At 29.8% G+C, this 72,089-nt stretch overlaps 8 protein-coding genes and 1 non-coding gene across 9 annotated transcripts in view; 4 read left to right on the top strand and 5 right to left on the bottom strand.

Annotated features, from left to right (window-relative positions):
- The window catches only part of LOC125806799 (carotene epsilon-monooxygenase, chloroplastic), a 4,885-nt gene extending 4,356 nt beyond the window's left edge, over positions 1-529 (bottom strand). The window contains exon 1 of the mRNA XM_049486551.1: positions 1-529. This exon is cut by the window's left edge and continues 26 nt beyond it. Coding sequence (XP_049342508.1) covers positions 1-478 — 478 coding nt within the window. The 5' untranslated portion in view covers positions 479-529.
- Positions 530-1,693: 1,164 nt separating this feature from the next.
- Positions 1,694-7,292, bottom strand: LOC125806881 (vacuolar protein-sorting-associated protein 37 homolog 1-like). Its single transcript, XM_049486638.1, has 7 exons — positions 7,146-7,292; positions 5,364-5,588; positions 4,091-4,178; positions 3,237-3,276; positions 3,113-3,159; positions 2,865-2,985; positions 1,694-2,129 (listed from the first exon to the last, which is right to left on the bottom strand). The coding sequence occupies exons 1-7, from the start codon at positions 7,160-7,162 to the stop codon at positions 1,966-1,968; spliced, it is 702 nt and encodes a 233-aa protein (XP_049342595.1). The 5' UTR covers positions 7,163-7,292; the 3' UTR covers positions 1,694-1,965.
- Positions 7,293-9,287: 1,995 nt separating this feature from the next.
- Positions 9,288-10,567, top strand: LOC125806938 (protein PELOTA 1-like). The gene is made up of 2 exons (XM_049486689.1): positions 9,288-9,309; positions 9,477-10,567. The coding sequence occupies exons 1-2, from the start codon at positions 9,288-9,290 to the stop codon at positions 10,565-10,567; spliced, it is 1,113 nt and encodes a 370-aa protein (XP_049342646.1).
- A 21,435-nt stretch (positions 10,568-32,002) lies between these two features.
- On the top strand, positions 32,003-38,050 carry LOC125840983 (threonine dehydratase 1 biosynthetic, chloroplastic). Its single transcript, XM_049519973.1, has 8 exons — positions 32,003-32,586; positions 34,760-34,939; positions 35,046-35,522; positions 36,251-36,499; positions 36,640-36,713; positions 36,947-37,064; positions 37,327-37,461; positions 37,577-38,050. The coding sequence occupies exons 1-8, from the start codon at positions 32,131-32,133 to the stop codon at positions 37,715-37,717; spliced, it is 1,830 nt and encodes a 609-aa protein (XP_049375930.1). The 5' UTR covers positions 32,003-32,130; the 3' UTR covers positions 37,718-38,050.
- Positions 38,051-41,016: 2,966 nt separating this feature from the next.
- On the top strand, positions 41,017-44,763 carry LOC125841117 (probable glycosyltransferase At5g03795). The gene is made up of 4 exons (XM_049486526.1): positions 41,017-41,196; positions 41,980-42,197; positions 42,902-43,247; positions 44,062-44,763. Exons 1-4 carry the CDS (start codon positions 41,041-41,043, stop codon positions 44,737-44,739), a joined length of 1,398 nt encoding a protein of 465 aa, XP_049342483.1. The 5' UTR covers positions 41,017-41,040; the 3' UTR covers positions 44,740-44,763.
- A 1,034-nt stretch (positions 44,764-45,797) lies between these two features.
- Positions 45,798-47,895, top strand: LOC125841044 (60S ribosomal protein L24-like). The gene is made up of 5 exons (XM_049520040.1): positions 45,798-45,879; positions 46,626-46,701; positions 46,815-46,916; positions 47,168-47,316; positions 47,543-47,895. Exons 1-5 carry the CDS (start codon positions 45,869-45,871, stop codon positions 47,694-47,696), a joined length of 492 nt encoding a protein of 163 aa, XP_049375997.1. The 5' UTR covers positions 45,798-45,868; the 3' UTR covers positions 47,697-47,895.
- A 1,398-nt stretch (positions 47,896-49,293) lies between these two features.
- Positions 49,294-51,582, bottom strand: LOC125806876 (F-box protein PP2-A15-like). Its single transcript, XM_049486634.1, has 3 exons — positions 51,031-51,582; positions 50,470-50,588; positions 49,294-49,877 (listed from the first exon to the last, which is right to left on the bottom strand). Exons 1-3 carry the CDS (start codon positions 51,337-51,339, stop codon positions 49,427-49,429), a joined length of 879 nt encoding a protein of 292 aa, XP_049342591.1. The 5' UTR covers positions 51,340-51,582; the 3' UTR covers positions 49,294-49,426.
- Positions 51,583-62,168: 10,586 nt separating this feature from the next.
- On the bottom strand, positions 62,169-62,241 carry TRNAR-UCU (transfer RNA arginine (anticodon UCU)). The gene has a single exon. It is a non-coding gene; the product is annotated as a tRNA-Arg (tRNA).
- Positions 62,242-63,562: 1,321 nt separating this feature from the next.
- On the bottom strand, positions 63,563-70,188 carry LOC125840967 (pyruvate kinase 2, cytosolic). The gene is made up of 16 exons (XM_049519954.1): positions 69,952-70,188; positions 69,743-69,839; positions 69,557-69,654; positions 68,488-68,643; positions 68,179-68,256; positions 67,552-67,683; positions 66,874-66,954; positions 66,672-66,743; positions 66,464-66,553; positions 66,015-66,159; positions 65,681-65,769; positions 65,282-65,377; positions 65,093-65,160; positions 64,910-65,009; positions 64,192-64,251; positions 63,563-64,095 (listed from the first exon to the last, which is right to left on the bottom strand). The coding sequence occupies exons 1-16, from the start codon at positions 70,018-70,020 to the stop codon at positions 63,943-63,945; spliced, it is 1,584 nt and encodes a 527-aa protein (XP_049375911.1). The 5' UTR covers positions 70,021-70,188; the 3' UTR covers positions 63,563-63,942.
- Positions 70,189-72,089: the final 1,901 nt, after the last annotated feature.

Below are 72,089 nucleotides of genomic sequence, written 5' to 3'. Positions count from 1 at the left end.
CAAAACCAGAACCAAACAAAAACTCAGAAACCTCAGCAACAAGCCCTTTACCATACTTCCCATAATTCTTCAAAACATGCTTAGCAATAGCAGGATCACTAACAATAACAAAATTCCTCGGTCCAGCAGCAAGACGATAAATAGGTCCATACAAATTCATCCATCTAAACAATGGAAGAAAAAGAGCACCACCCAAAAGTTCAGAAACATCATCAAGCTCAGCACTCGCAATGGGTATGTTAGAATCATCATTTTGGCCTAAAGTAAGTGACCTGGTAAGTTTAGTAAGCCAATCTGGACTGACCCATGAAGTGGGCTTAGTTGAAGGTGGTTTCTTGTTGTCAATGGAGGATTTAATGGTGAGTTGTGAACGATTTTGAAGTGGGTTTTTTGGGCGGAGAACGGTGGTCCGGTGGTGGGGGTGGGTGGTGGGGTTAGTGAGAAGAGAGAAGGAAGAAATGGTGACCGAAAATGGCATGGTGATGGTGAAGGAGAAGCAAATATGTAAAGTGGAATTTCAGACATTCATATGTTATAGAAATCTTTTATCCACATTATCATCTAGTCGTACAAGAAAATAATAAAAAATTAATAATAATAATTTTAAAAAATACTATATAAACATGTTCTTTAATTTAGCTTCATTCGATATCAACGTCCTCCAACTTTGGGCTTACGTAGACACTAAGATGTGAATTGTCACATACATACATGTGTCTACTTATTCAACTTTATATATATATATATATATATATATATATATATGTCTATTTGCGCACATTCAATTAATAGAATGGTTTGGTTTGTTCAAACATTTTTATTTAATGACATAATTTGCTCTTTAAATGAGTTAATTTTTCATTTTTGTCTTTCAAAGTCATGTCTAGCAAGAACTAATTCTTTGAACGTTTGGGTTTGAGCCTTAAATATGAAAAAATTCTTGGCAAGAAATATTTTCTTTCAAATGGGACCCTATACAACACGCATTCAAAATAGTCGGCTACCGAACACTAGATAGAAAATAAATAAAAAATAAAAACTAAAATCTTTAAGAACATGACACGTGCATGACATTAAATTGATTTCTCAATAAGCCAAGCCAACAAACCATCATCAGAAAACGAAAAAAACAGGCTCTTTAAATGAGTTAATTTTTCATTTTTGTCTTTCAAAGTCATGTCTAGGAAGAACTAATTCTTTGAACGTTTGGGTTTGAGCCTTAAATATGAAAAAATTCTTGGCAAGAAATATTTTCTTTCAAATGGGACCCTATACAACACGCATTCAAAATAGTCGACTACCGAACACTAGATAGAAAATAAATAAAAAATAAAAACTAAAATCTTTAAGAACATGACACGTGCATGACATTAAATTGATTTCTCAATAAGCCAAGCCAACAAACCGTCATCAGAAAATGAAAAAAACAGGCTCTTTAAATGAGTTAATTTTTCATTTTTGTCTTTCAAAGTCATGTCTAGCAAGAACTAATTCTTTGGACGTTTGGGTTTGAGCCTTAAATATGAAAAAATTCTTGGCAAAAAATATTTTCTTTCAAATGGGACCCTATACAACACGCATTCAAAATAGTCGGCTACCGAACACTAGATAGAAAATAAATAAAAAATAAAAACTAAAATCTTTAAGAACATGACACGTGCATGACATTAAATCGATTTCTCAATAAGCCAAGCCAACAAACCGTCATCAGAAAACGAAAAAAACAGGCATTCTTAAAGCAGACCATTTTCTGACTTCTCTACCACAGTAAATATAACTGAATTTTCTTATAAAACAGTACTTAACTTAGTCCTCTTATATCAAGCATGCTACCCAGTAGAGGCCAAACTTGGCATAAATTTGTCACAAAATTATATCTGAAGCAATATTATGGTACACACGCTTTTAGAAGCAAAGGAAGACTCAGCTATATAATATTCACACACATCATATTAAGCAAAACATTCAGCCAGTTATAGATGTCTTTGCAGCAAGGTGTGTAAGTGCGCGTTTGTGGTAACTTTGTCGTAGCTTCTTGTACTTCTGCACAAATGTTGCAAGATCGATTTCCCCCTCGAGAAGCTGTTTGTCTAGATTTTCAGATTCCTCGTCTGTTTTTCTCATGGCATCTGTATAAAGAGAAAAAATCAGATTCTTATAGTTCTTTCTTTGCATGTCTGATAGCTTCATATCATATGAAACTTATAAATAAACCTATGCTAGTCAAAGTAGAACAAGGTAACACCATTCAAGAAAGACACTATAAAAGTGCTAGAGAGCAAACGCTATGGAGTAGAGTTACCTAAATTTCTAGCGGCTGAAGTCATGTCTATACTGTGAGGATTAAATGATAGGAGGACTATGAGAAACTGTTTCCAGTAGCAAGTAAAAAGGCATCGTGATATATACAAAGGCAAGTCGATAGATTTTTGCCATGCAAATATATGACACCTGTGAATGCACAAGCACTAATACAGTTGACGGTTCCTGGAGCTTAGCAGAAATCATCTAATCAATTTGATGGAACAGAAAACTACACAACTTTAGAACTAACAATGCAGCACCACCTGTTGAGTCAAGAAAGCTCCCCAATGCATCAGATCCTTACTATTTCCATATTTGAAAAGGTTTCTTTTTTATGATGAAACATATTTGAAAAGTTTCCTTACTTGAAGTCCAAATAAGACGAGATTGAACTTCTGATAGGCCCTCAACTCTGTTGAAATTGCAGCATTAAGAACCCCCCAAAACCAAAGATCTAATTTTTGTTCTACTGATATATAATTATATATTTCGTTCGAGCTGTCTTGTCATCCCCCACCCCCCAACCAAAAAAAAAGTATTATGTACTTTCATTTTTTTACCTTGTAGTCGATGGAGGAGTGATGCAGGAGAGTAGAATTTTAATAGCTCTTCTTTTCTCCTTTCCAATTCATGCAGCTTTTCTTGAGCAGCAGCCAATTCAGTGGTGCGGATGATTCTGCACTGTAATCAGCAACATAAGATCAATAAATAAGACCTTTCCCAATGAATAATTTGATGCTAAAAGGTCAAAGTTCTCATAAAAATTGAAAGTAACACACAGAGGAAGTAAGAAGAAGTAATATCTGACCTGATTCCTAAGCTCCATTATCCGCGGTTCTTTTTCTAAATTCTCCCCTGCAAAGAGAGTGGATTCAGAATCTATCTGCTTAATGAATAAAAACCTCTAGTTACAAAGAAGTATCCAGACTTACTAGCAAGTTGCAGAGTTTCATTCCGAAGGTCATCTCTAACCTGATTAGGTAATTTAATGGGAAAACCGTCAAATATAATCAGCACTAATCAAGTGAGAAGAGAGGCTACCTATAGTCCTATAGTAAGATGAATTTAATAGAAAACAATGCTGTCTCACATAAATTAAGCAAACATGAAGATAAGAAGTACAAGAGGATCATTTTGGGCAAAAAAAGGAAAGGGAGGGAATGGAAGAAAGAACAAGAAACATTCATTGACTGTCCAAATCTGCAAGAATCTTAAGATACTTAAATTGCATGAGTGAAAGATTAGAGAAAACCCAATAAAGCACACTAGATGAAACTACTACAGTAACTCTCAACAAGATGGTGAAACACTGGAACAGCTTCAATGCATTCTTTTATTGTAACTTAAAATCCTTGCCATTCATGGAGAAAAACCCCCAAAGAAAGAACAAGAAACATTCATTGACTGTCCAAATCTGCAAGAATCTTAAGATACTTAAATTGCATGAGTGAAAGATAGAGAAAACCCAATAAAGCACATTAGATGAAACTACCACAGTAACTCTCAACAAGATGGTGAAACACTGGAACAGCTTCAATGCATTCTTTTATCGTAACTTAAAATCCTTGCCATTCATGGAGAAAAACCCACACACACAAATGTAGAACAACTAAATTCAACCATTTCCAGAATACTTGTCCCATAAATAACTTGAATCCTTGCTGCCTCAAACAATTTGTTCATTCAACCAGGTACATGGATACATTGGAGTACAAATAAGAACTGATCAGTTCAACATGCAGAACATGCAAACAAATAATGGTAAACCAGAAAAAATCAACCTTACTTTATTCTGAGTTTTGACAGGCTCAAGTGAAAGTAATAAGTTATGATATCCATCCTGGTGACGTAGAAGGTCCCTTAGCTCCTCAAGGCTGAAAATTTTAACAAGAAAGCAGATCGATAATCAGACACTAAAAGTGAAGCAGAATGAAGAAAGAGGATTAGCACTTCCCTTAATTATTTTATTACCAGATCTCTTACAGTTTATCTCATCTCATTGTCAAAATATGCACTGCTGGTAACTTAACGAGTGCCATAGAAAGATCAACCAAGATCTTCCACAGAAACTAAAGGCACAAAAGAAACTATATATGCTTAGCAAGATGCATACAGAGATGCTTCTCAACATACGGAGCAAACCTGAGGACAACTTATACCACAAACTTAGACGGCACTTGATCTAGGTAACTGTTTTACATTTCATTTGTTTCATTTTCAAGTGAGTGTTTGGACATAATTTTGGGAGAACTATTTAATTCATGTGAGTTTATGGACATGCAGTTTTTGGGTCGAAAACAAGAATATGCTTTGCTTTGTTCTCCGACTTTTCTATTAACCCAAAAAACAATAGCTCTTGTTCCAGAAAACAATCAGAGTAAAATTATATATTTACCAAGATGCACAGACAGGTGTTTCTCGCCTATTAAGAAACCTGAGGACCAACTATGTATTCTTTCTTGTTGGGTTTCCAAATTGTTTTCTTAAAAACAGAATATCTGCAAAGCTACTGCCTTCTAATGAAATCTTCTTAGTTCATCAAGAAAGATATCTGGAAAGCTACTCCAATTATTTCTAGAAAAGACACCCTATTAGCATCAATTTCCATAATGTACTTAGTAGTTTTTAACCGCAACACTGAAGGGCTCTGCTATCAAATAATAAAACTTGTACCAGCAGCAGATTTTATTATAAGTGCTCCCGTTCATCACTAAAATTTGCATTTCATGAAACTCCTAAGAACACAAGCCAAAATTCTGTTATGAAGAGAACTAACTATACTACTCCAAGTGCACAATGGTATCATTACAGCTTTAAGGATTATCAGGAGTTCAGCAAATTATCTATTGGGATCAGAGAGCTATATGATTCTACAAGTTAGCAGGTCTGAAACCGCTCTACAGACTTGGTCAAAATAAAATTTCATGAGTATCAAAAGTTTGCTCAGTTTTAAAAAAAATGCAGATACAATGGGAAAAAATCTTGTAGATTTTATAAGAATAAAAAATAAAAAAAGGGGGGGGGGGAGGGGGGGATAATATACATCCGCCAACACCCACCTCTTATCTTTTATAGCAGTAATAATGCCTGCAGCCTCTGCAGGGGAAACACGTGACACTGAGCTTGCCCTATCTGTTGGTCTTTGGACACCAAAATTGCCTGAAGAGCTTGGACTAGGAGTTCCGGGGCGGGAAGACCCAGGAGACTGGGAGCTTCCTATAGATGGTGGATAACATGATTCATTATTACCCTCCTGTGGACGTTGCTGAGGTTGCTGCGCACCCCTGCGGGAATTTTAAAAAAGGTATATATGTTAAAAATACTAATTTACATAAGCTAATCTTATGCATCCTAGTTGTCCATTAGAGCATACCATGTCAGTAAGCAAGCCAATACAAGCTACCAAGTCTTATGGTAATAAACCATACAAATAACATGCATAGAGTTTTCTGATTTCTGAATGCTTATAGGAAAATGAATAGAAGACACCAAACCTTTTTTCTTAATGATAAAGGTAAACATTTCATCTAATAGTATTAAGAAGGTACCAAAAAGGAATACAAAAAGAGATGCTTTCCTTCTATGTCTTGAAGGAGTACAAAAGATCTAGCATAGAGTTCATATCAGATACAATGGTTCTTCCTACACTGTGAAGTGTAGAGTCGTTAAATGTCTAGATTTAGCATGCAATGACATAAGATTGTAAGATACTCTCTCTCCTCCTATTAAAACATCTATCATTCTTTTCCTACCAGATATTCCAGAAAATGCAAGTAGGAATTTCCTTCTGACATAATCTGCTGTCCCTAGAAGAGTACAAATCATGCCTGCTGCATAGAGCATATTTCATCCCCCCTGAGACCTGACATGACCCGCATAACTCAAAAACATTGACTAGATCTGCCTAGTAAAAGTACAGTACAAACAACAACTACGCCTCAATCCCAAACAAGTTGGGGGCTATATGAATCTCCACTTCTTTATTTAAGTTATCATCATCATACTAGTAAAACTAAAAGTAAAAAATAATTAAATGTATAAACAATAATAACCTATATGAATTTTTTTCCTTCATTATGCCCTATCTTTAGCTAAATCTGCATTGATACCAAACATTTGAGGTCTATCAATACAACTCGCTCCGATGTAATTTTAGATCTACCCCAACCCCCTTTAACACCTGAACTTACCATAGTACGGTACAAGACACCAATAAGATCATCTTATTAGAAGTCCATTAGTTGAAGACAAACGAGAGAATTGTAGTTCCTCCAATTATACAGTAGCTAATGATCCCAAGCCTCCTATCTAACAAAGTAAAAAATTTGCTATCACCTAAGTCTAACATTATGAATTTCTCCTACTTCATAACAATAACAACATCATCGCTGCTTCAATCCCAAACTACTCTCTATTTGGGAACATCTTATTCAAATACTTAAGATTCTCTTCTTTTTCTTATGACTGTGATGTCTGGACCAGCTTTCGCACATCTCGACTAATTCCACAGTGTACCTGTCACCTCCCAGGACTAATACCACATAAATACTCTATAACTTATACTTCTAAAACTTCTCCAAAATTAGATGTTCCTAAAATTCCACACTACCATAAACTGACATCCAAATCACCAAAAAGAAAACTTCCTAGAACTGATGCGAAACAAACGAATTTCAACAAACTAAGCAATATATCATCCGACAAACAAAAGAGAAGATCTCAACAGATGAATTACAGTAAAACGAACCCTAATTTCAACAATTAAACGCGATAAACTCAGGATTTAACAATGGAATCATACAAACGAAACAGAAAATCGGCGATTATCAAAGAAATATTACCAGAATTTATTGAGCATGGCTTCGAACAATCAGAAGAAAAATGGAAACTTAGCAGAGAAGATATCCTTTTCCAATTGACTTCCGTTTTCTCTTTGCCAAAAACTTGAAGAAACTGTGAATAAATTTTCACACAATATTTTTTATTATTATTACTGCTGTTTTATTCTTCTTTTCTTTTGGTGTGTTGTATATGGAAAACATATTTTATCAATGTTTATTGATTAAGATTAAAACTTATGAAAAAATATTTTTTTAATAGGAAAATAAGCTTTTTGAAATTAAACACTCTTTCCACCATCTACCCTCAATTACCATGTATATTGATCAATTTGGTTCGATTTTAAAGTTTATTGGTTTGATTTAATGGTTATTGATTTGTAGATATGTTAAATCGTTATAGAACCATTAAGTTACTGATTTATCAGTTATCGATTTATCAGTTATTGATTGTTATTAGTTCAGTTATTGGTTTAACCATTTAACACGCAAAAAAATCATTAAAAAACACTTAGAAATAAGATGAGAAAAACAAATGAACCATGCATATGAGTTGACAGATTTCATCTTACTCAAAAACAAACACTAGCATGTTGTAGAACAACCAAAAGTTTGAGATAGTCAGAATTAAAAGTATGAAATTGAATCCTAAGTTCCATTATCAATAAATCAACAAAAAAAAATTGGCTCAGTTATTGATTTCGATTCGATCTAGAACAATCCCACCCTCGCCCCATCCATTGGTGTAGTCTTATAGCCACATGTAACATAGGATGGTCAATTGAACACTCTTCGTCGAAAACTATATGATATATATAGGATATAAATTTGAGGGTGTTTGGATTGACTTAAAAGTTGGTCAAACCTACTTTTAAGTTTATTTTTTACTTCTGAAAGTGTTTGGCAAATATATATAAAAAAAAAAATAAGTCAAAAATAATTTAAAATAAGTTAGAAAATGTTTTGACAAGGTAAAAAATGTCTTAAAATAAGTCAAAAATCAAAATAGGTCTCCCCTACTTTTTTTTTTTACTTAAAAGTAGGGCTGGGCATAAAATACTGAATTTTCGAACCGAACCGAAATTTTGGTTATTTGGTATTTGGTATGGTATTCGGATTTGGGTTTGGGTTTGGTATGAGACATTAGTACCATTTGGTATTCGAAATTTCCCGAATATCAAATTATTTACTTGATAAAGGTCATATCAACATATTCATTACTCATTAGTACAAGCCCAAAGAGAAAGTTAAAAGAATAAGCATGAATAATCCAAATACATGTCTTTTAGTTGTATCAATTTGTTTTTCTTGACGTCTTCTTACTTATTGATCTTCTATTATATTGTTCGTCCACATAAAAAAAATAGAAATGATTGGAGAAATAGTATTAACTTTGTAATAGAATTGACTATAAGTTCAATACGGTATTATCGAATCCCAAATTACCAAATCAAAATTTAAAATTTAGTATTTGATATCTACTTTTAACTACCAATTACTGAATTATCAAATCCGAAATTTGACAAAACCAGAACCGAAACCACCACTGTCAATAATTTTTTATGATGCCATATTGGGAAAATGAATGATACCAACTTATTCCTTTGCTACCTAATTAAAAGAAAATCAATTACTTATATGTAATATCAGTTATATTACATATAATAAACGATGGAAAATTATGCCTTCATAGTGTTCACTGTACTATATTTGTGACAAAAGAATTCCAAAAAAAGGGACAAGAATCCACTTAACTCTATTTAAAAAGAAAACAGAGATTGGTAGTGTGCTTCGTTCTCGAGATGACTCTGTTGGTGGTCTTCTCGAATTCGTGGTTGTTGTGCTCGCCTTAAGTTTGTGTTAGTTACTTGTTAATCATCATGATGCACACATACCTTATAATACTATATTTGATATTTATATTTTATAAAATAAAAATATTAATAATAATAATAAAAAACTTGCCTTAAAATATGTGTCAGTGTAAAAAAAAAACTCTTAATTTTATATATTGAACGGATAGTAGTAACGGGCGACTTTTTTTTTTTTGTTCCATAAAAAGGGAAAAACTGTGTTTTTATATATAATTAATAAAGAAGAAAAAGAGGAATAATAATTCAAAACAAAAAAGGATAAGTAATAAGTATGAACAATTCCAATTCCACAAGTAAAAGGAAAACGTAAAAATTTAAAATCAATACAAACTATATAAACACCCACAAAACACAAAACAAAAGAAAGAAACCAAAAAAACTTAGCAATATTTCCAAAAAAAAAAACGTAATCAAACCGAATGAAACTTTCAGGTGGAAAATTAAGTCCCAAATCAACCAGGCACAATCACAATAATCCCTGAAAAACCAAACGATTTATGGCTTTTGTTCAATCTCATTGCCAATGATGATGTCGTTTTTGCTACCACAACTCGCAAAATTCAATTTTCTTCACATTCGACGAAAAATCGCAAAATTCAATTTTCTTCAGATTCGACGAAAAAGAAGAGCAGCTCTAGGGTTCAAGTCCAGCTCGAAATCAAAATCACAAATGTTGATTATGCGAAAGATTGTTCAATTATACGTGTTCGTGGCAAGACGATTACGTCGAACGAATATGTAAATCCTGGAACTTTCCATACTTTGGAGCTGGAAACGAAAAAAGAGTTCAAACTGACAAAGAAGCTTTGGGACGAAGAAATGATTAGGATTTTGAAGGAAGGGTCGAATCAAAATGGTAAGTATGATCTAGGGATAATTTTAATGAAGAATACATTTGCTGAGATTTTATTGGTCGATAATAATGCAACAACTATTACTTATTGTGCAACTATACGAAACGAAAAAACTTCGAAAAACAACTCGAATTTGGGGAAATTTTTTGATAACTTACTTGTTTCGTTCAGAAAACACAGAAAACACATTGATATGAATGTCATATCTTACGTGGTGATTGCAAGCAAAGACTCTATCAAGGATGATTTTCGAGCTTACTTGTTGCTTGAGGCTCATAAACGGAAGATAAAATTCATCGAGAGAAACATATCATGTATTCTCATGGTTAACCATAACAATATTAAGGATATTTTGAGTGATAAAGTGGTCACAAATATGAACACAAACACAAAGGTGCATGAACAATTCATGAACATGGTGATAAATAAATCTGATTGGGTGTGTTATGGTACTAAAAGTGTTGAATATGCACATGAGTTGCTCGCGATTGAGACACTTTTGATCACTGAAGAACTTTTGGAGAACAAGGATATTAACTTGAGGAAGAAATACTCAAAATTGAAGAAATTAGTGCAAGAAACTGGTGGAAAAGTTGTACAATTTAGCGATGTTGAAAGAGATAGACTTGCTCAGATGACTGGAATTGCTGCAATTTTGAGGTTTCCTATTCCTAATATTGATGACTTGGTCTTGTAGTGTTTTTTTTTTCACTTCTCTTATTAGATACAAAAATAACTATATAGGATGAAGCCAATAAGCCAATAAGTTATCTATCTCTCATGCACGATGTATACGCATGTTAATGCAAGAAATATTATATTGTATGGTCAATACTTTTAAATTTTTAATTATAGATGACATCGAACTTTGAATATGCCTTCGTCTTTAATCATTAATTATAAGTTCAGGTAAGTAAAGTTTATTAATTAGGGTCATTATTTTGTACCATTTCAACGCATTAATCAATTATATATAGTATTAGTAATATTTTACTTGCACATACATCTACTTTATATATTAAACTTGGTGCATAATATACATTTGACTTGGTAAAATAGCCCACAAATCACATAAGACATGTAAATTGCCCCCAAAAAAAAAAGAACCATCTCTCAATTTGTGTATAATATGCTTGTTTAGAGAATCAGAGACCATGTTAATCTTTTTGTATCGTTTCAATTTTATTGGATGTCCAAAGGGATTTTTTATTTGTATTGAATGTTACTTTACGAGTAATGTTTGGTTGAAAAATTATTTATTCATATTAATTGATGTATAATATTAAATTTTAGGAGATAATTTAGAAAATAAGTAATTAATTTAAAAAGTAAAATATTTATAAAAAATCTATCTTAATATGTTAAAAATGACAAATGAAATTTAAATATATATTTAATATAGTCGACAAATAAAAATGAACATGATGAGTAGTAATTATAGTTATGTCCAAAGTTATGTGACTTACATTTAACAATCTGCTTTACCCATTAATTGGGTTTAATTTACTCACATTTTGTCATTCTGTTCTATTGGCTAACTGCTCAGGTTAGGTAGCACAAAAGTTGTTTAAGTTAGTGTTAATAAATAATAAGTGCAAATAAATTTTCAAAGCTAAAGGTCCAAATTCGTCCACATTTTACTATGTAAAAAATATTTATACAATCAAAAACTTTGAAGAAACTGTGTATAAATTTTAACACAATTTTTTTTATTATGACTGCTGTTTTATTCTTCTTTTGGTGTGTTACATACAAGGAAAACACATTTTATCAATGTTTATTGATTAAAATTTATGAAAATACTTTCATTTTTAATAGAAAAATATTTTTTTTTTGGTTGATTTGGTTCGATTTTAAAGTTTATTGGTTTGATTTAATGGGTATTGGTTTGTAAATATGTTAAACCGTTATAGAATCATTAAAATATATCAGTTATTGATCTCTATCAGTTCAAGTATTGGTTTAACCATTAATATATGACACATAATTTTTTTTAAATTAAAAATCACTTAGAAACAAGATGAAAAATCAAATAAACCATGCATATGAGTTGACAGATTGCATCTTGCTCGAAAGCAAACACTAACATGAAGTTGAACAAGCATGAGTTTGAGAGAATTAGAAATAAAAAAATGAAACTAAATTCTAAGTCAAGGACTTTATATATCAAATGGTATTAATCTAATTTATTAATTTACTATCGGATTATTGGTTAACCCATTAAAAAAAATCTAAAACCGTTAAGCATTGATAATCGAATAATTAAAAAAATGATAATCATTACTGAAACTACTAAACCAATAACCCATTACCACTAAATCAATAACTTTTTTTTTCGATTCTGGTTATCGATTTCGATTTGATTTAGTACAGCCCTACCCCACCCCCACCCCATCCATTGATGTAGTCGTGTAGTCACATGTAATGCAGGATAGTCAATTGAACACTCTTCGTAAAAAATTATATGATGTATATAGGACATAAATTATTTTCTTATGGTATTAAATTTTGAACATTCTTAGTAAAAATTCTGATTTTGCCACTTACCCACCACTACCTATTTCATGATTTTGTGTTTGATATAAATAAATATATCAAAGATTAGAAAATAAATAAAAAATTATTTATTTTGTGCTAATTCTAAAGAGCAACTTTCACATATAGCAAACATAAAAAAAAATATTTGTATGCTATAAGCTATAATTTGCATAATTGCGCTCCATAGCAAACATAAATATGTATATTTCGCTATACATATACAAAAGAAAACAATTGTATAATTTGTTTCTATTTTGGTATACATATACAAAAGATCAACTGTATAATCTCTGTTTGTATAAAGCGAGAAAGACAAAACAAAACTGGGCAGGGGAAGATCGTATTTGTATAATCATAAGTGTATAGGACAAAAATATATGCATTTGTATTTGTATATACAATTTTCTCTCGTTTTATACAAACACAAACGCAATGTATACATTTGTGTTTGTACAAAGTGAGAGAGGCGAGTGAGAGTGGCGAGCAAGATCTGGGAGAGGGGAGAGAGAGGAGCGGAAATATATGTATATATACAATTTTCTCTCACTTTATACAAACACAAATGCATTTTATACATTTGTGTTCGTATAAAAGCGAGAGAGGCGAGGGAGACTGCCAGCGAGAACGAGAGTGGCGAGCGAGATTCACCATGAGAGAGGCGAAATAGCAACAGCTTGCTATGAGGTACAATCAAATCAAACTATGTTTATAGCATTTAATTTGAATTAATAATTTGTTATTATATACAATTTTCCCAATTCTAAAAGCATTGTCTTTTTATTACATCATGGGCTGTGAGCCCAATTAACTGAGTGATCTCTACCAAGCCCACAAAACTAGCCCGTTTAGATTAGGATTTTCTTGGATAATTTTTTCAATAGGCAATTTGTTTTAATATCGTCGTTTAATTTGTACTTTATCTTTTAATTTTTTTGTATACGTATAGCTACTTCTCTACTTTGGATATATGACGTCTCAATTTAGGTTTGAGAAAATCAAAAATCAATTATATATGACTGACTTTGAAGTAAGAATGACTGAAATGGCTCAAAAATGATTGAATTTCGTCCATATGAAACTTCATATATTGAATTTAAAATTAGATATTTCAAGATTAACTACAAACACTATATATCTAAAGTTATTCGAAGTGATTACGTGTGTAACAAACTTTAAAAAGGTGTTGAAATTAACTGACGGTGTCAAAATTGGGTAAGAGTGCACTTCACCCAGTTCTTTGATATATTTCTAAACGAATTGAAGATGAATTTTTCTGTAATATTTTATTGATAATTAATTAATAATATATTATATATGTATAAAAGAATTTACTAAATATTTAACTGTCAACTCAACTATGATAATACATTAATTTAAAATTGCTGCAAAAATTCATATTAAATAATTATAAATTATAATTAGGTTTCTGATAATTTGATATTTTCTGTTACATTTTAAAATATACTTTTCTTCAAGAATACATTTTGTTTTTCTAATACTGAAAATCAATCTAAAGTTAAATCCCATGGTCTTAAATTCACCAAAGAGGCCACATCCCATATGCTATAGTGGAATCACATATTAAGTATAAAATAGATTGTTCAAAACTCAAATTCTCTATAATCCGATAGTAAAGATGAAAAACTTGTGCTATTAGAAAATTATAAGAAAAAGAGGAATCACAACTTGAAACAAAAAAGGGCAACCATGAACAATTCAAATTCCATCATTTAAAGGTAATTAACATAAAATTATCATTTAAAGGTAATTAACATTGCTGAGATTTTATTGATCATTGTTGAGATTTTATTCATCGATAATAATTCAACAAATATTACTCATTGTGCAACTATACGAAACGAAAAAACTTCGAAAAACAATTCGAATTTGGAGAATTTTTTTGATAATTTATTTATTTTGTTCAGAAAACATATCGATATGAATGTCATACCTTACGTGGTGATTGCAAACAAAGATTCTATCAAGGATGATTTTCGAGCTTACTTGTTGCTTGAATCCAACGAGAGAAACGAATCACGTATTCTTATGGTTAATCACAACAATACAAAATGTTGAATATGCACATGAGTTGCTCGTGATTGAGACACTTTTGATCACTGAAGAAATGTGGGAGAACAACGACATTAACTTGAGGAAGAAATACTCAAAATTGAAGAACTTAGTGCAAGAAACTGGTGAAAAAGGTGTTCAATTTAGTGGAGATAGACTTGCTGAGATGACTAGAATTGCTGCAATTTTGAGGTTTCCTATTCCTAATATTGATGATTTGGTTTGGTAGTATTCTTTTTCCCACATAAATGATGTAGACAAATTAGTATTAATTAAAGCGTTTTTCCTACAACTATTTTTTAAATCGTGTTTACATTAAGTTGCTTTTAAGTTTCGAAGGTCTACATATTATGCAAATCTTAAACTCCATAAATTAAGCTTCGCTCGCTTATCCAAATATCCGAAAATTACAATTTGGAGGTACAACTATCAATATCGACAACAAATTCATTCTTTTATATATATATATATATATCCATAAATACTAATTGAAAGATTCCTCGCTCAACCAACTCAACTAACTAATATTCCAAATATCAAATAGGCTCACAGTTTCAAATTTTATAAAATTGAAGTTTAATCCGTAAATCGTTTTGTTTATTGCACTCTATGGGCTATGTATGAACTAAATGTACACATCTTTCTTCATATATATTGTTTTTTTCTATTATCTATTGTCTATATGCCAAAATAAAATAAAATGAACCATCTCTCAATTTGTGTGTATTAGGCAATTGTTCAAGAAAACAGAGATCATGTTAATCTTTTGTATATCGTTTCAATTTTATTGGATATTCAAAGAGACTTTTTATTTGTATTGAATGTTACTTTATGTGTAATATTTGGTTGAAAAATTATTTATTCATATTAATTGATGTATAATATTAGATTTTAGGAGATAATTTAGAAAATAAGTAATTAATTTAAAGAGTAAAATATTTAAAAAATTATCTTAATATGTTAAAAATGACAAATGAAATTTAAATATATATTTAATATAGCCGACAAATAAAAGTGAATAGAATGAGTAATAATTATAATTATGTCCAAAGTTATGTGATTTACTATCTCCGTCCACTTTTAATTGTTATAATTTCCCTTTTTAAAGTCAAATTATAAAAAAATTGTCTAATATTTTACAATGTAATTTTTTCATCATATTGATTTGCAAAAAAATGTAATTTATAGTACTCTTCGTATAGTTTTTGAATATCTAAATTTTTTATTTAAAATATCAAATTAATGTAATCTAATTTAACTTTAAAAATTAATCAAATTAACTTTCAAAAAACATAATATGACAAATAAAAATGTACTGAGGAAGTACATTTAACAATCTGCTTTGGTTTACGTTCTACTGGCTAACTGCTCAGGTTTAAATTAGGTGTTAATAAGTGCAAATAAATTTTCAAAGCTAAAGGTCCACATTTTACGATGTAAAAGATATTTATATAATCAAGTTTACTCAAAAAGTAATCACACATAGTTTTATAATAACATGTTACAATAGGTTAAGTAACACTTATAATATATAAAGATTATTACATTATTAGTGTATATACCTTAAATTCAAATTATTACAATATATTCGTTAATGTAAAGGAAGAAAAAGGAAAGAAATTAATATTCAAGTCTCGAGTTCAAACTTCAAAAATGAAGTCTCTTTGATAGAAAATACTCACCTTTAAGATGATTTTTTTGACGTAAATTTAGGTTAATCAGGCTATAAAAATCAAGATAGACGACACCAAATAATAATAAAATAATAAAAAATAGAATAAAAGTATGTTAGATATTAATTGTGAATTTTGCATCCGAGTAGGCGTGTAGTACTACTTTACATAGTTTAAGTGCATTAATAGTTTTTTTGAAAAATTGACATCTTTACTACAACGTACTATATTCTAGCATTAATAGTTTCTTGAAAAATTGACATCTTTATTAAAAAGTATATTCGAATACGTTTTAGGCTAAGCTAGTGTTTGGCCAGCTTACATTAGGTTTTGAAAATTATATTCAAATATATATTTGGCCATTAGATCAAATTTTAAAATTTTTAATCTTTAGATATTTGTAAGTTTCCAAAATTTGACTCAAATCAATTTTTGAATTTCACAAAAAATAAAATAAAATATATGTTCAAATATAACTCCAAAATTCAAAAATTATAATTTCAAAAACTTAACTTTTTAAGTTTAAAGTTTCAACTTCGAAATTTATGATCGAATTGAAGCTAAAGAATAAGTGTGTTTGATAAAGTTTTTATTTTAAGTATTAAAACTGTATTGTAAAAAATAAATTTCATTTAAAATCAAGTACTCATATAAAACGTGCATCTCAGTTTTAAGCTCAACCGTTTTATTTGACTTTGGTGGATTTTGCGTACCTTTTCAAGACCCTGGGTCACCTTATATTAAAACTAAGAAATTAGCTTTCGTTGAGTCATAAATTTGTGATATTGTGAGATTTTTAATATATATACATATATATATATAAATAAATTATTTCTTCATGAAATTTATCTTTAAAATAATTTCACAGCTTTTAGGGGTCACTTTTCCTTATAAAATTAAAACAATTTTTAGGTAAATGCATGGTCAAACACAATTTTTAAGTTTAAAAACTATTTTTCAATCCAATTTCAATTTATTGATTCTTTTCATGTTTCAAATAAAATTACTTGTGTTGGATTTTTTAATCTATAAAATGAACCAAACTAATAAAACTCATATTTTTTTCAAGTTTTTGGATACTTCAGGTTTTTCCCAGTAAAGTATTGATACAATCATATAATTAACTTGTGCTTCAAATATTTTATCCTGTCAAAATACAACTATTCATTACGATGTCTTTTAAGAAAATAACAAAGAATATAAGATGAGTAATGACACCAAAATATTCAATAAAAATGAAACCACACAAAAAATATCTATGTACTATAATTTTTATTGGATCATTCAAAATTTTAAGGACCCGTTTGACTCCAAAAATATTTGGGAAAAACTTGGGAAGTGGTGTTTGGTCATATAACTAGGGCAAATATATTTGCCAAGTATCCCAAGTCTCAAATACTAAAAAAACTAGTATATTTGGGTTAAATTCTAATCTTTGGAAATTTTAAAAAATTCAAAAGTTACTCCAAACTTTATATTTTATAAAAAATACTCATTATTTATTAATTCTAACTAATATATGTTACTACCTCCTCCAGAAAAGTTTGAGTTTTATTTTGAGTGATAAAATTGAGAAAAAATGAACAATTTGTGTTTAATGGGTTATAATTATAAGTGAATCAGTGACAAGTTTGAGTATGTAATTAATGTATTGTCTTGCCTATATTGTTATTTTGTTATTGTTGATTGTTATCAATTATATTATAAGATTATTTTTAACTGAACATATTCATTATAAAATGATAATATAAATTTATGCGTATTTCTAATAATTTTAGAACTTATGGGTATAAATCATATTTTTTGAAATAGAGTAGTCAAATATTTTTGGGAAAATTTGGGGGCCAAACACATGATGAAACTTCACCAAAGACTTCACTCAAATATAATTTGCCAAGAATATTTGAGAACTTGGGGCCAAACGCTAACTAAATGTCAAACTTGAAATAACATGTTAAAGGATAAAAATTATGAAAAAGTATAAGAAATATTTATAAATTATATTAAAGTAAATACTTTTATGTATAAAATAAATTTTAAAAATTATATATATATATATATATATATATATAATGTCGAATTGATTTGGTATTGGATTAACTTTTTTTGACTTGAAACTAAATTAATGAGATAATATCTCAGATGGTCACTCAACTTTACATACTTCACTTAGAAAGTCACTCAATTTTGAGTCGTTCACTTAGAAAGTCAATCAACTTTATTTATAACTCAAAAGTTACTCAGCTATTGGTATTTCACTTAGAAAGTCACTCAACTATTATTGTTTCATTTAGAAAGTCACTCAACTATTGATATTTCACTTAGAAAGTCACTCAACAATTTAAATAGTTTATTCATTAAATTTTGTTGAAATCTTGTTTTTGTTTTAAATTATTTTTTAAGAAATAATAAGACATTTATTTTAATTATCTTATTGACCTTCTTCGGTTATTTAATTAGAATTTTTTTGAAAAACAAACAGTAGCATTTTTTAGCATAATTAATTCCAGAAAAATAATTTTTTCTCTCAATTGCTACTGTACGTTTAAAATAGCAATCTCTATTATTATTTCTTAATAAATTAATAGCAATGCTACTGTAGGTTTTAATTTTAATTTGTCAATTGCAACTGTACGTTTAAAATATATATCTTTTACTAAATTAAAAGGAGTAATCAAAAGGATGATCAGCGATCTTTTATTATTATTTTTAAAACATAGTTTTAAAAAATTATATTTCAACAAAATTCAAAAAAATAATTAAAATGAGCATCTTTTTATTTTTAAAATTAGTTTAAAATAAAATTGTATTTCAACAAAATTTAATGAAGAAATTATTTAAATTAGTTGGATGACTTTTTAAGGAAAATATCATTAGTTGAGTGGTTTTCTAAGTGATATTATCAATAGTTGAATGACTTTTGAATGATAAAACAAAGTTGAGTGATTTTCTAAGTAAACTACTCAAAGTTGAGTGACCATTTGAGATATTAACACCTAAATTAATCTACGTATAATCGTTTTTTTTTTTCAATACCAAGCCAAATTACTAGTTGAATTTTTTTTCCAATTTAACTCAATTTCTGATTTGGTTCGATTTTATTCACTCCTAATTAATTCTATAAAGGATTCTTTTCACGTAAAGTTATACGTATTAGTATTTTGTGGTAATCATAATTGAGTTCACACGCAATTAATAAATATTTTAATATATATGTTTGTGGAATTTGGATAAAAATTCTGGCTCTCCACCACTAATAGGCTTATAGAATTTCCTCAAGTACATAAATTTCATAGATTTTTAATTATAAAAAAGTTTCATCGGAAAAACACTTAATCAATAACTATGTTTAATTTCTAACACAAAACATAAAAATGGAGTTCACTAACACAAATGTCACACAAATAAGAAAATTCAACTTCAATGGATAATATTTGAACCCATTATTATTTTGAAAAACAAAATTATGGCACATTGGCATGACAACTTTTTTTTTTTTGTCAATTTATTCTTATAATTATAAAAGGATAAGTTTGCTATTGTGAAATTTGTCGTACGTTTGACTTGTTTAATAAACTTTAATTTACTTGTTTGGATGCATAATTAGCATTTATTGAACTATCATTTTTTTTTTTTATGTTTTTCTCTTTTTCAAATAATATTATAATAATTTATTTGAGTTTATTTACAAATTTTTTGAAAATATTTTCCTTGTAATAGACTGATAAATTTTTTATTTTATTTTGGTAATTAACTGTATATTTATTAATCATCAACTGGTATTTACAGAATATAACAAACTACATCACAATTTGTTAATCAGAAAAACAACAAAACTCAAAGGAGATACAACTTCACATAAAACTAAGTTGTTGCAACCTAGAACTAATGGCCTTAAGAGCCCTCATACAACACATATAAGCTACCTCTTTTGCAACGTGTTCAAGATTTCTACATTTGTCTTCAAAAATTCAGTGGTTCCTTTCTATCCACACTGCATGACTACATTCTGCATACATTAGTTTGAAAAGTTGGACAGTCAGATTGTTGCCTCTGACTTTTTCCATGATCCATTTCAAGTGTGTATCCCAAGCATCTAAAGTATAGTCTGGCCATTTGATCCATGCCATCAACTTCCTCCAAATAGCTCTTGTAAACTCACAACAGACAAACAAGTGATCTCTAGTTTCAAGTCCATTTTGACACAACTTGCATTGTTGATTTATATCCATCCCCCATGAAGCCAACCTATCACTACTTGGTAGTTTGTTTTGTAATTGGAGCCACATAGTAACAATGGTCTTTGGTCTTGCAGAGTTGACAAATATCAGACATCTCCAGGGCACTCTAGGTCTATTTCCAAGTAGACTCAGGTAAAGGCTGCCAATGGTTACCTGATCATTTTGCTTTTGTATTTGCTCTAAAGTCAGTCTAGCATTAAGTATCTTCTTGACCATCCATGAAGCCTGCTTTGGAATAGGTGCAATGAGGAATTGTTGAGTCTTTATATAAAAAGAGTGGATCCATCTAATCCACAACTTGTCAGATTTGTTAGCAAGGTCCCAATAGGTTTTGTCAATAGCATCTTGGTTCCACAATCTGATGTTAATGAGGTTCATGCCTCCAACTGATTTGGGTAGGTATACCTTTTCCCATTCTATCAATGCTCTCTTGTTGTTAATAGTATTAGATCCTGATCAAGTGAAACTTCTACAATATGATTCATTAAGCTTAAGCACTTTTGCAGGAATGATGAAGAGTTGAGACTAGTATTAAAGATACATGAGATATACATATAAAAAATTGTGGAGTTTACGCTTTGTGTTTCAAAGTTTACATCTCATCACATAGTGTGTTAAATGTTTTGCCTCACACCCTATTCTTTTAAATCATTGTATGATATTACTAGTAATTTTCAGATTGATAAAATAACTCTATCTTAGTACATTTTTTATTAATAGCTTAAATAAATTACCGTTTGATTAAATTCGTTATTTCATTTCACGATCATGAATAGATGAGTGTTACAAAAGAGGTTTCACGGTCCAGACAAGGTTTTAAAAAGAAAATAATTATAGGTTAAATAAGTTTTATTATTAAAAAATCAAGTTTCAAAATTACATGGTATGTTAAATATGCGCTTTGTATTTTTCAAGTCAAACTATAATTGTTGAGTGATTTTGTTGTTTAGAAAAAAAATGACTTTGATAAGATATTCCCATAAATAAAGTGAATTGTTTTCCTTAAAAAAAAGAACTTTAGTAGAATAATTTCATAAATTGAGTGACTTTTTAAGAAATTATTTCCGCTTATATATTTGATGTAAGGGATGAATTAAAAATTAATAATTTAATTTATGTATCTTTGATATTTCACAAATATTTAAATAAATTATTTATACTTATTTAATAAATTTTGTTTAAATTTATTAAATTCTATAGCGATTTGACGTCAATAAAATTAGTCAAATATGCTGGCTTCACATCTAGATTGTTTAACCAAAAAAGAAAAAAGAACTTCATAATGCATATACAATAAAAGCTACCCCAAAAAAAAGATTTTTACTACTTTTCTAGAAAAAAAATTTCTTTTAATGCGTGATATTCTCCTTTAAATAAATGCCAATTAATAGGCATTTCATAGAATGCAATTTAATTTTCATCTTTCAATTCACTGTCAGAATCACTTGGGTGTGTTCGATACAAACAAAAAATACTTTAAAAAAAATTACAGTATGTTCTAAGTGAAAAAATGTTATTATAAAAATATTCATATATAATCTACAAAATTATTATGAGAGGTGAATCATGTGGAGTATATATGGGTGAAGGGTAGTGAGGATGGGAAGTTATGAATTCACTGACGAATTTAGAAATTTTGTTAAGAATGTTCAAAATATAAATATATGTATGAGAGATAATTTTTAACCTATATATATAGTATAATTTTCTTACTCCGAGTGGTCATCCTAAACTATATTGGAATACGCCATTGATTATGATGATAGAGTGAAAATAAAATATATTGAAGGATGATAAGACATAATCAATCTCAAATGCTATTTGTTAATTTTTCCCCCTATTTTCATTAAAAATAAATTATTTTTTTATTTTAAAAAAATTATTTTGCTAAAAAGAATATTTTAAAATTCTTAGATCGATCAAGAAATCATACCAAACACATTTTCAATGTTAATCATATATTATTACTCTTATTTAGAAGAGGGAGTTGTGAAGGACTAACATAGCTCCAAAGAGTTGTTCTTAATGTAATTTAAGTTGTACTATGGGGCCCATTTTATTCAACAATTATTCTTTTTTGTTTCCTTCATTTGCATACCACTATTTTTTTTCATTGATTTCTAGGTTCTTAAATATTTTACATAATTTCTCTCTCTAAAATTATACAATTTTTCTTTTTAATGGTTCTCAAATTTCATAGTTCTTTATATGATATTATGAAATTTATCGTTCAAATTGTGAACTATTTATGTTTTTTGAGGTTTTAAAGCAATCTTTCTTTAGTTATTGCACTTTCATTGTCTATAATTGCCATTGAATAATGACGTAATGATACCTTAATAGAATTTCCTATCCATTTTAAATAAAAAAAACTTCACCCTTTCAATTTCGTTATATTTGACTTTTTTCTTAATCTTCATCTCATCATTAATGTTATTTCTATAATTTTCTTAAATCACTTATTTTTTCTTTTTTAACTCTTTTATATATATATATATATATATATATATATATTATATTACTCTTATTTAGAAATGAGAGTTAGAAGAACTAACACAGCATCAAATAGATGTACCAAAGGTAATACAAGTTGTACTGTATTGGGGCCCACCTCATTACACAAGTACTAGTCCCCACTCATATCAAGACACATGTACTATGTAGGGAGTTAGGAAGGACCAACAAGGACAAATATGTAATTTTCTTAAGCTTACCCCAGTCATATCACAAAGACACATGTACTATGTATAACACATAGATGCTTTTTATATTATCTATGGATTGATCCATTTTTCACTTACAGTCTTATAATTCCAAAACCGTTAAATTTCTCTTAATTTTCGAGTAAATATCTCAAAAGATCATCCAACATTGAGAAATTATATTGTAAAATTATTCAACTTTATTTTATACTTCTTATTTATATTACTCCTTATTAGAAATGAGACTTTAGAGGACGAACATGACACTACAAAGTTGTACACAAAGCATTTCAAATTGTACTATAAAATTCACTGTCGCTCATTAATTGTACACGTGTCTTTCTACATATACAACAACCCACATGAATAATTATTTTTCTTACTTTTTTCCCTCAGTTTCTCTCTCTATATATTCATTTTTTCCCTTTTTTTCTACTTTCCATTCTCCCCTTTTACTCTCTTTAGTTTATCTTTGATCTTAAATTTTTCATAGATCTTTAAAATATTTTGAATTATTAATTATAATATTTTGATTTTTACGTAGTTTACAAATATATAAATTTCATTTTAAAAAAATTGAAGATACCATACGCAAATTTACGATCAAACTTAAACTATTTGATTCTCAAGAAATAAAAAGTGTCACATAAAATGGGACAGACGAAGGATAACTCTCAATTAAATTTATTTCACTTTTTATTTTCCATTTTTTACATAATTTTTCAAGTTGGATTTCTAGGAATTCTATTGTAGACCCATTTAAATTTTACCTTTTTGTTTTAAACTAGAGAATTTGGTCGCACTTCGCGCGATCATTAAAAATTAAATATTTTTGATTAATTTTATATTTACTCTGTTGTTTAATCGTAATATTATTGTTTGTTTTAGTACTATGAAGATTGTGGAAAAAATAAAGCTTTTCAAATTTTACATCTTTTAAATAAGGAAGAATATATTTTTTATCAAATAAGTTAAAATATATTTGCTAATAACAAATTCTTCCATTGCATGAAGTTGATCCTTTAATATATAATATATATTTCGGTGTACCATTCTCCTTAAATGTCTAAGAAATATCTCGTAATGTGAAATAACACTGTAATACTCCCTCTGTCCCTAATTACTTGTCCACTTTTAAATTGACACATTTATTAAGAAACCAATTAATCACATAGTGAGTTTATCATTTTACCCCTATTAATTATGAAGTAGATGAAAAGTTCTGCAATTTTCAAAGTAATTAGTGATTTAATTGAGGGTATAATAGGTAAAAAAATTGCTCTTTCTTGATTTGTCAAAATGGACAAGTAATTAGGGACAACTATAAAAGGAAAAGTGAACAAGTAATTAGGGACAGAGGGAGTACTAAACAAATGCATCAGCAAATGAAATTTATATTAAAAATATATTGAATAATGACGTAATAATACCTTAATAGAATTTCCTATCTATTTTTTTGAAAAAAAAACTTCACCCTTTCAATTTTGTTATATCTTCTTATTTAGTAGAAGAATCATCATTTATTATATTCTACTCCACCTTAATTTGTACCATCAGAGTTTTAAGAATAAACATTAAATGTTAAATCGAAATAAAAAATCATTGAAAAATGACAGAAAAAATAATAATAGTATATGAAAATTAAAATAAAGTGCAAGAAAAGCATTTTCACGATAATTTTTTGAAATATATTGATAACAATTAAAATGGAGTTGTTATTTTATCTTTAAAATTAAGTTTGAGTGAATTGAATTAGTAGAATGAGAAAAAATATTAAACTAATAACTTTTTAATGTTATTAAATGCATTTTCTTTTTAATTGATCGTAGATTAAAAGTTCCGAATTAGGATATTACAATAATATCTTACTCTCTCCTTAATTATTATGGTATTGCAAACATTTATTTTCCTTAAATGGTGATTCATTTTCCATTTACAGTTATATCCAATTAATTTCTAATGTATTGAATGCAGTTATGGAATATTGAAATAATATCTTTATCTTTCCTGAATCATAATAAAATTATAATTTAACATTTATTTTTCTGAAATGATAATTTTGTTTTAATTCCTAGAACATATTGTTTACTATATTGAATGTAATTATAATAAAACATATTGTATTTAGTATGATAAAAGAACTCAAAATTTTGAGAAATTAGATAAATAGTAATCTTAGCTTCTAAGAAATGTCACATCATCATTTACATATCCAACTTTTATATATATATATATAAAGAGTTAAAAAAGAAAAAATAAGTGATTTAACAAAATTATATAAATAACATTAATGATGAGATGAAGATTTAGAAAAAACGTCAAATAAAGTAGTAGTATTGATGATGATAGAAGTTAAATAAATCATTTTTTCTATTATTTAAATTTTTAACATAAAATTTCCAATCTTTTAAAATTAAAAATAAATGTTAAAAATAAAAATAAAAATTGAGGCAATAATTATTTTAAATAAAAATATAATCAAAATTGTCAGAAAAAATTGATAAGAATAAATAAGTATCTATTACTAAGAATGGTGTCACTACATTTTCTATTTTAACTTTATTGTTACATATGGATAGAAACTTTTAGAAGAAGAAATGATCCAAAAATTTAAAAATAGTGATTCCTTAAATGGTGATTCCTTTTCCATTTACAGCTTTTCAATTAATTTTTAATGTATTAAATATGGTTATGGATATTGGAATAATATTTTTATCTTTCCTTAATCATAATAAATTATATTTTAACCTTTGTTTTTGTGAAATGATAATTTTCTTTTCATTCGTACAACATATTGATTAATATATTGAATGTAATTATAATAAAACATGTTGTATTTAGTATGACAAAAGAATTCAAATTTTTTTTAAAATTAAATAAATAGTAATCCTAACTTCTAAGAAATGTCACAAAAAAAAAATTAATAAAATAAAAATAAATATATATATATATATATATATATATATATATATATATATATATCTAAGAAAATGATATAAATTACATTAATGATGAAATGAAGATAAAGGAAAGAAGTAAAAGAAATTAATAATAATATTGATGATGATAGGAGTTAAATAAATCATTTTTTATATTTTATAAATTTTCAATATGAATTTTTCAGTCTTTTAAAATTATAAAATGCTAAAAAAAATAAAACTAAAACTAAAAATTGAGGCAACAATTATTTGAAGGAAAAAATAACAAAAAATGTCAGAAACATTGATAACAATAAATAAATATTTATTGCTAAGAAGGTGTCACCCCACATTTTCTATTTTAGCTTTATTGTTACATATAGATAGAAACTTTAAGGTGAAGAATGATCCAAAAAATTTAAAAATGACAAATCAATTATGTAAAAATACATGTGTAATTCTTATAAAGTTATAATAACTAATTTCTTCAAATAAATAATTAAATAAAGAAAAAAAATTAATTAAGAAAATAATATAAATAACACTAATTATGAGATTAATAGCATTGATGAGGAAAGGAACTAAATATGATCATCTTTTTAAATTATTTTTTAAGAAAATATATATAAACTTTAGTTAAAGATAAATAAGAAAAAAAAACTTTAATTAAAGATACAAAAAATCAACGCAAAATAAAGAAGAAAGAAATTAGAAGAATAATGAGGTTGAAAGAAATAATATCTAATTTTCTCTCTTTTCAAATCACAAAATAAATTTTTACTTGCTCTCCTCCTAATTTGATAAGAATTCCATAAATAGAATGATTTTTTCTCCAAATAATTTTTCTTACCTTTTGAAACACTAATCTGCCTTCTTATAAATTTCTCAACCACAATGAATTTTCTCTCCTTGTAGGAGGAATAAATATTTTTTCAAAAAGTCTTTTATTTTGAGGAGAAACTTTTGTTACATGATTTCTTTCTTTACATTAATGTCTTCACAAGAATCATGAGATATTCTCTCTTTCTCTTTTGTTAAAAAAGTCACATGACCTAGAAATTTGGACATCTTAGCGACATAAGTTGATACCATATATTCATCATCATCGTCAGAAGAAGAAGAGCCAAAGTGAAGAAATTTGTTCTTATTTGTTACAAATGCTCAACTATTTTTATTTTATTTTATAGGCTAAATAATTATAAATAGTTATGAAAAATGAATACTTTTTATCTTTTCATCTTCCATTTCCATTTACTTAAATCTATATTAGTGTAATGGATGTTATAAAGGGCATAATTAATTAGGTATGACATAAATACTTTCAGTTTTTTTTTTTACAATACAAATAAAAAATACAAAACAAAGATAAAATGTCAAAAAAAGGAGAAAAAAAATGAATAAAAATGTTGGCCATAGAGAGGTGCCACATCATATTGTCTATATTCAACTTTATATATATATATATATATATATATATATATATATATATATATATAGGTTCATGCCCTTAGATGTTATTTTATTACTTTAGCTGGCATCGACATTTTTGTAAATCTGATATCTACTTTGGAACATTTTATAATGTGGCATAGACTGACAATTGAGATCATAAATTTAAAAATAATAAAATTTAATTTATTATAATACTAATATCAATATCATAAAGATATATATATATATATATCATTTAAAAAATATATAAAAAGTATTATAAATTGTAATAATTAACCGCTTTATTTTTAAAAAATCATATAACTAATTTGATTTACACTCCAAAATTCATAGGTGTCACATAATTTAGACATTAATTTTTATTACTTAATATATGTAATTATATCAATGACGCATAAATTGAAATTAAAAAATTACATATTTTATTTGAAAATGACGTAATAGTACTATAAGGTATAATAATTAACAACTTAACATATTTTAAAATTTTATTTGACTCTCCAAATTCCATATGTGTCATGTAATTGAGACAGAGAGAAACATATATTGGTTTAAAATAAATAAAATATTATAAATTATAATAATTAACAACTTAAAATTTATAAAAAAAATCCTTTAAAAAAATTTAGTTGGCTCTCCAAATTCAATCGGTATTACAATAATTAAAACATAGAAATTAACATAGATTGGACTCGTGCTGACATTTATGTTTTCATTTTTAAAATTTTTTATTTTATACTTTATATAAATAAAATTTTTATGTAAAAAGTATTATAAATCATAATATAATATAGCTTAAAATATTTGAAAACATATAAAAAGTTTTTGTTAACTTTTAAAATTTCATCTATACCACATAAATTGGGAGAAATATAGATATTTTAAGTTGCTAATTATTATGAGTTATAGTACGTTTTATATAATTTTCATATATATTACTCGTTTTGTCCTGATTTATGTGATACAAATAAAATTTCAAAAGTCAATGAATTTTTTATAAGTTTCTTTTTATATTAACTTGTTAATTATTGTGATTTATAATATATTTACGTAAAACATACTCTAAATAAAAATAATTAGCAAATTAAAATATATAAAAACATACTAAAAAATTGATTAACTTCAAATTCCATATGTAGCACATAAATTGAAACAGAAACAGTAACATATCCCATATCTCATATCTAGTAATATATCTACGTTACACTTTAGTTGATAACTTGATATTGACATTAAAATATCCTAGTCAATAGCTTTCATTCTTGACCACAATGTCAGTCATGGTTATTGCATTATTGAAAATAGTGGATATTGGAGATATTTTACTTTATTCTAACAGAATTATCACCAAAAAAAAAACTTTAATATTCATGACCTTTCAACTACTTAAGATACCATTATTTTTCAAAAACCTTTCATTTCTTATTTCAAATGGATTTAACAAAAATACTTTATCTGTTAAATAATAGTTGTCCACTATTGACTTGACACACACCTTAAGAAACAAAAAATAATAGGAGTAATATTACTATTTTTTCCTTTGATTTTATTAAATTTAATGCTTTGACTAATGTGTTAGATGATAAATAATATTTAATTGCAAGGGTAAAATAAACACAAAAGATAATTATCTCTTGATTTTTTAAACTGTACAAGTATTTTTAATATAGTGGACAATTATTGTAGGAGGGAGGAAGTAACTAACATTAAGCCACTTGTAATAAAAATAATAATTCAATAACGTACACAAAGATTTATATAAGTGATTTCAATATATAAAAAGGTGAATAAATAAAATAAATAACTATAGTAATATCATGATTAAAAACACAATTCAAGTACACTAGTATAATTGCTTTATTGATACAAAATTTAAGATAGTATTTTTAAAAATAATTTATAATCTGAAAAATACATTGTAATGTTACCTCTAAATATTGTGGTGGAGTGGTAAGTGTTGTAAAATTTTGAAATCACAGAAATGCTTGTCGCTTGAAGTATGTCTATGACATTGTTCTTAAAGATATTTCACTTGGTGTAAATATATATCAAACTCTTCTATTATAAAGGTAGGAGTCAGAATCTAACAAAGATTTTGGATTGCTAGAAAATCTAGCGAAATAAATTGAGAAGAAAAGATACTTACTCTGCCATATTTAAGGCTGATAAATACTAATTAAATATAGGAATATTTTAAAGACATAATCTTATTTTGGAGGTAGTAAAAATATTTTTTTAATAGTAAGGACCTCTTTATTATTAATTAGTAGTTTGGGTTCAAGTCTTGTATATGTAGTCAGTCTTTGGTAGGGAGCACTTTGCTCCTTAAAGTAAATTTTTTTAAGCGAATTTGAATTAATTAGACCTCAAAATGAATAACATATACCAGATGAAATAAATAAATAAATTGTGGTAATGTTTATGTGATTATTGACCCCTTGACAAAACATGCCTTAGAATTTTTTTTACTACTCTTTATGCTAATTCTACTAATATTTACAATTTATCTTTCTCAACAAACTAATTTTTTTCCAATCCCACAACTCAAACTCCTTAAAATAGTTTCAAAATTTAAATATAAATTCTTCTCGATATTTCGAATCTTTTGATAATTATTTGAGCACTTGTAATCTAAAAATATATCAAAATATTTGTGCTAACCGTTACTTAATTAAACAATCCTGCCAAAATAATATCTCTTTGTCAAAGAGGAGAGTTGAAACCACTAAAAGATTACACAGGCTCCACTTACTTATAACAAACTATTTAAATCTCAGTGCTTAAACGTTTAAAACTCTCAAATATATTCCATTAACAAATTAAAATAATATTCTTTCTATTATTAATAGTAATGCTCAAAAGTTAATCACACTTTACACCTATATATTTTTGTCCTATATAATTAACTAGTCTCCTATAATGCACTTCGCTTGCTATTTAAAGTCTTTAATGATTATTTTTGATAATTTAGTTATTTAGGTAAGAAATTTGGATTTAACAAATATTTTATCTGATTTTTTGTATGAGATTTTGTTCGTTTGGGTCGTATCTTAAATGAATTTAGAACGAAAATGAAAATGAGTGAAGTAATTTTTAAATATTTTTGAAACTAAGAAAATTAGTTTTTTTTTTAAAAGGAGAATGACCTGATATATCTCTTAACTTTGTTATTTAGAGTTGATATATTCCTTTTTATAAAAGTAACTCAAATATAGGGGTGTGCATTCGTCGGTTCGATTTGGTTTTATGTATTGTCAGTTCGGTTTATCGATTTTCAATTTTAAAATATGCTTAACCAATAACAAATCAAAAAAATATTTTTATCGATTTTTGGCCATTAACGGTTCGATTTCCGGTTTACCCAATAAGAAAATGCTCATAAAATAAATATACGATTTCTCACTTCTCTAACAATTTGGCACGATACAGTGAGCCAAACAAATTAGCTGTAAATGTGTTGATATAGTGAAACAAGAAATATAATTAGAATTTGCATCAATAAGAGTAGATGTAGTACGAAGGCAACAATAACATGTTACAACCAAAACATAATATGAAAATTCTGATGTGAAGTAGAAGTACTATGACGTGTGAAGTGTGTAGACCGTAGTGTAGATTACTGATATAGTGTTAAATTATTAATATTTGATATTTATGAAGGGTATATTAGTAACTTATTATCATCTTAATGGGTTATTGGTTTACCCAATAATCCAATACTAAAAAGTAAAAACTGATACCAAATTGACGACCCAGTAATTTTTTTTATAAAATCATTAAAAATTCGTTAACCCAATAACCCAATAGCAATGACCCAATTAAAACAATTTTGGTTTGATTTATTGACCGGTTCGATTTTTGCACACCCCTACTCTAATATACCCTTTTGTCAGTTGGGTCGTATCTGAATTGAATTTAGAATGATAAAGAAAGCGAGTAAAGTAATTTTTAAATTTTGAAACTAAGAAAATCTTTTTTAATTTTTTTTAAGGGAAGAGGATCCGATATACATTTAACTTTATTATTTAGAATTGATATGCTCCTAATTATGAAAGTGACTCACATATACTCTTACTATTATGAAAATGACTTGCATATATCCCAACCGTTATAAAAGTAGTTCACATATATCCTTTTGTCTAATGATATTTATATAAAAGTCATTTGTATAATGATATGAATATATTCGAATCATTTTTATAACAAGAATATATTAGTTTTAGATGATAAAGTTGATGGATATCATTATATTAAAGAAAAAGGTAAAACAAAAGTATATATAGAGTATTATTTTTTTTAACATAAATACGTCTATTCTAAATTGCAAAATTGAAAAATTGAAAAGTATATTAATCCGTAGATTCGATGAACTATAGTTTTTTACTCGCCATGTTATGGAAATAGTTCATGTCCCCACAGTTTTAATGGGCATTCAATGAGTTTATTCATAAATTCATAAATAAGAATTTCAATTTCAGCAAACAAACAAGGCCTTACCTGTATAAATATTCACAATTTTGGCCATTTCTCCCCCTCCTCAGTCATCCTTCATCTGCTATAACCCTTGGCCAACGACCTCCGCCGCCGGAAAATATCTACATCTCCGGCCACCGACGGATTTGTACAATAACGTATTTAATCTTCATTATACATCTGAACGTAGGAAATGGAGGTTCTTCGGTTTACCGCCGTGAAGTCATTGAATTCCTGCGTCCGTCCTGAATTCACGGCGACGAGTTCCGTCATTGTTCCTATTAACACTGTGAAAGTTTCCGGAATGAGGAAAAGCAAAAGGAAGGCGTTTATTCGTGCTAAGGCGACGGAGATCTTGTCATCGCCAGCTACGGTAACGGAACCGTTGAAGGCGGAGCCGGTTGAGGCACCGGAGGCTCCGGTTCCGTTGCTACGAGTTTCTCCGAGCTCATTGCAGTGTGAGCCGGGATATTTGATACCGAATACTCCGGTTTTAGGTACTGGTGGTGTGACCGGGTATGAGTATTTGACAAACATCTTGTCATCGAAAGTTTATGATGTAGCTTATGAGACGCCTTTGCAGAAAGCTCCTAAGCTGTCAGAAAGATTGGGAGTTAATGTATGGCTTAAAAGAGAGGATCTTCAGCCGGTATGTATCTTTTTTTATTGGTTTTGTTCTTTTGCATTATTGCACAAGTTGTTAAAAATTTGAATATTTGGTGTTAAGTGAAGTTCGTTTATCAGTTCTTTTTCTGTTTCTCTGATGGATTTCCTTGGTTCTGTCTTTGTGAAAACATTTCTGTGCCAATTCATAGGTTTATTCACTGATATTGGCCTTGTGTCAATCTTTAACCGCTGAAGGTTTATGATTGGGATGAAGGTGTAGTAGTTGCTGTTGTGTAAAAGGAATATCTTTAGGACTAGTATTTTTGAAATATCATGTTCTCTGAGAATTTTTTGTTACTAAGAGAGAATTCGGTACTCCCTCTGTTTTAATTTGGTTGTTTGGTTTTGAGTTGGCACACAGCTTAAGAGAGTGAAATAGACTTTTGAATTTTGTAGTCATGTCTTTTAATCTTGTTGTCTTAAACATGCCACGTGATTTTTTTAATTTTTTTTTCTGAAATGAGCTAATATGGAAAGTAAGAAAAGAAATTGAGACGGAGGTAGGTAGTATGTCAAAATATCATCTGAGGAAACAATTTCATAGTGTTTGGTTACCTTCACTTGTGGTGGAAGATGTTGAAGACACTGACATCTCACTTTTTCCATCCCCTAAAAGAAAAGAAAAGTTCCAAAGCTGCATAAGGGAACCAATGCAAATTGTATGTCTTGACTTCTTATTTTTCTCTTTTCCATAAACTTTCAGCTGAAAGATTATGCAACCCTTTTGTGGCGGAACACAGTTATTTTGACAGAAACTTATTGTCCTGAAGTACGTCTAGTAGTTAGTGATCTAGCTACTATTTACATTTCTATTCTCTCTAATTTCTGGACGAAAAACCTTATCAAATGGCTGGTGTACCTTCAACCCTCTGTCTTTCCACGTGGAGTTGTAATGTACTTCACTGTATAAGAATGTGTCAGGATTGTTCTATTCTGGAATAGTTGAGCTTCCTAGCTATGCTAAGAGCCAGTTTTGGCAATTTGGTATTTGCTTTGTGGTTGAAAGGTTGGGAACTAGGACTAAAGAATTGGGTGCTATACCTTAATGTACAGAGCAATTATGTAAGGTAAAGTGATGTCTTAGTGGTTGTGTTTTTGGAATGGAGTCCTTAAATATGGAGATTCCCATGGAGTGACAATTGGCGGGCTGCAGAGGTAGTTAGAGACATTCAGAAATCTAAAAGCTATTGTGTATCTGTCGTACCTTTGAGATAGTGTTTGCGGAAAGTGAAGCAGTTGGACCTCCTCCTGTGCTGGTGCTAGTGGAAAATTCAAGTTGCTTTGGATCTTAATTATTTGAATGTTTGCTCAAGTTGTTGGATCTTGGTCAGTGACTATTTGTCTATACAAACATTTTCTTTTAATTTATTCTTTTGTTCAACTTTGATAGGAAGATTCTGAATTGTTTGAGGATCGTCTCATTTTATTTTGATTATGCTTCAAATATATGAAATTTAAGGAATCTGTATAAGTCAGTTACTGTGATCTGATTGCTTAAGAATATGCATGTTAGGCATTTTTCTTTTATTGTGATAATTTCCCCTTTGAGCCAAACGTTACTAAGACCCAAAGTGGAAATTGACTCTAATCTGTCAGTTCGTTGGCCTTGATCTGCTGTTGTTAAAATTTTCGGATGGTTTAGGGCTTCTCTTGTCGGGTTTTAGATTAGATTAAGTGCCTTGGAAAAGAAAAAGGCAAAATAGGCAGCACATTTGTGCTTATCCAATTGATTCTGGACTCAGACCAGAGTTTCTCTGCTATTTATGTTGCATTTTCGTCAATTAGTTGATCTTCAACGTATGATTAGTTAGCTTGCCGAGTTTCTTGTTCAGCTCAACCTTAAATTTCTGTGTCCTAGATCAAGGTCTTTTTTATCCTTTTTTTGGACAAGGCCAAAAGGTGAAAGTACTTAAATTTGTATACCCTATGGTTTATCTACTTTTGTTCCCTAAATGTTATTCCTCTAAATTTTTGACGTAGAAAACTTGTTCCACTACTATAGGCTGTCATTCCGCTGACCCCCCCCCCCCCCCCCCCCACACACACACACAAAAAAAAAAAGAAAAAAAAAAAAAGACTTTCTTATTGCTGGAAATACAAATCTTTGGCACTGGAGTAGAGTTGGCTCAGTAAATCTGACACACTCATATTGACAGGTGTTTTCGTTCAAAATCAGAGGAGCTTACAATATGATGGCAAAACTCCCTAAAGAGCAGTTGGAAAAAGGGGTTATATGCTCATCAGCTGGAAACCATGCACAAGGTGTTGCATTATCTGCTCAGAGACTTGGCTGCGATGCTGTGATTGTTATGCCTGTTACCACACCAGACATCAAAGTTAGGATTATTGAATTACACTTTTGGTTTAATAGCTTCCATTTTGAATGAATCCTGTTATTTTAAGGTTATCCATTTTTCTGAAACCACGTTCTTCTTTGAACAGTGGAAATCAGTTAAGAGATTGGGTGCTACTGTTGTTCTTGTTGGGGACTCATATGATGAAGCTCAAGCATATGCCAAAGAGCGGGCTGAAGCTGAAGGCCGCACATTCATCCCTCCTTTTGATCACCCAGATGTCATCGTAGGGCAAGGTACAGTAGGGATGGAGATAAATCGCCAACTCAAAGATAACATTCATGCAATCTTTGTGCCTGTTGGAGGAGGGGGGCTTATAGCTGGTATTGCTGCTTATTTGAAAAGGGTTGCCCCAGATATAAAGATTATTGGAGTTGAACCACTTGATGCAAATGCGTTGGCATTATCATTACAGCATGGTCAGAGAGTAATGCTGGACCAAGTTGGGGGTTTTGCAGATGGTGTAGCTGTTAAAGTGGTTGGTGAAGAGACTTATCGTCTCTGCGAGGAATTAATAGATGGCGTAGTCCTAGTTGGTCGTGATGCTATATGTGCATCTATAAAGGTTAGCCATCATCTTTTATTTTACATGTTGGTCTTCATCTGGATTAAATCTTTTGCCAACTGGTATTTACTGTGGACTAAATTTCTCAATGCTTGTATATGTGCTCCCTGAAGCACTACCGGTCAAATAAGACTAACAGTTGGAACATTTTTTGTCAGTTACCTCTCTTTCTTTCCAAGAAAGTATCACACAGCCCTCTTGTGTTATATATATGATGATACTATGTATCAATGCTTTATAAGATGGCATGAGTGGATTCATCTAAGAAAGAATATGAGTTGTAAAAGAAAACAGAAACATTCTGGAAAAAACATAAAAAATTGTAGGAAGCTATGAAGTCGATGCCAACATAGAACTTCCGTCGAATGAAATGTTTTATCTTAGAGATATACATGGTCATTTTTCATGCAGAAAGTCTAATAACTGTTGGATACAGCTTTTTATTGCATGAGTTGTAAGACTTTTTATGTAAGGGGTCGTTTGGTTGGGAACAAGTTATCCCAGGATTAGTTATCTTGGGGTTAGCTATCCTAGGATAACTTATCCCACCATACATATGAGATAATTTATCCCATCACTATGATATAAATGGTGGGATAAGTTATCCCAAACATGACAACCAAACAAGATACAAAATTTTTATCCCATTACTATTTTCTTATCCCATCACTATTTATTTTTATCCCTCACACCAAACGACCCCTAACAGTCATTGCTCATTTGGATAGGACATGTTTGAAGAGAAAAGGAGCATACTAGAGCCTGCAGGTGCACTTGCTCTTGCTGGAGCCGAGGCATACTGCAAGTATTATGGCCTCAAGGGTGAAAACGTAGTAGCAATAACTAGTGGAGCCAACATGAACTTTGACAGGCTTAGATTGGTAACAGAACTCGCAGATGTCGGTAGACAGCGGGAAGCTGTTCTTGCTACTTTTATGCCAGAAGACCCAGGAAGCTTCAAAAAGTTCGCTGAAATGGTGGGTCACCTTGAACACTTAAATATAGATTTTAAAGTAGTGCACTTTTGAGTTACCAGTCCCCCCCCCCCGCCCCCCCCAAAAAAAAAAAAAAGTAGCACACTTTTGACTAGCAGACTGAAACATTAACTTGATTACAGGTAGGACCAATGAATATCACTGAATTCAAGTACAGATACAACTCTGATAAAGAAAGAGCTCTTGTACTTTACAGGCAAGGTCTCCTTGATCTTTTAAAGAGATTTTTGGTTCATTTTAGCGTTAATTTTAGTATTTATAAACACAAACACTTATTCATGAAAGGACATCAACTAATTATTAAATATTTCCAGTTATTTGCCTCTCTATCAATCTGTTATGTAACCTATGGTAAAGCCAGTGTTGTTAAATTTTATTTAATTAAAGCCAACTTTATTCATTGTTTCATGGCCTTTTTTTAATGTGCAGTGTTGGACTTCACACAATATTAGAACTTGAAGGAATGGTGGAGAGGATGGAATCAGCAGATCTGCAAACCATTAATCTTACAAACAATGACTTGGTCAAAGATCATCTTAGGCATTTGGTAATGTTTTAGGTCTCCTTTATCATGTTGATATTTTTCTTTTGTATAGAACTGTATGTATAATTTCTCTATTCATTTGAATATTTTTGCTTTTACTACTATATTAAGAAACTTGATGACAATTTACCGTAATGAAATAATGTTTTTGTCTCTTGAGATTTTTAATTCTTAAGAGTAGATTTGCGGAGAGATTAGGTTTAACTCCTTTGTTTAATGGATTATGTGGTGTTCATTGGATATTGATCTCTCTCTCTCTCTCCAGATGGGTGGTAGAACAAATGTTCATAATGAGCTTTTGTGTCGATTCACTTTTCCCGAGAAGCCTGGTGCTTTGATGAAGTTTTTAGATGCTTTCAGCCCACGTTGGAATATAAGTTTGTTTCATTATCGTGCACAGGTAATATAGAATCTCATTCTTCTAGTTTAGTTCTTCCCCTTTGTTGGTGTTGGCCTGTAGTTTATCTGCTATTATATTGGATTAATTTGTTTGATCTTTTCTTTCGTGCTGAAAGGGAGATACTGGTGCAAATGTGCTAGTCGGGATCCAAGTTCCACAGGATGAGGTAGTTGAGTTTGAGGGACGGGCAAACAATCTTGGTTATGAATATGCAGTGGAGAGTCTCAATGAGGCATACCAGCTCATAATGCATTGAAAAAGGTGTTGCCTGTTATGGCTTGTTCTGGGACCTCATTGCAAAGAAATAACGTGGTATTCGCCGACTTCACTTTCTCCTGGTTAGTCAGATATTCTGAATCCTCCTCGTCAATGGAAGATGCCTATTTCATATACAACCAGTGTACTAGATGATTTTGGGCTAGTCTTTATCTTGTGTATATAAGCTATTTGTGTGTTATCTAAAGGCCTCTACTTCCATGAATAAACCATTTCACTTTAAAGCTAATATTAGGAGTTCTTTGTTCTGTTTCTACTTTGGCCTTCAATCCCAACTTCATCACGTTGTTCTATTAAAAATATCTTTGTTTTCTGGTGGTTGTTTCGTTTTAGTTTTTGGTCCGTCTTTCTTTTTGTCAGGTGTGTTTAGATTTGTTCACTTTGTCTTGTTAAACGTTATGGAACCAAAGTTGAGCCTTCGGTCTTGTGGAGCTAAGAAACTGAAGGCTGATCCTATAAAAAGTCTAATAATTACAGAGGAATCCTTTTTCTTCTATTCAAGTTTAGTTCTTCATTAACGATCAATTTATCCTGAATACTTATAACATGTGAACCCACTGCTACTTGTATGCCTACTGATATCCATGCCTACTCGAAGTCTGCACTTTCATTTTTTTTTTTATGACAAGGGAAACCCGCAGCCGCTACCCTTTGGGTGCACACATGGTAAAAACCTTGCTCCTATGCAATGCCCAAACATCTTAATGTCACTCTATATAGAAGCTTGAATAGTATTTTGCATTTCATTTGCTCTTATTGAGCAGCCTCTCATTTTACCACAGTCCATATGATATCATCCTTGGGAAAATCTGAAGGGGGAAAAGAAGAAAAGAAAAACCTGCATAATCGAGGATCAGAACTTCCTGTAATTCACTCTCTTGTTGTTACTTTTTCTTTCTTCTCAACTACTGCAGTCTACAGGAACCAATTATCATACATTGTAACCTAGTTAGCTCTGTATGTCACTCCTTATACCCAGTACACCATTTCGTTAATATGAACACCCAAATCCCACATACCAGCATTTCGAGTTCAACTGCCTGCAGTGTGTATATAGGAGTTTGCTGTGAATCTTACCTTAACACAAATTTCACCAGGAGCAAGTTAGGGACGTCCATAAGGGCGAACTTAAATTTGTTACTCTTTATCAACATATATAAATGCAGAATGCATGTTTAAGTATGGAGGCAATATAACTCATTCAATTTTATCATTTGCTCCTTCTGCTCTCTACTCTTATCAAAAAAGAGAAAAATTAGCTCTTGTTATGATCATACAACGTCTTTTAGCAAATTTATAAGAAATATTACACACTAAAGGTTATTAATGAAATAGAGTCTTTCCCAGCATGATATGATTTACTCTATTGAAAAGTTAGTGAAATATTGTAAATTTTGCAACCTAGGAACCAAAGACTCATAAATAAGTCATCTTGAAGTTTTAAATCATTTTGAGGCAAAGAAGTAAGTGGGAAGGGAATCCTTAGAGCAACGGTAAAGTCGGCTCCATATGAACTACATGTCACGGGCTCGAGTGGTGGACCCAGACCAAACTGTAGTTCTCGTGGCCCATTTGGTTGCTCAATTCCTCAAAAAGCTGCTTGTGTCAAGGTAGGCTGCCCCTACCTTGAATCATATGTAAACGTGGGATGCTTCATACTGCAGGCAGTCCTTTTTTAGGCAAAGAATCAAATGGCCTAGAGCTACAATACGTTTACGGTTCAGCAGAAACCAGTGTTTTGGGTTGAATCTGTTTACATATGTGCGAAAAATAAGCAGAGATAGATATACATTTCACAGCTCACAATGTCAAAATTCTGAATCCGTCCACCACTGAAATAGACATACTCAAGAGATGTACTAATTTTTGGCTAAACAGTCTTTTGAACTTTGTACACCCAAATACCCTGTAACCATCTTTCAGTCACTAACTAAACTCAAGAATTATAAAGAAAAAAGACATAATAACCTGTGTATATACGTAAATATCTAAATATATACACTTCTTAGCGTGTGTTCATTTTGTTTCGACTTACAAAGGGTAAAGTGAAAATGAAGGAAACAAATATATTACTAGTATTTTATGTCACTATATTAAAGGATCCATACCATAAGCCTCTTGCCTAGTGTCATGCTTCCATTTCTTGTTCTGTTACCCACCTTGTATGTATATCTGCATTAGGCCTCGATTAAATTTGAATTTATATATTGTAAGGTTCATTTCTAGTGGTATCGCTCCCAACATGATTTTCAATTCTCAGATGCTCGAATCCGAAACCTATAATTAAGAGGTGAAGAGATTCGAAATCATTCCACAACAACCTATGTTGATAGTGTCATCCTTCTATGTTACTTATGACAACAATTTGCAAATCTCCATGCAAATAATAATAAAAAATAAATGCTACTTTTATTTGGCCTATTCTAATTTCTATATAGAGTTTGAAGTTTTTTTTACAACACCAGGGAAAAAGCAAAGGAATATTGAGTAATCGATGGAGTTTGAACCCTCCACTTCAACTTCGAAGGCAGGAAACTCATCAAGTGAGTGACACCTGTCCCCGAGTTAAAGTTCTATAGTTGTGTAAAATAAATTAAATCAATCGCATCACTTATAGGATAATTACAAGTACATCTATTTAATAAGCATTGATTTGTAATTTAAATTAAAAGGTAGTAAGTAACAAATTATAAAAGTTTTGATGGGGAGAATTATGTTAACAACTTACGATAAATAAAACTTATTCGAAGATGAATTAAAAGTCTAACAACTGTTTGACTTAAAAGTTTAAAACATGGTATGTTTTCAACATCCCACAAGTCCTCTTGGTTAGTAGTGATAGTCATTTCTAAGTATGCATGTGCTTGGTTATGTTTAATTACGTTTAAATATTTTAAGTAGGCACGTATATCGTGGGATGGTTGAAATTTCTTTATCTTTAGCTAAATATTTGAGTTTAAACTCTTGAAAATAGAAAAAATCTTATTGACAACAGGATCCTACAATGCGCAAATTCAAATTTAGTCAGACTTCTACTATGGATATCAGAGGAAATTAAAAAAAAAGTATCTCTTGATTGCACTTTTCCTAAAAGGTAAAAAGCAAAATCTAGATTACAATAATGAAGGAAGGAAGATATACATTGAACACTAAGATGGTAAGGAATCAAATTACAATTTTTTAACCATATTTTATAGAAATTTCATATATTTTATTATATATATACCAAAGCCAAACTTTACAACTTTTTTCCACAAAGAAACAACAAAAGTAAAAGGGGAAAAAGTAAGAAAAACAAATAGAATGAATTCAAATTCTTTAAAGGTTTTATGGTTTATTTTGCCATTATTTTTGGTTGCTGCTTTTGTTGTTATCATTAATCCACAAGGTTCCAAATTTTGGCTATCAATTTCTCATCATCATTATTTAGAGACTCTCAATAATGGTTCTTCAACAAAGGTGAGTTTTATTTTTTTTAAATATTACTATTAGTACTTTTGTTAATATATATGTGTTGTTTAGCTATATAATTTGTTCATTCCTAATTCTTATTTTTCTAGTAGTGATCATTGACACTTCATTCTACAAACATTGTGGTAACTAAAACATTGATCTTTAATCATTCGAGTCCGCGGCATGAAAAAATGTGCTACCAAATGGAGTCCTTTCTGGGGTGAAGTTGAATTAGTCGGGCTTCAATATAAGTATCAAATACCGAGTGAGAAACTAAAAAAAACATTCATCTTTTCTCCTTTGCTATGAAATTAATAATTGGATTTTTTTAGAGCTGTTAATAGCTGATTTTAATTTCTTGATCAACAATTTGATACTATCCATTAATGACCTTGGAAAAATAAAATAAAAAATCTTACCTTAATTAGGACTTGTGATCTTGAAATGACTCTTTTAATGAATTTATTTATATTCTTACCGCTAAGAATTCATTGCAATTTTGAATTAATATTCATAATTAAATCAATTTTTGTATTAAAATTTTAGTGATGTAATTCATGTACACACACCTAAGTTCCATTTTTAAAATGCTAGGTTTAGCTGAATTCAATTGCTTTTGTCCGAATTTTATATATATATATATATATATATATATATATATATATATATATTTGATTTTGCTATAGAAACTTATAAATTTCAAATCCGAAATCGCCGTATTTCTATTTCATGATGACCATAACCCTTTAAATTTACTAATTAATTGCTTATTTGTTGTTAACCTTATAGGCAATTAATGAGAAGGATGAGGTCCCTATTATTAATGTAAATAAGAACACAACAACACCAAAAAGATTTAGCAAAATAGAGAAATTGGAAGCAGGACTTGCAAGATCTAGAGCTGCAATATTATTATTAAGACAAAACAAAAGCAATCATATAGAAGAAGAAGAAGATGAATATATTCCTCATGGTCCTATGTACTTGAATGCTACTTCCTTCCACAGGTATGTTGTATATTACTATACCATTCACTGCTAATTAATTACTACTCCAATCCGGGATCGTTGGTTTGAATACAAGTTATATTGAGAATAGTTATTCTGACATGTATTGTTTCTTCTTTATTGTCTATTTGGTTTGTTAGAAATAACATGGATTTGTATATTTTCTGAGAAGAAATTAAATTGTTCGTTCACAAAAATATCCTCCACCTTATTCAGTAGAAAAAAGGTTTGAGGCAATGGCGTAACCACAAATAACTTAGGGTGGCCAGTCGGACACCCTTCATCAAAATATTATAATATATATATATATATATATATATATATATATATAGAGAGAGAGAGAGAGAGAGAGAGAGAGAGAGAGAGAATTATACGAAGTATATAGGTCAATTATTATTTTTCGTACCTATATATATGAAATCTTAAACACCCTTAACGAAATTTCTGACTTCGGTACTGATTTAAGGTATCTCATGTTTCTTTTTGTCATTTTTACTAATTCATCAGGATATCTAATCCCGATGCTATTATCCCACCCTCTGACAAATATAAAGTAATCTTAGACTTTGGTGTTTAAGTTATATTTGATATAATATGTATAAATAATATATCAAAAACTCCATAAGCTATACTAATTGAAACTCAGAATTCATAAATTTAAAATTTTGATTCCATCTAAACTGATTCATTTCTAAAATGTGTAGGAGCTATTTAGAAATGGAGAAAAAATTCAAGGTATATGTGTACAAAGAAGGTGATCCCCCATTATATCATTTTGGTCCATGCAAACATACATATGCTATTGAAGGTTATTTTATTCAAGCAATGGAAGTTAGCAAATTCAGAACAGAAAATCCAAACAAAGCTCATGTATACTTCTTGCCATTAAGTGTTACAATGTTAATTGAATTCATATATGTGGCTGAATCACATGAATGGGGTCTCATGAAGAACACAACAATGGATTATGTTAATGTCATTTCTCAAAAGTATCCTTATTGGAATAGAAGTCTTGGTGCTGATCATTTCATGCTTGCTTGTCATGATTGGGTAAGTTTCTTGAATTTATTTTATATTGTTGGTGTATATAAATTAATTAGAACGTTATTTATATAACAATTGGTTCTCTCTCTAAAAAAAAAAGATTGAATTTGGAGTACGACAAACAAAGTACTCGAATAGATACTTTACTACAAGCATCGTCTCATTGTTTTTTCACTTTGTCTGTCTTTTGACTTGATATGAAATTTAATTATGAAACCATACTCTTCCTTTCTTCCTCATTTTGATATAGTCTTGAGAGGTAGCCTTTGTAAAATTAAAAATAAAATAAATATTGAAACTTTTTGAATATTATAGTTCCTCCCTTTTAATTTATGTGACATTATTTATTTATTATAAAAAATAAATATTTTTATATTTAGAATATTCAATTATAAAATTCTCATTTTACTATTAACGAGAAGCTTTTATAGTCATACAAATGTTTATGTCATGTTTAAGATCATAAATTTCAATTACGTATTACTCTATTTTTTTACTGAAACTTAACATTGAATTAATCAAATTATATGTCACATAAATTGAAACGAAATGGAGAATTTTATTCATGATAGCTAGTGCCAAGCTCACATGTGTAATATTCTTTAATAATAGTCCTCTCTATAGATAATTGTCGTGTGTGCTTCACGTTATCTCTGGGAGGTAACGATAAAGTTTGTATACATTCTATATCCTTATCAGATTCCATTCATGAGATTACACTAAATATATTGTTGTTACTTTGTACCGTATTATATGACCTTTTTTAATACATTTTTAATAATAGTATCTTAGTCTTGATTTAATTTGTGTTATTATACAGGGACCTGAAATTTCCTTTGCTATACCACACTTGTACAAAAACTCAATTAGAGCTTTATGCAATGCCAATACCTCAGAAAAATTCAATCCAACAAAGGATGTTTCAATTCCAGAAATCCATCTCCCTTTAGGTACAACCAAAGGCCTACTAGGCGGTCCACCGCCCTCCGATCGCCCCGTTCTCGTGTTCTTTGCCGGAGGTGTTCATGGTCCAATTAGGCCAATTTTGTTACAACATTGGGAAAATAGTAAAGATGAAGATGTTCAAATTCACAAGTACTTACCAAAAGGTGTTTCATATTATGACATGATAAGAAAGAGTAAATATTGTTTATGTCCAAGTGGATATGAAGTTGCAAGTCCAAGAATGGTTGAGGGACTTTACATGGGATGTGTACCTGTCCTAATTAAGGATAATTATGTGACACCTTTTAGTGATGTACTTGATTGGGACACATTTGTTGTTACAATTCATGTTAAGGATATTCCTAATCTTAAGAAAATTCTTATGGATATTCCTCAAGATAAGTATTTGGTGATGCAAAAAAGGGGAATTCAAATGAGGAGGCATTTTGAGGTTAATTCACCTCCAAAAAGATATGATGTGTTTCATATGATTCTTCATTCGATTTGGCTTCGAAGACTTAATTTTCGGGTTCATGATGTTGATGAATCTTGAATTAAAAAATTTGGTTTGTGAGAGGAAAGTATTGATTTTAAGTACAAATGTAGTTTTTTTTTGAAGGATTGTGATTTTACGATTCTTGATTTTGCTAAATGAATCGATATAGATTGTTATACTTCATACTTGTGCACCATTATGAATTAATAAGAGCTATTAAGCTTTTGTGTTTGATATGATGTGATATTGTATCGTGTTCATGTAGTTATTGGATGGAAGTGTTCCAACGGCTGACCAATTGACAATCATGTTTTTAAATATGCCATTGCTATTTATTAAAAAATCGTCATTTTGATTAACAATACAATTTGTGAAAAGTGATTAAAAATAAGTGGATTAAGGTCCATCAAATTCATTTCTTTTAGGTCAAACACTAAGGCAGTGGGTCAATACAAGAATATGAACCGCTAAAAGGAAAGAAATATACAAGTGAAGAGAAGGTCCAGAGTTTCTCCGAGAGAGATTCTAAGAAAAGAAGATAAAAAGACTTCTAGGGGACTTGATGGATTTTCTGATGTCTTTAGTTCTTCTGGGAGGACTCTTTTATAGGCTAAAAAGTTGAACCATCATTTCATGACCACACACTTAGTACCCGTGCCTAAGCTCTAACACTACACTTGAGGCTGATTGGGGACATGTTAGTGCAAGACTCGAGATTGATTTTTTTGATTTCCCCGTGAGTCATTAAGAGGGTGTATAGCTCGCGAGGAAAGGTCTCGTGGGCTGCCCCATTAGGAAACAATTTTATTCGGGTTAGTTTCACATCGCTTAGGATCACACCGGGGACAATCCTTCCAAATTTCCACAGGTTGTATCAAGCATCTCTTCGGGTTTAATTTAACCACGTGTCATAATCTGATTCATCCTTTTACTAAACGCGATTTTCCACATACAAATAGTGTTCTACTTTGCGGATACGCAATGAAAAATGTCTGAGAAGTAGAAGATTTTTGGACTGGCCCAATACATGGCCCATGAGCAACCACTTATTGGGCTTACGATAGATTTGTTATTCTTTTGGGCCCAATTTTTCATACAGTTTCCACTATAAGGGTTTGTTGACTAGGGTTTTATTTTCTCCATTTTTGGAACATCACTACGGAGAAAGCTCGCAGCTGTATCAGCAATGGTGCTCAAGTAAATCATCGACCTTTCTACTTGCTTTTTTATATGTTTCATGCATGTAATAGAATGTTGTATATATGCCCTTAATTTATTAATTTTTCTTTTTTTTTTCGCATTTTGTAAATTTCGTTTATTCAGAGATTCATGTTGGATCATTTGTAACTTTGTTTTGATTATCAACTTATCATATATAATTCACAGTAATGGCGCCATTTTGTTTTTTGTTGACTTACATATAAGTACCTGTTTTGTGTCCATTTCGTTTGTTTGCTAATCGGAGTATTAGTTCTACGGAGAGTATTATTAAATTCTTCGTTTATCGACGTTTTTGTTTGTTTGCTATAGTTGAATTGCATAATTAAATGTGAATCTGTAGTGAAATTCTCAGTAGCTACTTCATTGTTGCATTTGGTGAAGGTTGAATGTTGCTTTCAGAACGTTCATTTTGGCAAAGCTAGTTGAAAGATTTGAAAAACTATATCATTGGGAAAACCTAACTGCTTTTAGCACAAGTAATATGAAAAAGGATGAAGTTTTGCATAAACAAAAATAAAAGAGAAGAAATTGCGAACAGAGTTTTTGATAATTTTCTAATAGACTTAAGTATGTATGGTCCCTGCTCATGACGGAGGAATTATTATAGTTATTATGTTGCATAAACTTTCTAGCTTCGTTTAGTTTGAATTTGTCTCCTTGTATTGCACAAAATTAAAGTATAAGTGATTAATCTAGTGTTTTATTGTTGATTTTGATTTCAGGACGGAACTCTGTCGTTTCAGTGGTGCCAAGATATATCCTGGGAGGGGAATCAGATTTATTCGTTCTGATTCTCAGGTGATTTTTATTTTCTGAGAGAACTTACTATCTTCTTCGTTATGATTGTGGCTTAGTGGAAAGTGTTAAGAGTTGTGTTTTCTTATCCATTTGTCACTTTTATTTTGTCTTAGGTGTTTCTATTTGTCAACTCAAAATGCAAACACTACTTCCACAATCGCCTGAAGCCTTCAAAACTTACATGGACAGCTATGTATAGGAAGCAACACAAGAAGGTTAGTGTTAATAAAGCTTCATTGATCAAAAATTTTAAGCTTTATTTTTCTTCAAAAATTGCAAAGTTGAAGGATAGATATGTTGATACTGCATTGCGATCATAATAAGTATGTAAAACAATTTTCTGTTTTGTCAGCTCTTGCCTAATTTGTATTGTGGCATAGTCCTGTTCACCTTTGCCATCTTTTGGATAACTGTATGTATATTCTTATGTCAAGTAAAATTTGCCATTTTTGTATGGTGACTGTAGGATATTGCCCAAGAAGCTGCTAAGAAGAGGCGCCGCACAACAAAGAAGCCTTACTCCAGGTCCATTGTAGGTGCAACCTTAGAGGTTATCCAGAAGAAGAGAACTGAAAGGCCAGAAGTTCGAGATGCTGCCAGGGAGGCTGCTCTCCGGTTAGTTTTTACTTTTTTACCATTTCCTGCATGCTAATCCCTTAGATTTAGCATGTGCATTGAATCAAGTTCTCAGATATACATGCAAACCACCTACTACTCAATCTGGTTGGTAAACCTAAGATAAAATGGGGAAAAGAACTAAACGATGGATTCTTTTGACAATACAGTTTTTCCTTTATTACATGAAGGTGAATTGATTTTCATTTTTTTTCGATTTGTGCAGTGAAATCAAGGAAAGGATCAAGAAGACCAAGGATGAGAAGAAAGCCAAGAAGGCTGAGGTGCAGGCCAAGTCACAAAAAGCTGGAGGTAAGGTTAACGTCTCTAAGGGTGGATCAAAAGGACCTAAGCTTGGTGGTGGCGGTGGAAAACGTTAAGCAACATTTTGTTTTTTTACTTGTAAGTCAGTTGAGAGTTTTTTTCACGGCACTGTAAGTGGCATCATTTACCAGTCTTATTGTAGTCAAAACAGCAGACAGTAATTTCTCTAAACAAATGTTTTTGCATTTTAATGTTGCTATTGATTCGTTGATGGACTGCAGTTAAATGCAGTTCTTCTCAGTTCTCGCTCTTAAACGTATATTTTCGTATTTTGTTTTGTTTCAAATGTGCTATCACTTTGACCGATATTGCTATCGTTTTTTTCTTTTTTTATTAACCTTCACGAACCATTTCACTTTAGCCCTTGTGCTTCATCAACAACCTAAAAATCTCACTTTGTACCAGTCGTTCCTTCCTTACCTCTGTGAAACACTCCCTCATGCCACCACCCCATTGCCACATCCTCCATCTCAATTTATGTTATGTGCATGTGTTTGATTAGACGTGGAGTTTAAGAAACAAATTTTAAACTTAAAAGATGTCTAAAACAAAGTTATAGGGATTGTTTGTATTTCAACAAGAGTGAAATGAAAATTTTGAAGTTTAAACTATTAATTACTAGATGTAAAAATATGACATTCAATTGGAGTGGGGGAGTAAAATCTAGTGCAATATTACATAGGGTCGAGAAAGGTATTTTTAAGATGAAGACCCCCAATAACATATTTCAAGAGCATATAAAAAATGCATCAAGTTTCAAGAGCATATAAAAAATGCATCAAGAAAGATCGAGTTAAAAATAAAAAACAAAAGGCATAACAGCTACGCTAGTTTGGAGCGATCCTACATAATTTATAGGCCCCAAACACTAGGGGTGTGCAAAAACCGATTTAACCAATAAACTGAACCGAAAAAAACACTATTGGTTTATTGATATTGGGTTATTGGGCTAACGGTTTTGCAAAATTTTTTATTGGGTTATTGGTTCGGTTTCCGGTTTTATAATTTTTGTTAATGGTTAAACCGATAACCCAATAAGACTATACTAAATTTACTAGTCTTATTGTTAATGGTTAAACGATTGTTACTTTCATACTTTTTGTTAATGGTTAAACGATTGTTACTTTCACACTTTTTCCTTTGAATGTGTCTAGTGTCTAAACTTGCAAGAAAAATGATTGTTACTTTTATGATTATTACTTGCATGCCAAATGCTGGAAAAATCATATGGTTTATTTGAAAATTTTCTTATCGTGTATATAATATATATGAGTATTTTCTTATTGGTTAAACCGAAAACCGAACCGTTAAGTACCATAAACCGATTAACCAAAAACCGATAAGAAATATGTTATTGGTTTGGTTATCGGTTTGATGTATTTACAAACCGAAAACCGATAAACCGAACCGAACCGAACCGACCGATGTGCACCCCTACCAAACACTGGAAAGTAAGCCATCATACAAGTGCAATAAACACAGCAACATTGTACCAATTGTATACACATGAAATAGTAATAATAATAATAATAACAACAACAACTCAATGTTTCTTCTCGTGAAGTATACTATTATCCTGATCTTCCGTAGAAGATATACTATACAGCAAAACTGGATCAAAAACAAAGCATTAACATTTACATGGATAGAAGGGGCAGACATACCTAAGGCGAAAAATATACAGTGATATCCTCCATGGTACCAAATTTTTAGGTAGTATAAGCTGTGTAATAGAACCTAATTTAATACTTTCTACAAGTGTTGGTAAAACTAGGAAACATATCATTTACCCTGTTCTTCTCCTCTTGAGATTACTGGGGATAATCGATACAGAATCCAAACAAAGGCCACCTTTCGAATGTGTGCAGTCAATCTGTTTCATCGAGAATCTAACTTCAGTTACAGGATTTGACCTACTGACAATAAATTCACCCACCTTGTATTCAATCCAGCATCCACGCTTAATAGTCCCTTTTGCATCATCTTGTTCGATGTCATGGAGGCGGCACTCACTAACTACACACTGTCCATCAGAAGTAGACAGTTCATAGCGTACTGGCCCCAAATCCCATCCATGTGTGTGCTCAAAGTTGGAAACACGTCGGCCTAGTCTCTTAAGGAATTTCCCAATGTGGATCCTGAATGTTAGAGTGTATACATCTGGAGGAAAAGGAAATTTCACTGTTCCACTTACTTCAAACCACCAGACTTGCTGGCAATACGCCACAATCTGGAACCTGCAAGAAACTATCAGCTGAATATTAGAATGTGGAAGTTTATAATAATTCATTGTGTCTACCAACAGCTAGATATTTACGAGTAGTCAGAAACAACAAAGTTGTCGAACAATCAGAAAGCAAACAACAAACGTAAGGGAAAAAGATATACTCCACTACTTTCAAGTATTTTTAATGGATAAGAAGAGGAGAAATTTGAATCAGATATACCTTTATTTTTTCAAATTCAAGTGTGCTGATACTACCTAGGACATTCTATGCAATCCAGTCTAATCACACCATATTATCAAGTAATGAACTCCTTCAAATAGGAAGAAAAAAGAATTTAATCCATTTCTTCCTGTTCTCTTCGTATTCTTATCTGATTTCATCTCAAGGTCAACAAATAAACATCATTTACCATGATAGCAAATTTTATCCCGTGATGCACAAAGAAACTCAGTTTCAAGTAACAGACTCAATGAGGAAATAAATATCTATCACTAAGCATTACAGAGAATATCTAACCAATTCAGGAATCTAATATAATCTCCACAGTGTGAAGAACAAGCTTATAAATGATATTGTTGAATGTGATTTGAATAAATCTAACCTTGATTCATCCGTTGCAAACCAGTTCCAATGTCTCCTGTCTTCACTACTTGTTATCGACATTGCTTTTGAAGAGATTGACATGCAAATCCTTCCACTTACTCTGTCCAACCATACTTCCTGTTATTTCTCCCATGTAATGAGAAGTATATATTAGTAAAACAAATAGAAACACTATAAATAGAGCTAAAAATTGTAAGTCGTAAACATAAGAAAACACAATGAAACTCAACTGCGTCAAACCCTCACTCCCACACCCCCGTTTAAGGAATTAATTAATAGGGCCCTTTAATCCCTTTGATTCCCTGGTGGCTTGAAGACTCTAACATGGTTGGAGTGATTCTCACTGTGTTATCCTTCCCTCATCAAAGCTCAACATTTCTTACACTCCATTTTCCCCAGTTAAACAACATCAAAAGCATTACACAAAGGAGTGTATCCATACCATCAAGAACCTACTTTAGCAGTGTTAACTCAAATTTCATAATTCATTCCACTAAAACCAATCCAATACATGTCTAAACAAATTCTCAGAGAGATAAGGGCAAATATATTCCTATACCTTATTGTCATCATCAAACGAGAGGGGACGAGAGAGAAGGGCAAATATATTCTTCTTCGAAAAACCTTCGTATCTCCAAGGAGGCAAAAGGTCAAGCATATGGTGGTAATTAGAAGGAAGTTTAGATTCCCACACAGCATCAGAAGAAGCAGCACCACGAAATGCCCGGTTCAGCCGAGCGAGATTACAAATTTCCGGCGGCGTTAGGTACATGAAAACACAAGCCACGCAACTTTCCGGTATGTCGCCTAGCCCCGTTCTACCGGTAGCCGTACCATTCTCCGCCGTGTTGGACAATGATGCCCCCATGCAATTGCCTGTTTATGTATCGGAAACAGGGCAATTTCGGGTCAAATCATGGTTCTGTCGCGGCGGTGCACGGCGGAAGTGGAGCGGTGATTTATAATCAACGGAGGCGAAGGATTTTTCTAACGATTTGGTTTTCTTATGTTATTCTCCACTTTTCAAAGTATCTAATGTTTAGTCACGTCAAAGCATGCTACCTTTTTAAAATTTGATTCTTTTACCAATTTATACTGTTGAATTATATTTGTGAATTCTCAATCGTTTATTAGATATTTAAAAGATTAACTTATTTATATAAGGGTATTATGATATGTTCAAAGGATTATTAATTCGAAATTCAATGAAATTGTGTCATGTCTTATCTAAGTACCTCCTATTAATTCTTCTTCAACCTATGTCTACCTTTCCTAACTTCTGCTCCCGACACTCTCACACCTCTTTATTAGCACATTTTCACAGCTCTTGGCTCCTTTTCATATGATGAAGCATTTTTAGTTTTGCTTTTCTCATTTTGTCTGTCACGAAGGTCACTCCGATCCTCATGGGACTTTAGTCAGAGAATTATGTGGCGTACACAAGTTAAATGTTAGTAGTAGATATTATGAGTGTTTATTTCATTTTGCACACTCTTAACACAACTAAGTTGCACACCCTTCACTAAATTTTTGACTCTGTCACTGCCGACACTCTTTATAATTTCGCTCCTAATTATATCTTTTCTAGTATATATGCCTATAAATTCATTTAAACATTATCTTTTTATTAACATTTTGCTTAATCAATATTTTACCTCATAAAATAATAATATAAATCGAGATATCGCTCTTTTTCACTAAAATTTAATGAAGGAATCATCTAATAACTTGTTTAATTGAAATGAAGGGAGCAAACGAAGTTGGGTCGAAAAAAGAAAGATTCCTCATATCATCAGATTATTAATTCGAAATCCAATATAGTTAAGAAGATGTATTAAGTCTTGATAAAAAATATATTATGACCCAAAAAAGATAAAAATTAGATCGAATGTATACATAAATAAACTTTAAAATTAGTATCAATAACCGTAGACATCTTAGCTATGAATTATGATAGTGACCATCGAAATAAGCCTAGTGTAATTTTATTAAATGTGAATAAATTATTAATTTGAAATTTAATAATTTAAATTGATTAAAATCTAGAATCAAATAATAATAAATTTAATATAATTCCATAAATGATGTGTCTCATAAATTTTAGAATTTAAAACTTATTAGCTTTATATCATGATATGTTTATTTGACCACCAACATAATTAATAAAGTATTTATTTGATCATTAATACTAACTTTAAGTACTTATTTATGTATTTGGATCTAAAAAAACTATATCAATTTAATAAGTAGGGGACCAAACACCCACATTAATCATCTTGAAAAGTAATTAACTTTAAGAGAGAGACACCAACACTATATAATTAACATTTTCTTTTGTCTCTCGAAATGAAAAAAATATTATTGAATGTGCTACTTCAGAAATGAATTCTAAAATACATGAATTCAAATTTAATTGGATACTAACATGTTTGGGAAACCAAAAAGAAAGAAAACCTTTTTTTTTTTCACGAGAACAAGTTATAGAATGTAAAATAAATTGCACTTTTTTTTTCAATTTATATTATAAAAATAAAATGAAAAACCAAATAATCAGAGGAAAATTTTGGTTGCAGTTAGCATTAATCCTTTTTTATTATCCCTAAAGGCTGTATTGGAGTAGTATATATTTCTCATTTCTTATTTAGATATCTTGAATTTGAACCCTAAATAAAAGAAATTATTTTTGACGGAAAATGCATTGCCTTTAATGTAAAACTTTTCGATAAAAATCTGAATAAATAAAATCCTATTCTGTCTGTAAAAGAACTAGTAAGTCATGCATGACGCTGAGCTAAATGGGGACAAAAATATTAATTGTTTTTTAATGAGGTCAAAACGAAATGTATAATCAACCTCTAGTTTATGGATGATTGATTAAGAAATAATTTTTTTTAACATCTAATTAAAACTCCTGGTTTTAATAATTAAAGTTTAAGTTGTAGCAATAACGGTCTAAGTGTTTATTTTTTTTATATATAATTGGATAACTTAAAAAATAATACAGGTATTTTTATTTAATTGGTAACATATACTAAAAGGTAAATAATCCGTTTTAATATATTAAAATGCATTGATGATGTAGTTTTTATTTATTTATAATTATTATTGTAGATAGCTTAAACACATTTGGAATAATCAAAATATGTTCATTTTTTTTGTTTTTACCAATAATCATGGAGCTACTTTATCATTGTGATATAATTTGGTCCTGGAAAACGATTGCAACTGAAGCCAAGTGGGAGAAAAAATGGTTAAACACGTTCGAGTCATTTGATTGGTGGGATAAAAAAATATGATTTCAGAATAAATTATGTAATTATCCGATAAAACAATAAAATAATACTTTTTTTTTTATCCAAAGCTTTTCTCCGATTTTTTTAAAAATAAAAGCTTACATCAATTTATCAAGTTAAATCAATCACATGTTTTATTATATTATACTTAGTAAATTTCATTCTTGTCCAATGAACTATATATTTATTAATAAAAAAAACTATATTTACTAATAAATTTTACCATTATTTAATTTCAGTATAATAACACTATTATAATTTCGAAATAATTTATTACTATAAGCTTAGGTAATCCACCACTAGCCGTTTCCTCAAACTTCATTAATTAGCATGAGTGAAAAAATGATAATTTTACCTAAAATGAGTACTATCATGAATTTTTGTGAGCACTTTGAGTAATAATTTTCGAATGTTTTGTTAATTACTCTTATATTTTTGGTAGTTTGGTAAAAATAAAGTTTGTAAAAGCACCATTGAAAATTCCAACATGTGTAGAAAAGTTATCAATAATTTAGAGCAATTTTACAACACAAGTTTTGTGAAAAATTTGCTTGTTATTAACATGTACATGATTCTTATTTCTGTTACGATTATTTAGACAATGATATCAGAGTCAAGTTTTGATCATTAAACTTATAAATTATACAGACAATATTTCATAATTAAATAACAAAATTATTGTTAATTCTATTTAGCAATGACTTTTCCAAAAAGTTTTGTTAGCTATATGTATAATTTAGCAACGAAGTTCGTATATATATAATTTTAATTTTTTTATGTGTAGTGCATATTTCATGATGCCCCTACCTTCCTAACAACACTTTTACATGTGAAATTGTTCTATATGTTTAATAATAATAATAATAATATTATTAATATTAATATTAATATTATTAATAATAATAATAATAAAAATCATTTTTCACCGCTCTTCTTATTTTTTTAGGAAATTAATGGAACATGTGAAAATTGGTCTTTCATTACTTTACACTTAGAAATGAGTACATTCAAGATTCAGAATATCGATTCAAATTATATCATACAAATTATAATTAAAGAGTACATTTTAAAAGAACTATCGTTAGATTAATATTTAACCACTTGTTTCTATTTTGGACCTACCTACATAGATAAGAGATAATAACAAACCCTTTCCCCATTAAAAATCAAGTCACATAATGTTTGTCTTTATTTTGGGAATATCTTAATTTGCAGCTGTGTTTTTGCTTAATAATTGTGATATGTGATACAATGAATGACAGAGTTAAAATTCATCGATCTGATTAATATATATTAAAGTTATATCAAATAATGTTTGATAAGAAAAAACAATCTTTATAAGGATTTTTTTTATTTTTTAAATTCACATTCAAGACTTTTTATTAAAAATAAAGAAATTTAATTCTACGTCTAATTTTTTTATTTGCATTAATAGGTGCCATTAATTCCTTTTTCATGACCTCACAATCTTGATAGTAAATGTTCACTTTTTTCTACGCAGAAATGATTGAATTAGAAATCCTAACTAATTGGTTCATAAATGTCAACAACATCTTAATCACATATCTAACTTCTTGCTTGTTGTGGACGATAAGTATTAATTGTATGTAGGACTTATGGTATTTTAATTTATGTAAAATCGTTATCATATGATAATTCCAAAATATAAACTATTTTATCTGATATATGTTATTTTCTTACTTCAGTTAGCATAAACGTAGGATAACTTTATTTGTTATTTGTCAAAAGCTTAGCATAGATAGTTAAATTGATTATCTAGTGTTCCGTTTGTGCCTCGATTGAAATTTTAATCCGAAAAGGAAAAAGAAAAAAAAAAGATAAATATATAAGGAATTATCTTTTCTTTCTTAATCAATTGATATTCGAAAATATTGATTCAAATTCATTGTGAATTAGTCAGAAAGAAGTAAAACGTTGATCTCTATCTAAAAAATATTTCTCCAAGGCTTAAACTCAAATTTTTTAATTAAGAAATAAAAATGATTGTTTCTACTCTCTCCGTCGCATATTATAAGTCGCCCCTTTCTAAAAATAGCTAGACCACAATATATGTCATTTTATAAAATTTATGCATAAATTACCATATTTTTCTCATTATACCCTTGATTGATTAATTAATTAATCTTGAAAATGTATTTACTTTGACTAACCTAGAAAATCTACAAGTAATTAATTTCATTGGGAGAGTACTTCATTCATTAATTAACCACTTTCTTTATTACTACTTATTCTATAAATTCTGATTTTGAAAAAATATATCAAACAAACAAATTAAAAATAAAAGATGAAAAAAAAATCAAAATTAATCTTCAAAGTTGAAGCTTCAACAAATTTTATCAAGGAAGATGACATTTCAATAGTTTGTGATGTTGTCATGTTTGCTTTAAGAATTTATATATAAAAATATAAAAAAACATTTTACACAAAATATATAGGAAAATTGAGGTGTAAAAAAATTGAATTTTTAAATTTTTTGGATCAATTGGTGCATTTGGCTCCAAAAAGTAAAATTTAAATAGTCATCCAAATGCATTTATATTTTCGAAATCTAACATTTCATCACTTATTACAAAGTTATCATAAGGAAGCATTAAATAAGGGCATAAGGGTAAAATTACATTATTTCTTAATATAAGTGCAAATAAAAAATATGACTTATAATATGAGACGGAGGGAGTATAACATTAAAATTTACTTGCATTTGATATTTACATCAAGTAATAAATACATAAGTACAGTTATTTTGGGTATATATATAGGGGGGGGGAGGGGGGTCATCAATATAAATATTTGATACGAATATATATTTACCGCCTAATCATATATGCTTTTCAATTTTGACTAATGAAAATATGTTGGAAATATTTCATAAGTTATCGAGAAGATAACAAAGTAAAATCATATAAGCTTTTCAATTTTGACTAATGAAAATATGTTGGAAATATTCCATTGTCGTTTTGCAATGAATGTAATTTGAAGACGAGTGTGTTTAATAGAAAAAATAAGTAAAAGCCCATTGTTGTTTTCAGATTAAATGTACATACATATTAGTACTAATAATATATCCATAACTTTATTTAGTTAACAAATTAAAAGTATTGCAAAAATTATAATTAAAGAAAGACTTGTTCGCCTACTACAAGTGAAATATTCAATGTCTGATGTTCGTAATTCATACAACAATATTAACAACTAATTCCTTACCCATTTTTGTTATAACAATAAACAATGTAATCTGTTAAAGTGAGTTTTTTCACGCAATTAATTGTTTTGAATAAGTAATTAAAAAATCGGAAAAATCCTTTTGGCCAGAAAATTTGGCCATAATTTGGCCATGATAGCCCAAATACATATTCACACTATAAACTGATTTATTTTTTGACAATTATACCCTTCTTTGTCAAATTTATTTTTTCTTATTAATTTATTCATTAATTATGCTTCAATAAATGAGAATGTTTTCCAATACATAGTAAATTGACTAATTTTTAAATTTCTCTAGCTTCCATTTATACATGGCTTTTAATTTCTTTTAGAAATATTGCGAAATGGTCAAAGGCCAAGGCATATGTAGTTTTTTTTTTCTTCCTTAATTTTCTGATAAAAAATCTTTAAAGAATACAAAATTTAAATTGATAATTAGAATACAAAATTTAAAATTTAGAATATAAAATTTAAAATTTACATTACAAAATAAACTTACTCATAAAATTAAATTCAAAATAATTTTAACTCAAACTCATTTTCTTGTAAAGTTTATCATAGATGTGTCGATCTTTTCACAACTACAAGAAAATTACAAATATGACCGCAAAAGAAAATAATTTTAGTTTTTTTTTCTTTTCTCTCTTTTATTCCATTCTCACTCTTTCTTTTTATTTTACATCCTTTTTCAAAATAAGAAATTAAATAAAAATAAAATATTCATATAATGATAAGCAAATAAATCCACAAATAAGATATTTAAGACTGAAATTAAGTGTTTAAATAAAAAAGTAAAAAAAAAAAATCACTTGTGAGAAGTATCAAATATATTATTGAACTTTATGAGATGAATCATATATCCCTATGTGAGTTTTGTTTTAATAAAAAATTAAAACAAATAGATTCTGAAAAATTGATATTTTCACTTCCATCAAGCGAAACAGTTATCTGAACTATTTGTGTAACAATAGATAAATGTGAACCACTTTATTTAACAAAAGTATATCAAATTTAGATCATAAAGTAATAATAATGCTAATAATAATAATAATAATAATAAAATAATCCAACATAATTTGCACAATATTTTTATAAAGATAAAAAAATATGTTAGAAATCGACACATTATAAAAAAATTATTTTAAATTATTTTATATTTAAATATTATTTAAAATGATTTCAATAACGACATTTAAAAATTCAATACACTTTAGACATGGTGGATATCAATACATTATCAAAATTATAAGAATCGTATATTTCATATGTATTGATCCTCATTATATTATTAATAGAAACCTCAGAGAATCATGTACCAATGTTGTAGTTTCCCGCCCACGTGTTATGCCCATTTGATAACTTGAACATGATTACTTATATTTATTAAGTATTAATATAACCTCTAATTAAGTAATTTTATAACTGATATAATTAAATAAATTTAAATCATATGTTTAAATATTTTTAAAATAATTGTTTAAGTTATATCAAATCAATAGTTATACATAAAATATGTATTTGTAATCATTTGATTGTTTAAATTATATACTCTTTAACCTTGATAACTAAAGTTAATATAATTTTTTGATTTTATAATTTAAAAATATGCCGGAATAGAATTTATTGATTATTTAATTAAGAATATGGCCTAACTATTTATAAACATATACAATACATACATATGTATACAGTTTTATTTTTATTTTGAAACATCTTCTTAATTAATATAATTGAAGTAACTAATCGTGTATTTGGTTAGAAATGGTGAAATAATTTTAATAATTACTATAAGTTATTATAAATTTGTTTAGAGCAAAATTTGATATGTTATTTGAGGTATAGTTATAAATGTCTTATTATATCTTTTTTCATGTTTAAAATATCTAATTCTCAAAATTATATTCTTATTTTCTTCATAAAAGAAAAGCACACACGTTATATGACCGGTCCATTAATCATGGTAGAATTATATAAGTTTATTCATTGATTTTATTTAAAGAAAAGTCAATTGTAAATTTGAAAATTATACTTAATTCAACTAAATTATGTATTACCGAGTAGTTAGTATAATGTTTAATTGGAAAATAATCTACTTTTGTCTATTATTAACATGAATTTTAATTGTCTCCTTCATAGAAAATTCTATATTAAATGAAAATAATTTTTAAAAAATGTATATACTAATTATGCTATACTTTATTTACACACATTAGACATATTGTAATTTAAGTATCCTACATAAAATACATCTATTTTAAAGTATTATAATTGATCATTAGGTATTGAGTGATCTTTTATTTATTCTTTTTGAAACATCCTCTTAATTAGTATTATATGAGTACTTTAATTTTTTATTCATGGTTAAAATTAGTGAAATAATTCTACCAATTTATATATATGTTAATTCTTGTTTGGAATGATTATAATATAAAAAATTAACGTGTTATTAAAAGTTACAAAAGTCTAACTTCCAAAATTACGTTATTTTTTCTCTTGAAAAACATCCATTATATAGAAGAATATATTTAGTTAATTATATTTAAAGAAAAATTTAATTATAATTTTTTGAATCTACACTTAGTTACTATGTTTTACTAAATTTGTATTACAAAATAATTAAGTATAATCTTAAGTAGATAAGATAGTCATTTGTAGTTATTATTAATGAGAATTTTAATTGTCTTATTCCATAAAGAGATTTATTTTAAGTGAAAAAAATAATTTTTCAAAGGTATGCATTGGTACATTGTGTACATAATTGAGTTCGGGAAGGGGTAGAGGAAGGAGTGTAGGTTATATATATATATATATATATATATATGTAGAACATAATTTGTATGGTATAGTAATGAAAACAATATTAATGTATAAAAACGAAATTAAAATATTAATGTATAAAAACGAAACTACAATTTTTTTAATTAACTGAACAATATTTTTTTTTTAAATAAATCGAATGAACTATACACACATAAATATACACAAAAACACTTTTATTTCCCTTGGTAGCCAAAAAGTTTGTATTTTAGTAGTTCAAGGAGTTTGGGAAATAGAAAAAAGTTACTTTTGTTTTGGAGGGAAAAGTATGATGGAATAAATGCAAAAATTAAAATAAGAATATTATAGTCTTTTTGCCTTTCTGGCCAAATTCTGGCTAATTTTTTCTGGCCATTTAGCATTACCCTAAAAAATCAATCCTTCGTCTTGAAAGATTAAACATTAATCTTCTCGATCGTACTTACTAATTGATGCACTCGAGATGTATTTTTTCTAACTTCCGAGAAAGATATTATACAAAGGTTAAAAGGATTCATAATTCTAAAATTAAAATCTATTTATTGTTGCAAATAATTACTTGTAATATATGATTTTTTTTATTGAATTGACGTAATTTTTCTATCGCACACGTGTACTAGCATGAGAAGGAGAGAGTATTAACTAATAACGTGATATAAAAATACTGAATTTCTTATCTCAAGTCCGCCAACACAAATAATTTAATGAACATTTATGATATTGACTAAATGACATTAATCACAATACAACTAGATGTGAAATTATCGTATTCGTTAGATTAATAGTCAGCCACGTCGTTCCTTTTTTCCTTTTTCCATTTGTGGGGTAACGTTGTTGATCATAGATTTTTCTTTATTTGATGAATCTAAAAAAAACCATGATCAAATCAGGGGCGGATTTAAAGTGTCTTTTCAGTGGATTTAATAATTTTTGTTCATATAAATAAAATATTTATTGATATTTTAAATTATTAATTTAATTATTACATTATATAATAATTAAAAATTATTACAAGACGTTCCTGTTCTTTTCACGTAAAACTAAAGTCATATGTTGTTTGTTAATTGTCATCTCTTCTTGTGAATATTTCTTTTTTCATTTGTGGGGTTGTTGACCATTGATTTTCCTATATTCATTGGTTCTCTATAAAACCATGATAAACTAGGGGCGGATTTAAAGTGTTTGTTTTTGTTTTGTACGGACTTAATAATTTTTGCTTATATATTAAATATATTTAGATATTATAAATTATAAATTTAATTTTAGTTATATATTGACTAGAATTATCATAAACATTAGTCAATTTTAAATTTTGAATTTGATTCTTATATTGCCATCTCTCTTTTCGTGAAGATTTCAATCTTTAGTCTATAGTCATGTTCTTTCTTTCTTTACATTCGATATTAGAAATTTATTAATTAAATTTATAAATTTACGAGATTCAATTTCAAAATTTTTAATTAAAAATTTAAAAAATTTCAATCATTTTATCACAAATCGAAGGTTCAGTCTATGGTGTTAGACCCCACCATAAGAAAAGAGGATCCATTTTTGTTTCTCATATAAGAAACAAATGTTTTCACACTTCTCTACCATGCAACTCCTTTTGTTGTAGACCTCATTTTCATGGTACCCACTTGTTTACTTTAATGAAGTGATTGATGATGTAGTACTGAATAAAATATCAAATGGACGGTTTCAACTGAATTTGAACAGATAAATAAAATTTATAATAAAAAGATTACAATAGGCATACATGGGGTAGTTGAGTTGGTAAAGTAAAGAGTATTCCCTCCTTTGTTGTTAAGATAACGACTTTGGACATGTGGTATATAACACGTATCTAGTAAACCAGACATAAAGAAGACAATTAGATATGTAAACTTTATGTACAACATATTATTTTACAAATTCAATCAATATTGTCCAAATTACGCCTACAATTATTATTATCTTTCCACATTGTTCCCTTACCTATCTACAAAAAAAAAAAAAAAAGAGAAAAAAACATAATAACAAGACTAGTCTTACTCCTTGAAAACATATCATGTTAGATGGAATTTGATGGTCTTCTTGCACATTATCTTTCTAACAAATTAAAGAAGAAGGTAAATAAAAGAAATTATTTTCTGGCATCTAGAAAGTGAACTTTTTATTTTATATAAATATTCTGAAACCTTATAGAAATTGATTAGAGATAATAATAAGGATCGTGGTGGCCGGTGGGATCCCTCAACTTCTAACTAGAAGTAGGTTATGGTCTAGGCTGCATGGAAATGAAATAAATCTTGATAAAGAATGTTCGGCGTAGATTCACATTTGTCAACGCACCACTGCAGATTCCAAACATCGGGTTACTCAAAACAAAAAAAACAAAAAAATGCACGCCCAGTGGGACTCGAACCCACAATCGCTTGATTAGAAGTCAAGCGCCTTATCCATTAGGCCATGGGCGCTTCTTGTTGTTATTATGCCACAAGAAATATCTATATCTTATGGTTCGCGCCATCATATTTTATGTGATGTTTGATTGAATACGAAGGTGTATTTCATATGTAGAGAATATTTCATTACATATTTATTTTATGTTTGGTAAGTACGTAAAAAATATTATTTGAAAATATAGTAAGACCATGGTGGTTATGTGGGGTTAGTGGTGAGATGGGATGTGTTGGAGACTTGAATTCATTAAACATGAAAAAATTGAAAAATATTTTCCCCTTATACCGAAACTGAAGAAGTACCTACTTTAGATGTATTAAGTGTCAATTCTATTAAATTGCATGATTTCGACTATTAATAATCCTTTCTTCTTTCGTTGATTAAGCTACTCAACTGTTGTTTTTTTTTTCTCATCCAATATTATTATATCCATATTGTAGTCCATTCGGACTTGCGTCGGAATATCCTAATGGTATGAAACACTCTCTAACAAAAGGAACTTTGTATCCAAGGGGCTCAAACTCGAGACATCTGGTTAAGGATAAAGAAGTACTTACTAGTCAATATTAGATCTTATTGTATTTTATTAATTAGTACGATGTGTGGTTGTTATATAAATTTTTTTTTATAGTTAATACTTAATAGTAACTAGTTTATTCAGCACTTAAGTGTAAGAAATTAATATTAAGTAATAACTATATGACCCAACTTAACCGAGCTGAGTCAGTTTGGTCTAGCCCAAGCTCGCGTAACAATCGAGCGCTAAATACCAGTAATTCGAGCCAAACCTAATAGAAGTGCAAAGGAATTTATTGCCTACTTAACCAATATTTGTTTACACATATGGGAGTTTATGTATTTAAATTCACCAGAAAATGATCGACTTACTCCCTTCATCTCAATTTATTTGTTTGTGTTCGATTGGACACATACTTCAAAAATTGAGTTACCTAAGTAATTTCTTCTCTACTGTCTAACATTAGAGGACATAATAATACATGTTGTAACTATCAACCTACATGATTGGGAAACAAAGTAGTTCTCTATACCTTAGAGTCATCAATGGTGACAAGAAAATGACATGATTCTCAAGACAAATATGTTATGATGCATCAAATAGACACAAGAGTTGATCACTTTATCTTGGCTTTTGGATGGATAGTGGGAATCGAACACTCAAGTCTTTCAACAGCTGAGAAGGCAAGACAGTCGTAGAAACAAAGCCTATCGCCATGCGAACCAACAAATACAAGACAGGGCCCTTCTCTCAAAGATTTGATGAAATGGCAGACACTAGAAAATGAAGATATTCCAAATTGGCTAGAAAGTAAAAACAACATACTTTTCATGGTTTTATTATTGATATTTAAATGGGCATTGGTTGTGTTTCATCTGTTGAGTTAAGTTCTGAAACAGAACAAAAATTAGTTACAGACATCTCTATAACACAGAGCATTAGAAAAAGCAGTTGGAAGAACTACTGAGCACCGACTCCTATCGATGAACTCAACGAGGAGCCATTAAACTAATTTCAATAGTTTCCAGTACTGCTAGTTCTATCAACAAAGAATAATCGCCCGGTTTATGACTACCATATCACATATCAGAGTTACCAAAACCTTTGTAGAAACAAAGAATGTGATGGCTTTAACACTCCATCACATCACAAAAAGATGTGGACAAAATAAATGCTGACAAAGGCAGCTTATAACACCCTAATCTTCAAGTTCAATAATCTTAACCACTGATGCATCTCCAACTTTCTGGCAAACGACAACACGATCGTGTGATTTAATAACTCCTGATGCTTTTCCATGATCAAGAGCAACTTTCAGCACCGACTCGTTAGTTGCATTATTAGATTCAGCCTATGAAAAGAGTAAATCATTTGATTAGACACGGAACAAAAGGAGCATTCAGCATTCAACTGAACATGAAACGCCAAAATGATGAGATCAACTTACAGGATGTCGAGGATCAGCTAGCATTGGGAAAAGACCTCGGACAATTAGAGATTGCCTAGCCTGAACATGAAGAAATTGAACAAGAACTGTCAGCTTCAATATCAATCAAAAGTTGACACAAGATAAAAGGAACAAAGTTAGAAGGAGAAAGAGAAGCAGATAAAGAAAGTAAAAGAGCAAAAGAGACATTAGTAGTGGAAATGGATAGATGTGATCTAAACAAATAGCTTATAGAGGCTTCAATGTTAATCACTGCAATTTCAGGCATTTGTCATTCTGTACTTTCATCTAATAAATCGAGGAACGAAAATTTGACACAAGTCACCACTGCAAGCAATCACATCAAGTAGGTTGACCACAAGACTGGCTCTAAACAAGAAAAAACGCAAAATTGAAGAAAATATTCAGAAAGTTCGGGACAACTCTTCTCACAATTGTTAAATATTATGTCAGTTCCAACAAAAAAAAATGGGAGTACCAAATTCAGTATAACTATCGAGAAGAATTTTGTGTTGGGAGTAGAACATCTAATGATATAATATCAGTGTAAATGAATAGAAACTATTCAATCCATGATGAGTCAAAATAGGAACTACAAAATATTGAGTAAACAAGGTCTCACTAGTAACATAACACTCTTTTCTCAATGCATTTAACCGGCCATTGGCCGATGAGTTGGATTCGATAAGTAAAGAAATTTTTGAGTTTTAGACCATACCTCAAATGCACCGCTAAAGCTCCACTTCAGTTGATTTGTCTTGAGTCGAGGAATGACAACCGACAATACTGGCATTGTTGGCCTATATTTAGCTATCAACCTGTGTAATGAACATATATTACAACTCTTACAAAGACAGACACTCAATATACCAAGAAGTACAGTAATAGCAAATAACACTACCTTGCTGCCCTTCCAGATGAAGTGAAACAAATAATTACTGATGCTTTCACCTTGATGGCAGCTCTTACCTAGAGAATAAAGGATTATAGGGTTATTGTGGTAAACACATACTCAAAAGAAGAAGGCATTTCAAATTCTGGAAATATATCTTTTCCCATCTTAAGAAAGGCATTGCATTTAAGAAAATACCGCAGATGAGGCAATTGCTTCCAGATGTGTCATGGGCTCTCCAACAAATTTGACTGTTTTCTTAAAGTATAGGTCTTGGTTGAAAACCTTCCCTGCCTGCATGGAAATTAATTGCTGATTAGTCCTGCTAGCCAGAAAATGATGAGCTAAGGCAAGAGCCATCGCCCCTCCAAAGTTAATGCCAACAGTAAATACAATGCCATAAATCTTAGCAACTATATTAAGAGTTGATGACAAAGCAAATATTTTTGACCCCGAGAAAGCTAAATAAAGCAGAAAACATGCAGAATGTTCTTAAAATGTCATAGGAATTTAAGATGTAGTTATTTTGATTCCTTTCTATTTAAAAGATAGTGTGGAGACAATTTCCTAAACTAACAAGACTTCAGGAAGAATTACCTCGGCACAAATCTTGCCAACAGTAGAAATAGTCTCGACTGGGTATAATCCACGCAGAGTCTCAGCACCAAGAAGAATAGCATCAGTTCCTGAAAGTGTTAAATGTTAAAATCTCCTAAGGAAATCAAGTTTTCTCAACTAACTTTCTTTTACTTTTTTGATAATCGAGAAATCCCAAGGGCAAGTGGTGCACAAATCAAAACTCGGTGGATAATTGAGAGTTGTCTCAATTAAGTATTAAAATAGTAAATCAATGTTATCATGGCTGATTAGATGTAAAAGGATAAAAGGAGGACATCAATCCATCTCAATAAAAAGTCCCCAAGTAGATTACCATCCAAGACAGCATTAGCAACATCTGTTGCTTCAGCACGAGTAGGCCTGAGATTGTCAGTCATACTATCAACAACACGCGTTACTACAGCTGGCTTTCCAGCCATGTTACACTTGTGAACAGCAGCCTTCTGGAACAAGAACACCTGCAAACCGCCTGATATTAGCACAGCAACAAAAATTATGGCACACAAATTTTGCAATTGAATTATATGTTAGTAGGAGAAATGGTGTATGTAGATAGCTTGAAATCAATCAATATATTGTTTAAAATTCAACCTGGGCACACTCAAAACTCAAAATATTAAGGAAATAATTAACCATAGAGGATATCTATTATCTAGAAGAGCACTTTTTACATGCTGATAATGTCAAACAGACATGAAATTTGTCTGACCAGCCAACCCACTTATCAAACATGTAAACACCGACTCTTGAGAAGATAGTTACCTTCTCTGGTGGTAGATCAATACCGAGGTTTCCACGAGAAAGGATGATCCCATCAGCCTCCTTGAGTATCTCATCAAAATGAGTCAAACCCTATATAGATTACAGAGGGAAAGGCAGAAAGTTAAATGCCATGCCCTTGCATAATTCATGATACTCAACATAAACAGAAACAATGAACCTCACTAAATATACAAGTGTATCAACTAACCTCAACATTTTCAATTTTAGCAAATATCTGAGTTTGACTTAGATCACCCAGCTTAGATAAGAACTCACGGGCCTGAATTTTAGCAAAATGACTTAAGTCAATTTCACATTGTAATGGTCCAGTACTAGAGACAAATGCAAATTTTCAATGCCAGTAAAAGAATCTAAAAAAAGAGAAAACGGAAAGTAATGAAAATACATACCTCACGGACATCCTCAGCATGCCTTGTATATGATAGTGAAATAAAGTCGATTTTGTTTTGAACACCCCATGTGCTTATAACCTGAACAAAATTAAATACCAAAAGTCCGACGTAAATTTAGAAGGGTTCCTACAAAAATAACCACAAAGGTCGAAAAAGTAGTTTTCTCAAGGCAAACTCTGTATGAACAATGATAATAAAGTAATAAAGTGAGACCCACTCATTTTAGTTGTGAAGTGTTATGTACCCAACTTACACTTGCAAAGTATAACATATACAATAGTTAAACATGTTATTTAAATGGTATCACTCTAGAATGACCAGAAAAGCTAATGTGGAAATCCATTTGGTATAAGGGAGTAACCAACAAAGCTAGCTTTACCTAACCTAGGTATGGGTTACAGTGTAGTGCGGGTGGTTTGTGCCTACTCCTGGGCAGGAAACAAGAATGAAACTATGTTACAACTCATATATGTCGATTACAAGTCTCAATAACCATATATCCAATAGACATTGACATTCAAAAACCACATATACTCGAGAGTAAGCAGTTATAGTTATCTTAAGCACCAAGTTCTCAGAGAAAATTATCTTTAGTTATGCAACTTGATCTTCATTATTTACAGAAGTGATATAGAAATAGCTCTTATCAATTGTTATGAACTTTGAGTAACTTACCTCTTTGTCTTTATCCGTGAGGGTAGGCATATCAATATGAACCTGAGAAGCATGCAGGGTGAACATTGACCCAGCTAAAGTGGCAGAGTTCTTTACCACGCAAATGACATCATCCCCATTCACTTGGTCTACCTGTGAAGCCACATCAGAAATATCTAATTAACAGTTTAAAAAAATGAACTTACACTGCTTTTCTTAGTCCAGAGATTGTACAATTACAAACATATCAATCAATTTTCTTTCTTCTTTTCTTTGATAGCCTTCATCCACAAGGGTCATTGGAACACAGTGCACATTTTAAATATGTTCTGTTAGCATAACAAAATATTGATTACTACATGAAAGGTTATTTTGACACTCAATTGTTTAATACGTGTATTATTAATCTTTACCCTCCTATTCCGCATTCTACCTGCATAAAGATAACACATACACTCCCACATAACTCATACAGGTATTAGTCATGTGAAAAAGAAAAATTGGAAGCAAACATCGTATGAATCAGCCAAGTTATAAAGTTAGCTAACCAAAAAAAATGTTAAATTTTACGTGGAGATTAATTTATCTACTACTCCCAACCAAATGTCACCAAAATGCCACAGAGGGGGAAGAACATCTAATTCATACCTCCAGCCAAACAGATGTTGTTTCGCTTCCTGTGAAGAGGTACTGACCAACAAAAATGGTGTCTCCCTTCTTTACAGCCTGCAAGCAAAATTAACAAAAATCATTATCACCATGGAGTTGCAGAATAAATATACTTATCCCAATGTCGATATCTTGTCTTCTCCACTAAATTTTAAATTGCATTTGCAAAAAACTGCTCCATTTGGTTCCTTTTTGAAAAAATTTACTTACTAAACTTCCATATGAACTTAATTTACAAACATATACTGTCTGAAAGGGAAAAATAAAGACAAGAGATGTAGGCTGGACCTTGGCTAATCCGCCAAAGTTTATTGGCAACACTTCATTAGATGCTTCTTGACCTTGATGAGGAGTCAGAGTAACAATTGCATCTTCCGTAAGTGAAATAGTTGTCTCACGTTTGTTGACAACCTGCAACTCAGCACCCACAGTATCTAGCATGACCTGAACAGAAAGAAAACAGCATGTATGTTTAGTGCCTTTATATTGGACAATGCTCAACATATCCAATTACATTGCCATCATAGGTTCGCATTCAGAGACTGTACGGCTGAGTTGGAGTAGAGACACACAATCTACATCTAAAGCTTCTTTACACATTAGCTTGCATAGGCCTTCTACTCTACTGTCTCTACTCTCTGGTACTTCGATTCTCACACAATCATGTTTTACTTTGTCATGCTTTCTATAGTATCTACTTTAAAAAAGGGGTAAGGTCTGCACACACTATACCCTCCCCAGACCCCACTTGTGGGATTACACTGGTTATGTTGTTGTGCTTGTAACTCGCACAACCCCTAAATAATATTTGTTAAGTCCAGTTCAATGATTCCAACTGACACTTCAACAAAGACAAAGACAACAACAGAATTTACAAATTGCCTAACCCCTCCCTCCCGCCACCCACTGCCGCATGCTTCAAGACAGCATTAAGTTTCCAGACATGTGTTTTTATGATTAGTAACCCACTGACGAGATGCAGATCCCAGAACTTAAGACCCATCCAAAACAAGGGTCAATGGTGTGATTAAGTAGTCGATGAAGTGGGATGAAAACCATGAGAGAAAGGTCAAAAAAGCTAGTTGATTTCTTACAATGTGACTAAAACCTTGTGGGAAAAGTCATCCAATATCTCTATTGGTAACAACAAGTACAGACTTAGCATAACAGTACATGTCTAATACATATGCCCCTGACCCACTCTCCACACAGGACAGATGTATAAACAACCAGAGTCTAAAAAACAGAGCAAAACTGAATAAAACCAAGGCAAGTTAAAAACTTTAAAGAAAACAAAAAAGCATTAATTACATCAGTAGCAAAAAAAAAGGACAAAAAGACAAATTGTGATACATACAGCACAGAGCTTCTTAGTAGCCTTAATAGATGCCTTCAAGTTTTCCAAAGTCTCCTGGTGATACTCTGAATCACCCCATGAAAAATCAAATCTTGCCACTACCAACAAACAAATGTTAATCAATACATACCCAACTATAAACCTAATAACCAAAAACCAAAAAAAGTAACAAAATTTCAAGATTACCAGACATTCCAGCTTTAAGACAAGCCGAAATAGCCTCAACAGATCGAGATTTAGGACCCAATGTCCCAACAATCTTAGTCATAGCCGGAAAAAAATTCTGCAAGATTCAAAAACAAACAAACCCCATCAAATATAAACAACAAACCCACATGCAAACATAGATCTAACAGTAGAATACATCGAAAAGATTCAATCTTTTTGATACTTACTGCTTTAGATGGCTCTAAAATTGAGGCCATCCTGATGGGTTCTTCAAGAAGTAAGTGATTTGAATGCATGTTTGCTGAATTAATCACAGACCCAGATGAAGAAAAGTGAAGAACTTCACAGAGAGAAGTGGAAAAAGGGAAGAGAATGTGCTTTGCTAGAAGTTTGAAGGAGTCTTTTTTGGTGCTTTGAGGGTTTGATTCTTTTTGTAATGGGCTGCTGTGGAATACTCCTTTTGTTTAAAGTTTAGTGTATTTGTTTTCTTTTCCCTCAAGAAATTTGTTGAAAGTTGATGAAAACTACTCACTCCGTCCATTTTTATTTATCGTATTGCGTCTTCCGAAAGATAATTTAACTAATTTTTAACATTAATTTAGATTACATTAATTCAATATTTTAAACAAAATTAGATATTCAAAAACTATACAAAAAGTTCTATAAATTACAATTTTTTGCATATTAATATGATGAAAAAATACATCGATAATGTAGTCAATTTTTTTTATAGTTTAACTCTACAAAGAAAATAATGACAATTAAAAGTGAACGGAGGGATTATATTTTATGACATTTATAGTTGTTTTTTATCCTCTTTTCAAATAGTTTGTTTTCAGTTGAATTTTAGTTTAGAAAAAGAAAAAAAATAGTACGTTTTTTAAGTCTTGGTATATTTTGTGGATCTATTTCCAACCATTGACTGGTCTCTATGATAAATAAATATATAAAATCTCTTGTGTATTTTAAGGGGTTGTTTGAAAATTATAGTGTAATTTTTTTAGAATAGTAATTATAATGTATAGTTTATTAAGTTAAGATGATAGCCTTTTTAAAATTTATTTTAAGTATTTTTTGAGTTTTTAAATGTATATGTTTTTATGTTAGTATTATCATAGAGATAAGATAAAAAAGTTTGTTATAATATGACATTAATCATGATGCCATGTTTGATTAAACAAATATAACTACAATATCGCAACAAAAAATAACTATAAATAAAGAAGTAAAGCAACATTAATGTATGATAAATTAAATACAAGTGTATATATAAGAAATATTAGATACTATTATTTATAACTAAGTATTTATATAACTATAAATTTGTATAGGGTTGAACATTTTTGGGTAGGTAAACAAAATATGTGTGACATATGGTAAAAGTGATTTAAAACGATTCAAAAAAGATAATATTAAATTACATGAGATCAATAGTGATACTTATTTTGTAAAATTTTAATCATTCTAATAAATTTAATTTTTTTATATATAAAACACACATTTAATGCACATAGCCAAAAACTAATTTATACTAACAAGTAAATTTCCTTTAAGATTGCTAAACATCTATTTATAAAATTATCCGTAGTTTAAAATTAAAAGACGAATTTATTTTTTAAAGTGAAGTCAATAAAAGTGTAGATAATTTTTATCTTAATAATCCATTCATCCCAATTTAGCATACTGTTATTTTTTAAAGCGGAGTTAATAAAAGTGTAGATAATTTTTATCTTAATAATCCATTCATCCCAATTTAGCATACTGTTATTTTAAAAAATGTCATCTTTCTCAAGTTAATCTTAAATTTTATTTCTTTTTACTCTTAGTAAAGTGATTTTCAATCATAAAAATATTTAAAATCTATTTCAAACTATAAATTTTAAAATTCATTTTTTTCTTCTAAATTTTATATTTAATAAAATAATGTTACATAAATTGATACGAAAATAAAATAAAATTTATGAAGTGAAAACAATCTTAGTTATTAAAATATATTTATTTACGAGGGGCCAAATCAACTGAAGGTACGAAAATTATAAACATGAAAAAACCACGAAAAACACGATTTATTGAAGTAGGTGTTTATTGGGAAAAAGGAGGGCGTAAGCAGTAAAGCATGGGGACCTGTCGTACTATAGAACATGTTCTAGAAGAAACATGTGGTCATCTAGAGGCCCCAAAAGTAAAAATGAAACAACATGAATTGTGATGCATTGATGGGGAGTGTTTCACTCTTAATCAAAGATTTTTGGTTTGAGGTTTGGGTATGGAGAAAATTTTATTAAGAGCGTCATCCACAAAATAGATCCTGCAGTGCGCGATCCGAATTTAATCGAAGATCTAATGTAGACTTCGAACACCGAGT

Source organism: Solanum verrucosum, unplaced genomic scaffold (genome assembly GCF_900185275.1).
Source record: "Solanum verrucosum unplaced genomic scaffold, falcon-dt-bn FXZP01000196.1, whole genome shotgun sequence".
In the NCBI taxonomy this organism is placed as follows: Eukaryota; Viridiplantae; Streptophyta; class Magnoliopsida; order Solanales; family Solanaceae; genus Solanum; species Solanum verrucosum.
The sequence above is the reverse complement of the archived record's forward strand: the minus strand, read 5'-3'. Positions and strand labels throughout refer to the sequence as shown.

Coding starts and splice junctions, on each gene's coding strand:
- LOC125840967 (XM_049519954.1), bottom strand. CDS start 70,020: ATGCATTCAAATCACTTACTTCTTGAAGAACCCATCAGGATGGCCTCA. Junction 68,644..69,556: donor CTACTAAGAAGCTCTGTGCT/GTATGTATCACA, acceptor CTTTCTGTTCAG/GTCATGCTAGATACTGTGGG. Junction 66,160..66,463: donor TTGATCTACCACCAGAGAAG/GTAACTATCTTC, acceptor GGCGGTTTGCAG/GTGTTCTTGTTCCAGAAGGC.
- LOC125806876 (XM_049486634.1), bottom strand. CDS start 51,339: ATGGGGGCATCATTGTCCAACACGGCGGAGAATGGTACGGCTACCGGT. Junction 50,589..51,030: donor CGTTTGATGATGACAATAAG/GTATAGGAATAT, acceptor GAGAAATAACAG/GAAGTATGGTTGGACAGAGT. Junction 49,878..50,469: donor TTTGCAACGGATGAATCAAG/GTTAGATTTATT, acceptor AGTTTCTTGCAG/GTTCCAGATTGTGGCGTATT.
- LOC125806881 (XM_049486638.1), bottom strand. Junction 4,179..5,363: donor ACTGCTATAAAAGATAAGAG/GTGGGTGTTGGC, acceptor TAAAATTTTCAG/CCTTGAGGAGCTAAGGGACC. Junction 2,986..3,112: donor TAATGGAGCTTAGGAATCAG/GTCAGATATTAC, acceptor TGCTGATTACAG/TGCAGAATCATCCGCACCAC.
- LOC125841044 (XM_049520040.1), top strand. Junction 46,702..46,814: donor TTATTCGTTCTGATTCTCAG/GTGATTTTTATT, acceptor ATTTTGTCTTAG/GTGTTTCTATTTGTCAACTC. Junction 47,317..47,542: donor GCCAGGGAGGCTGCTCTCCG/GTTAGTTTTTAC, acceptor CGATTTGTGCAG/TGAAATCAAGGAAAGGATCA.
- LOC125841117 (XM_049486526.1), top strand. CDS start 41,041: ATGAATTCAAATTCTTTAAAGGTTTTATGGTTTATTTTGCCATTATTT. Junction 41,197..41,979: donor ATAATGGTTCTTCAACAAAG/GTGAGTTTTATT, acceptor TTAACCTTATAG/GCAATTAATGAGAAGGATGA. Junction 42,198..42,901: donor AATGCTACTTCCTTCCACAG/GTATGTTGTATA, acceptor TAAAATGTGTAG/GAGCTATTTAGAAATGGAGA.
- LOC125840983 (XM_049519973.1), top strand. CDS start 32,131: ATGGAGGTTCTTCGGTTTACCGCCGTGAAGTCATTGAATTCCTGCGTC. Junction 36,500..36,639: donor TCAAAAAGTTCGCTGAAATG/GTGGGTCACCTT, acceptor ACTTGATTACAG/GTAGGACCAATGAATATCAC. Junction 37,065..37,326: donor AAGATCATCTTAGGCATTTG/GTAATGTTTTAG, acceptor CTCTCTCTCCAG/ATGGGTGGTAGAACAAATGT.
- LOC125806938 (XM_049486689.1), top strand. CDS start 9,288: ATGAACAATTCCAATTCCACAA. Junction 9,310..9,476: donor GAACAATTCCAATTCCACAA/GTAAAAGGAAAA, acceptor CAAATCAACCAG/GCACAATCACAATAATCCCT.